Source organism: Schistocerca serialis, chromosome 2 (genome assembly GCF_023864345.2).
Source record: "Schistocerca serialis cubense isolate TAMUIC-IGC-003099 chromosome 2, iqSchSeri2.2, whole genome shotgun sequence".
NCBI classification, from domain to species: domain Eukaryota; kingdom Metazoa; phylum Arthropoda; class Insecta; order Orthoptera; family Acrididae; genus Schistocerca; species Schistocerca serialis.
Window position 1 is genome coordinate 214358188 of NC_064639.1, and position 72089 is coordinate 214430276.

The following is a 72089-nucleotide window of genomic DNA, read 5'->3' on the forward strand; positions in this document are numbered from 1 at the left end:
TGAATTAAAACGCTAAGCTGCATGTCCCTGAAAGAAACCGCTTTGCAGCTGATCGCCTTAAAATTTATTCTAGTTGCTTCCAAATAAGGATTGATACCTAGCCAAGAATGCATCGTGAAGTTTCACTTTCAAACAGAGGGTGACGGGGGGGGGGGGGGGGGAGTTGGGGTGGTTTGTATAGAACACTGCTGTCGAACTTCTTGCCGCGTTTAAAGTTTCAGTTGCTCCAGACCAAGACGCTGGAGATAATCTTCGAAAGCTTGACATTTCACCATGAATTGTCCCGGCAAGAAGTCCGAGGAGGCTTTATACAAATGAAAAGGTTGTTTCAAACTGAAATTGTATTGCGACTTCGAAACACACAGAATTTGAATCACATTAAAATTGGGACTGTAACGTTCTTCACGCTTTATAAGAACAACGAAGCTGATTCACATAGAAACTAAAGAACACTTCGTACATTAAATTTTCTCTTTTCTTCCTTTTTCTCGTGCTCTTAAAGGTTTAAGATGAGAATATTTTATCAGTACACTCAACATATGATTGATAATTTAGAAATTAATACCAAAGTATGGCTTGCTGATCAGAATTTCGTGTTTATTTTATCTTAGTGGTTTGCAGAATGAATACTGATACTTTATCAGCTTAGCGCACCTTAGCTCTCGCAGCAAATAAGAACTTTTCCCATATTACCTCATTCCAAACGAAGAGTCACACCAGAAAGCATGTCAAAAAATTATCCTCTGTCTGCCATGTCCACCATCCACGCTGCTCTCTCATCGACCATCGACAACAAACTCCCGCGTGAGGCAGAATGACAGTTACGTCATCTGCTCCTAACACAAACTCTGGTAACCATAGAGTTAGATATCAGGCATGTGTTTAGGTATCCAAAGAAGCTATCTGTGGTAAATATGACAAATAAAACTGCCATTTATCATAATGTAGAAACCTTATAAATAGAAGATTCAGTGTCTATCTCGTTCAGTTTATATAAGATAAAACAAGTATGAAAACTTGAACCACACGAGAAAGCTGATAAAATAAATGTAAGCTAATAGCACGGTATGGAAAGGGGCGGATAATTTCAAGCAGTTTTTTGTAGTGGCTGGAAGTGTCTGTTATATTACATCAGAACCAATTTATTAGGTAGCATTTAGGTTATGATGAACAAAGCAGTTTTCGTCTGCAGAAGTCGATTTGGAATAGATTGGTTGATCGCAATCGTCCTCGGGTTAATGAAAAGAGGAATAGAATTCTGTCACAATACCTACCTTCTGGAGCACGCTGCGAGCTCGGATACTCCCAAACATCTGCTGCATTTCTCATCTCCTTACAGTAGTCTTAGTAGACGTCAGTATACAACATGCTGCGGGGTGTAATGAATGCCTAACCCACGGTTTCATCTAATATAAACCCCCTGAGGTGTACAGCTACTTGAAACCGTGCCAGGAGAAACCAGTGTTGACTGTGTGAGATGATATATGATGCCTGGGAACATCAGAAGAGATCTTTTTTAGGTTTCCTGGTGAAATCTAAGTACTATGTAGATAGACGAAAATCGCCGATGAATTGTGAAGAAATAACAATTTTGAAAGATGAGTAACAGCTTCCATCATCACTGGAATAAAATGTTATTTGTTACAGATAGCATAATATGGAGAAAACAGCCTCCGAGAAGCTAAAGAAGAGGAGAGCTCAAACAAAATGGCTGTACGCACGAAAAGTTATCATATTACCAGTACGATGACACTCATCACTTGTCTGCAGATTGTTCTGTCAGTTGGTCTTATGATACGTCTCGATTCATATTGCCAACATATGATCCTCGTCAGCTAACTGTAACGCCAAGTGGACTCTGATTTAGTACCTAACTTATTTGCGACCTCCGCGAAGAAATTGATTATACGCGCCTGCATCGTAATTGTCTCCATTTTCACTGGGGCTAACGACTCAAAGGGCGACGACTATTTGTAATGTGTTTATCGTCACATGCAGCTTCGTCCAGTGGGCCACATGGAATAATTAACGTATTATTATTCTTCCCACTCAGGCAAAGAATTGTGATACACAAATTGATGCACCAAGCCGGCCGAAGTGGCCGTGCGGTTAAAGGCGCTGCAGTCTGGAACCGCAAGACGGTTACAGTCGCAGGTTCGAATCCTGCCTCGGGCATGGATGTTTGTGATGTCCTTAGGTTAGTTCGGTTGAACTAGTTCTAAGTTCTAGGGGACTAATGACCTCAGCAGCTGAGTCCCATAGTGCTCAGAGCTATTTGAACCATTTTTTTTTTGATGCACCAAAATGTCATGAACACATTGAATAAAAACAATTAAAATGTCGATGTTTCGGCCGTCTTTACACCTATCTTCTTCAGGGCGACAGGAATCGAATCTGGATAATGCTAACTAGTGGCAAAACTCCAGATTCGAATATTGGTCCAGCAGAGCACCTGGAAAATAACTCCTATACTTTTATCATAGATATGCATGATGAACTGTGTATCTCATCGTATATGACTGGGAAACATTTCAATCGATGGTATGTTTATAGTCTTAATGTGTAAACAAATACAAAGACACAATCTCTTCCTCTAATCCTGCTACTGTCTTCATGTTGTGAGCGTTACTGACGGTGAACGAAACCACCGCACTATGATATCACAGAAAATTGCAGTGTTGCTACTACCATCATTCGATTAATAAAATTCATCAGGCACAAGGAACTGTTTCTATGGAATGACACTGTATATAGAAGGTGCAATGAAAAAATAAAAATAACAAAAAACACAGTTTTATTTAATATGGAAATATATTTCGAAACAAAATTTGTTTTCCATTTGTCAATTAACATTTTCGTCAAATAAATAGAGGAAAATTGTTGCATTCAAATTTATAAAAATATGGCTATTATTTTTCAAAACATTAAAATCGGAACGTAACAATCTAATTTTCACACACAATACAGAAGTATTGAAAACTTTCTTACAATTGGAATGCTTCGACTAAAAGTGATAAATAACATCAGTCACACCCTAAGGATAACAGTCAATATTTAAAACAAATTTTGTATTGAACTTATTTGAAGCATATCAGGAAACGAATACTGGCAGTGTTCCTGTGATTCGGAGGAAGGTTAAAGTTCTACAAAAATAATAATTAGGTGCATATACAGTAGTCTAAAGCTGTAAGTTTTGTTTTAGTACCTGTATAACAAAATTGTCTAGCACTGTGGTTCGATGTCACCTACATTAATAAATCTATCCATGTAGTATACGGCGTGAGTTAATTCCGAAGCTGAGCATACCTGTTATAAGTAAACGGGGATTCAAGTAGAGCATTAGAGGTCCGGAAATGTGAGTGATTAACAGAAAATAGTGTAAGTGCATAGGAGACACTCAAATTTAGCTGTTAAAGTTTGAAAAGGCTCAGTAACTATCAGCGTCTATCACATAGTCACCTAGGGTGTTGTAAGGTAGGCTGGTTTTGTGTTCTATTGCTAAATGTATTAAAATTTCCGTACCAACTCCATAAAGAAAAAGACAGATACACTGTGAGTTAAAACAAGTATACCTCTCAGTTACGTTATTCATTAGATAGGGAACGCATCCGATAAAGCTAGAGACAGAAATATCGAAAATGGAAGGTTTGCTCTGCTACTACTAGTTGGTATACAGAATAAGCATAGAAAACGTTCCAGATAGCAATAGCAGGACACATTTTATATGTTTAAACTACTGAAGTAGATCGTTCACTAGATATAGAACGAATGTGGGAGGATAGTAGTAAAGTTACAGTAAGAAAGTCCTTGAAAGGAATTTGCAGAAAAAATTGTTTTAGAGGCGAAGGACAGTGGAAGAGGTTATTCCATGCCAATGAACGTAACATATAAGTACCTAAGAATAGTTACCTTTGCCGTATGAAAAGAAATTAGTATTATCTTAATTTGTGTTAACGACGGAAATTAATTTTTAGTACTTGCACCCAACTTAGAGGTTAATTCTCACATGGTGTGTTAAAGGGGTACAATAGCTCTGTTGTCTATGGATGTAACAAAACGAAGAGAATAATTTCCACAAGAAAAAGACAGAAATATTTTAAGTTTTGTAAGTTAAAGTGCACATAAGTTTCAGCTACCGAAATGCAGTATATACTATACCCATATCAGAAAGACAGAGACACGAATATCATAAATGTATGGTACGCCCTATCACCAAGAATAATAAAGAACAAGCATAAGAAAACTTTCCGTGGCCCAAGATGAAGAACCCGTTTTATACGTTTAAACTATTAAGTAGCTTGTGAATATCCGTGAAAACAAATCTAGAAAAGGTTTTTGGACTCGAAGAACCAGGAGAACTGATTATTGCATTTCAGGAGACATAAGGCAAAGAGCAAGCAGGTGATAAACGTTGCTGCTTGTTACAAAATAACGTTTACGTATCTTGGGATTAGCTTCAGAAACTACTTTCAGTAAAGTGCAACATATTAGTGGTTAATTCATGTGTATAGTACGAAAAGAGATTCAAGAAGGACTTTAGCATTGTGTAATGTTAGCAAAGAAAATTCACAGAAATCACAGACACACTGCCATTCGTTCTTTGCTGCTCCTTAGGAAATCCGGGTGTTTGTAGGAAACGGAAGGCTATAGGAACATTCAGATATAATTACATTAAATGTGTAAGAGAAGGTGAATAGATAGATTAGGAATTTCTTGTGCGACTAATTGTTCGCACAGCCCTCTGTTGAAATACAGGGCGAAAAGTGTATATGAGGACTGTGAAGTCTTTTCTTAAGTTCGCCTTTCAAATTGTACTACGGAGAAGTGTCTATAGAGTAAATCGTAGAAAGCGGAGATGTTGAAATGTCTGTACAAAAGAAAGGAGGAGAGGTTTGAGTACTGTACAAAGGTGTGCACACGCCCATAAGGGGGCGGCGCACTGCACTAGTAGAAGGAGGAGAAGCTGATGTCTGTGAGCGGCGCGCTGTTGCTCTGCGGCAGAGCGTAGTCCTTGGCCAGCTGGTCCAGGATGCCGCCTCCGGTTCCAGCTTGCCTCACCTGGGGGGAGGGCCTCGGGGGCGGCGGCGGGGGCGGGCTGTGGTACACAGGGGCGGGGCTGCGGTGCTGGATGGGTTGCGGCTGCGGCTGAGAACATATGATTCATGTAATAAAACACCATTTTCAACACTGAGGTGACAAAAGTCACGGGATAGCGATACACACATAAACAGATGGCGGTAGTAGCGGGGAAACAAGGTACACTACTGGCCATTAAAATTGCTACACCACGAAGATGACGTGCTACAGAAGCGAAATTTAGCCGACAGGAAGAAGTTGCTGTGATATGCAAATGATTAGCTTTTCAGATCATTGACACAAGGTTGGCGCCGGTGGCGACACCTACAACGTGCTGACATGAGGAAAGTTCCCAACCGATTTCTCATACACAAACAGCAGTTGACCGGCGTTGCTTGTTGAAACGTTGTTGTGATGCCTCGTGTAAGGAGGAGTAATGCGTACCATCACGTTTCCGACTTTGATAAAGGTCGGATTGTAGCCTATCGCAAATGCGGTTTATCGTATCGCAACATCGCTGCTCCCGTTGGTCGAGATCCATTGACTGTTAGCAGAATATGGAATCGGTGGCTTCAGGAGGGTAACACGGAACGCCGTGCTGGATCCCAACGGCCTTGTACCACTAGCAGTCGAGATGAGAGGCATTTTATCCGCATGGCTGTAACGGATCGTGCAGCCACGTCTCGATCTCTGAGTCAACAGATGGGGACGTTTGCAAGACAACAACCATCTGCACGAACAGTTCGACAACGTTTGCAGCAGCATGGACTATCAGCTCGGAGACCATGGCTGCGGTTACCCTTGACGCTGCATCACAGACAGAAGCGCCTGCGATGGTGTACTCAACGACGAACCTGTGTGCACGAATGGCAAAACGTCATTCTTTCGGATGAATCCAGGTTCTGTTTACAGCATCATGACGGTCGCATCCTTATGTGGCGACATCACGATGAACGCACATTGGAAGCGTGTATTCGTCATCGCCATACTGGCGCATCACCCGGCGTGATGGTATGGGGTGCCACTGGTTAAAATATCTCGGTCACCTCTTGTTCGCATTGATGGCACTTTGAACACTGGATGTTACATTTCATATGTGTTACGACCCGTGGCTTTCCCCTTCATTCGATCCCTTCCGAAACCGTACATTTCAGCAGGATAAAGCACGACTGCATGTTGCAGGTCCTGTACGTGTCTTTCTGGATACAGAAAATGTTCGACTGCTGCCCTGACCAGCACATTCTCCAGATCTCTCACCCACCGAAAACGTCTGGTCAATAGTGGCCGAGCAACTGGCTCGTCACAATACGCCAGTCACTACTCTTGACGAACTGTGGTATCGTGTTGAAGCTGGATCGGCAGCTATACCTGTACACGCCATCCAAGCTCTGTTTGACTCAATGCCCAGGCGTATCAAGGCCGTTATTACGGCCAGAGGTGGTTGTTCTGGGTACTGATTTCTCAAGATCTGATGCACCCAAATTGCGTGAAAATGTAATCACATGTCAGTTCTAGTATAATATATTTGTCCAATGAATACCCGTTTATGATCTGCATTTCTTGTTGGTGTAGCAGTTTTAATGGCCAGTAGTGTAGTTTGGTGGCTGGATGGTAGTGACCGAGTAGGTACCTGCGGGCGCGGCGGCCTCGGCTGCTCGGAGTAGACGACGCCGCCCACGGGGACAGCGCCGGGCACTTGGGCACGGGGCGGCGCCGGTCCCAGGCTGGGTCCGTGGCTGTGGCTGCGGCTGGACGGCGGCGGACCGGCGGAGAAGCGCGGCGCAGGAGCCGGCGCGGGCGACTCGTAGAGCTGCGCAACAACACGTAGGTCAGTGGTACAGTCTCATTGTCTAATGAAGAATCCAATGCACATACTTCATTCACTTCGTGATCCAATAACATTTCTCACGAAATACTGTTTTTTACTTTTAATTACATTCATATAGTTATTATCGTATTATTTGCTTATCTACTAATATAAAATGGGTTTTTAGTGAAACATCTCAGTTTTAAAATTAGGAGACACGTTTGGTGCGTCCATGTAGCTAAGACATTGATTATTATTATTATTATTATTGTTATTATTATTATTATTATTATCATTATTGTTCTTATTAATGATTATTATCAGAATTAGCCTTTTCCTGCAACTTCGCATGTGTATGTGTTCGACGCATACACTGAACACACCTCCCCCTCTTTGTGTCTAACTCTTCCTCACTTGTTCACCTCATCCTCCAACCACAATCTCCTCTTCCCCACTCACTCTCTTTGTCTCTTTGTCTCCTCCTCCACTCTCTTTGCCCATTTCCTCCACCCCTCCCTCTGATCATATCTTCCTCCTTCCCTACCTCTGACCATATTTTGCTCCGTTCTCTCTTTCCATCTCTGTCTCCCCCTCTTTCTTTACCACCTGAGCACTACGCCTTTACACCTTCCCTCTGCCTTATGCATCTCCCCCTCCTCCTCTCTCTCTGTGCATATCCTCCTCCCGTCACTCTGTCCATACCCTCCTCTACCTAGTTCCAACTGTTCCCAGTCATGCTTGTCAGCGCATGTAGCTCCTGCAATATAATTCAGTAAAGCAGCAGTTACCACTTCCACAACATATATGTCATGCAGTGCAGGTTAGATATCAGGAGCTTGAAAATCAGTTGTTTGCCCCTGATGTACACACTGCCATGCAAAGCAACTCAATGAAGTCTGCCGATACTACTTCAACACCACATGTCTGTCAAGCAGGACAACCTACACGTCATGGTCTGGAAAACAATTTTTTGCCCCTGGCATGTAGGCTGCCCCACCAAGCGGGTTTATTTGGCATGCTGATACAGTTCCCTAACATGTCTGTAGTGCAGGGCAGTCTGTATGCCGAGGGTGGGAAGAAACATGTTTTTGCCCACGTCTCTGTTTCTGTTAGAACTGGGATGTTATAACACCACAATGCTGATCCTCTTGACACCTGCTGTCTCTGTGCGTATTTTGGCTGGAATTGATCCAGGAATTCTGGAGAAGATCCTGAGGTGAATATTGAATATTAAAATATTACCCCACAGGGTGTCATGTACCTCTTGAGCAGTGAGTGACAATAAGTTGTGGTCGGCACATGCCATCTCTCATACCGGTCACTCCAGCGGTGTCAAGTGACCCTGCCCCTCCTCCAAATTGGGTAATGTCGCCTAACACATGGCTTCATTTTTCACCGAGCTCTTGCTGCGATGCCTCTGGCGTGCAATTCACTATACGCCACGTTGTGACTGAGTCAAAGTTGAATAACAAACGTGGAGGTACTGGATCAGATTTGGGAGACAAGAAATTTATGGTACAATTTGAGTGAACGAATCTATTGTCGATAGGGCACATCCCGAGACATCAAGGAATAGTTAGTCTGGTAATGGAAGTGTGTAGGGTAGAAACTGTAGTGGGAGACAAATGCTTGATTACATTAAGTAAGTTCAAATGGATGTAGGTTACAGTTGTCACGCAGAGGTGAAGAGTCTTCTACAGGATAGATTTTGAGTGGAGACGAGCATCAAACCCGTTTCCAGGCTCAAGACCACAATAACAGCAGTGTCCAGATGGCGCAGTAAGGAGAACGCACGTACCTGCTCGAAGGACTGCGGCTGCCTTATGGGAGCAGGCCTAGGAGGCGGCGGCGGCGGTGGGGGCGGCGCGGCGCGCACCGGCGCGGGCTGGGGGCGGGGAGGAGGCGGCCTGGGGGCGGGCCTCGGGGGCGGCTGCGGCTCGTAGTACTGGCCGTCGTCGTACTCGGGCTGGTCGCTGCTCAGCGCCGACAGGCGGCCGCCGAGACCGCCCCCGCCTCCGGGCTGCTGCTTGCGCGTTGTCTCGTCCACCAGCGTGGGCGGCGCCACAGTGATGCCCTCTCCAGATGGCTGGAAGCCGAACCTGCACCAAGCGGCACCAATGAAAACAGCGATGTTTTGTATTATCACGTAATATGATACGCGAGTTGGGATGGAAGTCATAAAATCAAAGACTTTTTCGTCGCGGCGAGATCTATTTACGAAATTTCAGTCACCAACTTTCTCTTCCGAATGCGAAAATATTTTGTTGAGCTCAACCTTCATAGGTAGGAATGATCATCAAAATAAAATAAGAGAAATCAGAGCTCGAACAGAAAGGTTTAGGTGTTCGTTTTTCCCGCGCGCTGTTCGGGAGTGGAATGGTAGAGAGATAGTATGATTGTGGTTCGATGAACCCCCTGCCAAGCACTTAAATGTGAATTGCAGAGTAATCATGTAGATGTAGATGTAAATGTTGGGGCTTACATCTCCATAGGACAAGTCAGGCAGGCTGCGTACATGAAGTCGTTACACACGGCGTCTGCAGAAATTTTCCAGGAGGGGGAAAGATACGGAAATTACCATTTGTATATAAACTGTTAGGTCTATAACTTTCCTTCCACCGCTTTTTATGGAGTTCTAGACTTCATTGTGAAAATCTTACAAAAAATTTACAATCGGAAGTACTGGTCATCTCTGACCAATACTTTCATCTTTCGGGCAGAAAAACGAATCCGAGGGCGGAAGAATTAAGCGTCTTTTGAGGAGATCTATGAATCGATTCAATTTTGTAGTTGTTTATATGACTGGAAGTTCTGGCCAGCCTTGCCGTGTGCCATTGACCGGAAAAGGTTGTAGTCACAGGGAGCAATTTCTGGAAAACACGGCGGGTGGTGTAGGACATTCCACTTCAACATATCCAAGTATATTTTGACAGGTATTGCGACACAGTCGAGCACTGTCATGCTCCAAAATCACCTTTTAAAGTCTGTCGCTGTTTTGTGGCGGTTTATCTATCAGTGCTTGGCTTAATCGTATGGTTCGATTTCGGTAACGAGCTCCTGTGATTTTTTCCATCGGTTTCAGTAGCTTCAAAAATCTGGGCTCGTAAGTTGACATATCCAGTCGAGAATACCTTTATGACGCAATCACAAATCGACTAATGTTTTGATGGCATTATGTTAACAAATGCTTAAGTTTACTATATGACAACATGCACACCACTTGCCGATACTGCCAGCTATTGCAAAACGGCGGAAGCAAAGTTGTCGACCTAATATACTATTTTTCGGTTAGCTAAAGTTGGCAGAAACAGTTACACATTCAATTTTTGAAAGATAGATTTCTTTGATAGCTAAGTGGCAAGTATATTCTATTACTGTATGCAAACACGTATTATGATAATGAATTTTTACTGTAACGCTCAGGAGCTACATCTTGTTATGATTACATCGAGGGTATCCAACGAGTTTTCCATAAAAACATTTTAATTCACATGCTGACAGTGTTAGGTTGGCAATGAACAATAAAAGTATGGAATGCAAATGAAGTCTGAACGAACTGCAAAAGGAACAAAAATGTCAAGAAAGAATCACCACAAAATATTCATAAACTGGAAAAACAGGACATAAACATTAAAAACGGTTACTCAATTGTGTGTCCATTCATAAAACTTCACCCTTGCATTATTTTCACGCATTCTATTGTCTAATGTTGATTAGCATATTTAAAGGTGAACTTAATGTGTTTAGAAAGCTATATCTTTTTGGGTTGTTTCGGTAAGACGGAATTAGATGAATGTAGGAGAATCTCCCAAAACCACCGTCATATTCTCCGGTAAAATCACTTTTTAATGGCCTTGGATTGAAGCAAGGCAGTCCTCATATCCCCAGTTTGATACGTCATGTTCAACCTTGTCAACTGAACTGCACGATTCGTCACTATGACTATAAGTTGCTCTGTGCCACACGCTTTAGAGTTTGACAAGCTCCCAATAAGAATGTGACAAGATGCGTAGGTAACCGATCTCAGATCCACAACCTGTGTCAGACTGTTACGTAATATTATTTTCCCTTAGCTAGACTTCGAAATAATAACTTACCATTGTCAACATAGACTCACTCATAACTTAAAAGGGTAAAGGAAACTATCAACAATAGTTTTCTGTGACCGTAATTCTGCGAATTAAAATCAGTCTCACGTACAGTGATTATAACTCTGTTAAATCTGTGCAGGTGTTCCGCCCATAAAGATCACGTTTTCAACACCAAGTGTGAAATACTTACAGTATGAACAATGTCTGCTCCCAAAACATCCGAAGAAAATCTTTATGATTTTTATTTGACGAACAAATAACTGTCACGACTGCTACCCTATTTTACTAATTTAATTATTACAGTGAATCGTAATTTCAACATCATTATATTCGGAGGAAACCTAGTGCTTGTGATTCTTCTCTTCCGCCTTAATACTCATCTGTACTGAGAGACGTCACTTTACTCAACAAACACAGACTAAGCAGCGCTCTGTTTATATGTCTCTGATTTCATTAAGTTCCATCCATGAGTTTAGTAAAGACAGATTGCAAATAATTTCAGTTTCAGATGAAGTAACAAGTGAAGAAATTACCGTAGTTGCAAAGAGAGAGGAATGATGTTGTGAGAAAAATGAAGACAACAATAAAGACAGTGACATATCGATCTACAAGCTATGTATAGTTAATCAACATAATTCCGAATAGTAGGTGGATAAAAGATCTTGTAAATGTAACAAGTACAGGGTGGGCAAAATAAAACTGCCTGAAAAAATATTTCACGCGCCTTAAGGTAGACAGTCCAACTTACATCATCCGCGCGTGGGGTAGATGATGTAAGTTGGTTTGCCTATCTTAAGATAAGTGAAATATTTTCTGAGACAATTTTCTTTTGCACACCTAGCATATGAGGCAGCTCACCTGTTGGCGCCGTATTCCACAACTCGCACCTTGCCGTTGTCGTCGACGTAGCCGTACTTGCCCATTACCTCGCCTGTCGTCAGTTTGGTCTCAATCTTAAAGGAGCCGTCGGCTCCCTCGTAACCGTACGTGTATGAACCATCCTCGTTGTGCCTGAAACGTTATAGTAAGCTGTCTCTATAGATGTATCTTTACGGTTTTACCTAACTAATATTCGACTTTGTAAAGTGATGCAGCGTATTTACAATCCACTAATACTATGATGGTGAACACTACAGGGACAACGAAGAGGGAATAATAAGAATGTAGAACCAAAAAAAAGAAGTACACTGATTAAAGAGAATGTACTGCAGGGACACAGTCCGTCTGCTCTGCTCTTCAACCTTTATACTGCAGAAGCAGTGAAGGAAATAAAAGGAATTTTCAGATACGGTTTAAAATTCAGTGTGAAATGATATCAATAATAAGATAGGCTGATTACGTTGCTATCCTTAGTATTATCTTTAGTAAGTAGATTAAACACAGATGCTGTCGAATGTAGAGAACAGAATATGACCACATAATATGGACTGACAGGAAACCGAAGAAAAAGTATCGAAAAACAGTGAAAATGAAATTATCGATAATTGTAACATAAAACTGGGGCTCTGTAGCAGCCGAAGTGAAGGAATTCCACTACTGCACCTGGGAAGAAAACTAAATCGTGACGTACGAAGCAAGGAGAATATAATAAGCAGCTTAGTATAGGCAAAACAATCTATCAGTATATTAAATAGGGTTCATCTCGAAAAAGAAATTTGTGTGAATGACAGCTTTTTAGGGAAGTGAATCATTAACTGTGGGAAATCTGGGAAGGAAGAGGTTTGAAAAGTTTGAGGTGTGGTGTTACAGAAGGATGATGAAAAGTGGGCTTATAAGCAATACATCTACATCTACAACTACAATTATACTCCGCAAGCCACCCAACGGTGTGTGGCGGAGGGCACTTTACGTGCCACTGTCATTACCTCCCTTTCCTGTTCCAGTCGCGTATGGTTCGCGGGAAGAACGACTGTCTGAAAGCCTCCGTGCGCGCTCTAATCTCTCTAATTTTACATTCGTGATCTCCTCGGGAGGTAAAGAAGAAAGTTGAAACTTCCTGGCAGATTAAAACTGTGTGCCGGACCGAGACTCGAACTCGGGACCCCTGCCCTTAGCGGGCAAGTGCTCTACCATCTGAGCTACCGAAGCACGACTCACGTCCCGCCCTCACAAGTTCACTTCTGCCAGTACCTCGTCTCCTACCTTCCAAACTTTACAGAAGCTCTCTGCGAACCTTGCAGAACTATCACTCCTGACAGAAAGGATATAGCGGAGACATGGCTTAGCAACAACCTTGGGGATGTTTCCAGAACGAGTTTTTCATTCTGCAGCGGAGTGTTTGCTGATATGAAACTTCCTGGCAGATTGAAATTGTGTGTCGGACCGAAACTCGAACTCGGGATCCCTGCCTTTCGCGGGCAAGTGCTCATTCTGGAAACATCCCGTAGGCTGTGACTAAGCCATGTCTCCGCTATATCCTTTCTTTCAGGAGTGCTAGTTCTGCAAAGTTCGCAGAGAGCTTCTGTAAAGTTTGGAAGGTAGGAGACGAGATATTGGCAGAAGTGAACCTGTGAGCGCGGGGCGTGAGTCGTGCTTGGGTAGCTCAGATGGTAGAGCACTTGGCCGCGAAAGGGAGGGGTCCCGAGTTCGAGTCTCGGTCCTGCACACAGTTTTAATCTGCCAGGAAGTTTCATATCAGCGCCCACTCCGCTGCAGTGTGAAAATCTCGTTCTGGAATAAGAAAGTTCTTCACAAAATCGGCGACGAAGGAAAAATTGATTATAGGAAGGGATGGGATGACAGGACGTAGGTAAGGCATTAGGGAATGGCTTCATTGGTATTAGGGACATCCATGGAGGAAGAAAATTGTAGGTGAATTGGAATGTGTACAACACGTAAGTGAGGGCGATCGGTGAAGGTGCAACTCCGAGACCAGGAAATTTGTAGAGATCAGGAGGAAGGGTGATAACTCACACGTATGGGAAAAAGATAATTGTCATGTAAAGTGTCAAATGGTCAGGCTTGACAGGGATGCTGGGAAGATGATATTAAAGCTACGTGTGCCCTCAGAGAGCGGCAGAGCGCCTCCCTTTGACTGGAGTGTGTACCTGTTGATCTGCTTGAGGATGGGCACTGGCGTGGGGCGCGCGGCGTTGGCGGCCGAGCTAGAGAAGGAGGAGCGCACCGGCGAGGACTGCTGAGGCGGCCGGCTGTACGAGCGCTGCGGGGGCGGCGGGGGTGGCGCGGGCCGGCTGGGGGCAGGCTCCTGGTAGTCCTGGTAGTCACTGTCCAGGTAGTTGCCGTTGTACTGCGCCAGCGACGCCGTCGCCAGCAACAGCACCTGCAACGCAACCGATTGTTTAGCACTCCTCTGGTGCTCACACTGCGACTGACAGCTGGAAGGCGGATTAACGGGCCTTGAACGTAGTTATTTCACTACCATGTCAATGCTGACTTGTGTGCATTATCAAAATGAGAAAAGTTAATGCTCAATTCATCCCAAACCCAAGCGCTCCAAGATGGTCACTATAGATCATTTCGGGTATTCCTATCACTTTTGACCCTAAATGGAACCGACAAATTTGTATGCCTCTACAAAGCGTCTAGGAGTAATAACAGACGAAAACCTAAATTGAGCTCAGCACAAGACTACAGTTTCCAAGCAGGCATTAACATACACTACTGGCCATTGAAATTGCTACATCAAGAAGAAATGCAGATGATAAACGGGTATTCATTGGACCAAATATATTACACTAGAACTGACACGCGATTACATTTTCACGCAATTTGGGTGCATAGATCCTGAGAAATCTGCACCCAGAACACCCACCTCTGGCCGTAATAACGGCCTTGATACGTGTGGGAATTGAGTCCAACACAGCTTGGACGGCGTGTACAGGCACAACTGCCCATGCAGCTTCAACACGATACCACAGTTCATCACGAGTAGTGACTGGCGTATTTTGACGAACCAGTTGCTCGTCCACCACTGCTCAGACGGTTTCAATTGGTGAGAGATCTGGAGAATGTGCTGGTCAGGGCAGCAGTCGAACATTTTTGTATCCAGAAAGGCCCGTACAGGACCTGCAACATGCGGTCGTGTATTATCCTGCTGAAATGTAGGGTTTCGCAGGGATCGAAGGAAGGGTAGAGCTACGTATCGTAACGCATCTGAAATGTAACGTCCACTATTCAAAGTGCCGTTAGTGCGAACAAGAGGTGACCGAGACGTCCAACCAATGGCACCCCATACCATCACGCCGGGTGATACGCCAGTATGGCGGTGACGAATACACGCTTCCAATGTGCGTTTACCGCGATGGTGCCAAACACGGATGCGGCCATCGTGATGCTGTGAACAGAACCTGGACTCATGAGAAAAAGTGATGTTTTGCCATTCGTGCATCCAGTTCGTCGTTGAGTACACCATCGTAGGCGCTCCTGTGTGTGATGCAGTATCAAGGGTAACCACAGCCATGGTATCCGAGTTAATAGTCCATGCTGCTGCAAACGTCGTCTAATTGTTCGTGCAAATGGTTGTTGTTTTGCAAACGTCCCCATCTGTTGACTCAGGGATCGAGACGTGGCTGCACGATCCGTTACAACCATGCGGATAAAATGCCTGTCATGTCGACTGCTAGTGATACGAGGCCGTTGGGATCCAGCACGGCGTTCTGTATTACCCTCCTGAGCCCACCGATCCCATATTCTGCTAACGGTCATTGGATCTCGACCAACGCGAGCAGGAATGTCGCGATACGATAAACCGCAATCGCGATAGGCTACAATCAGACCTTTATCAAAGTCGGAAACGTGATGGTACGCATTTCTCCTCCTTACACGAGGCATCACAACAACGTTTCACCAGGAAACGCCGGTCAACTGCTGTTTGTGTATGAGAAATGGGTTGGAAAGTTTCCTCATGTCAACGCTTTGTAGGTGTCGCCACCGGCACCAACTTTGTGTGAATGCTCTGAGAAGCTAATCATTTGCATATCATAGCATCTTCTTCCTGTCGGTTGAATTTCGCGTCTGTAGCACGTCATCTTCGTGGTGTAGCAATTTTAATTGCCAGTAGTTTATCTTCATACTCTACAAAAACATAAAAAAATGATCATTCCCTTTGATTTTATAAAGAGACTTGTGGAAACACATGTACTTTCAGTTGTTGGTTACAGCGATGTTGTCACACAGCATTAACACTCTTTTCCTTTGGGGCAAAATCCTTTCTGTACCATGGGGAGAACAAAACAGTCTTGGTTATGCTGTTGAAATTACTGTTTCTTTATTCATCAATGACTTCCGTTTCGCCTAACTCAAGTCATCTTCAGACTGACCAGTGCGTAGGTTGTCGCAGGATGTAGAACGTCGCTTGCAGCATGTTTATCATTTGAAAGATTGTACAGGCCTGTTCCTGCCTTGTATTCACTAGACCACGCTACGCGTCCCGGCAAGGTTATCGGGCGTTAAGCTTCTAACACATAAAGGAAGCATATATTTACTTCGACTATTTTCTTTGCACATGACAAGGGCAATTTATTTTTGCGGATGTTGTATCATCAGTATTCATAACTTGCTTATCAACATTTGTCGGCCAATCTAAAGACGCGTTGAAGTGGGTGAAACACGTGTCATTGATGAATAAACATATAGTAATTTCAACATCGTAACTATGACTGTTTTTTTCTCCTCATTCTACCTACTGGTTGCTGTATCACCATGCCATTGAGTGGAAAACCTTTCTCTGCTCTTTCTATCACTCAACAACTTGTATCTCATTCATCGTAGCGAGAACCCTATTCTGGAATGATCTGCCTCACTTCGTCAAAGAACTAACTGACTTCTCCACCTTCGAAAGAGAGTTAATGGCATATACACTAAAACAATAACAGTTAACCTTTACAACGTAGCGTTATGTCCCATCGCGCCTTCCTCTTTTCCCCAATTCGCTAGCTGGTGCTCTCTATTTCAATTACTCTCGCTCATATCTCATTTCCTTACAGCTGTAAATACATTATGTATCTGTTACTGTCACTATTGTTATTATTCTTGTTAGCAGCAGCAGAAGTAATAAAATCGCTTCCATTATTTGCGTTAGGTCTTAGTCAGTACTATCACTCCAAATAGCGTTAAATAAATTCATATCTTGTTTCAAACGGTTGTCGTTTCATTACTGTCTATTATATGATAATTATTATAATTAACTACTAGCGAATGTATTGCGTGTAAGAAACTCTTGTCCATTGTAAGGGAGGGCCTTGTGAACATTGCATCATCGGGTTAAATATCGAAATTAATGTCCTCAAGTTCCTTTGAATGTATGTATGTATAGAAAGTTATTTCCACAGATCTGAAAAAGAAATCAACAACGTGTAGCAATAGGAAAATAGGTACTTATGAGAACTGTAATAACCATGGCTGTATCAACTACTTTGCACGGTGGGAAAATGATCGTAAAGGAAATAACAGTGACGAAAAACCGAAAGTACTTGCGAAGGATTTCGCAGATCTCTTACTGTACAATTGAAGCCGATATCAGTTTACTTGTGCTTGTTTCCAACAATCACTTTAAATCACGTTTATTTCTAATTTCATTACTGTTGCTGTTGGAGCTAATTTTTATAGTTTCAAGTATGAAATGTGCACTTGCTCTGGAACACACAAGGGTAAAAACTTGTGTTTCTGAGAAAAGAGATACCTTCTACCCTGGTAAGCTCTACTTTCACTTGTTTTTCGTACAGTAACACGTTTCAGAATTGAGTATTGTTTATTCACGTGAACGGTCTCCACGAGGACATAGCTAGGCGTAGATAAAAATGTAATGTCACGACGTGCAGGCAGTTGAAGGTATAGATTTCCCGCAGTATAGGAATGATGAATGGGTTGCATGCACCGCAGGGGAAATTTGTGCTGCCCCCGAACGTCCTGGTTTCCTACAAGGCTGACATCTGTAGAAGGAACTGTACCGTTACGATATGAGAAGTTTCATCAAAATCTGTCAGAAACGCGACACTCTTTGCTGAAATTTCTTCTGTCAGTCCTACCTGCTAAGAGTCTCAGGCTGATGGACAAGGTTCAAGAATCGGTACAACAGCCTGCCTGGAAACCACTTTTTTAGTGGATGAATTATTAAATTTCCTTGAGATTGTACCTATGAATCTCATCTGCTTTTCCTATTATTTGTTTTATTTGGTGATTCCACTTAAGGCCGCTCTGGATAGATACTTTACGATGGATGATGTTTCCAGTAATTTACCATCTATAGTGTAGTTGCAGGGTAACGGATTTCTTTTCCTCTGTATGCTCAAAATGTTACATTTACATATGTTACAGCTTCGAATTTTTTACCCATGGTCTAACGAAAGAGTCAGAACCATCTGTTTTCCTTGTTCAGATTATTTACCCATGGTCTAACGAAACAGTCAAAACCAAGTGTTTTCCTTTTATTATTTTGTGGGGCTGTAACCAAGGTAATATTGAAAAGGTTTCAAATTATGTTAAAAGCTTATTGGAAGCAGCTATCTGCTCTTATTATCAAAGACAGGATGAGTATAATCTGACTAGTTTGCACTCTGTTTCAAGAAAAGCTAGTTTTTCAGGCTCTTTTGTGATTATGATGCCATGTCTCCTGCACTAATGTGTCAAACTGTGATATAATTTTGTAGGTCCATTCAGCGGCATGTGTGGACACTACCTGGAAAATGTGTTGCGAGTAGAGTTGGTACTAAAGAAGTAATAAACTAAAGCGTCATACTTGAGGCTGAAGTTTTAGTACTGGAAATGTAGTAAGCGATAAACATTTTTCCTTTCATTATTTTGAGGAGAGTGTCAGCGGGAACACATTTTGAAAAATGTGGAATTTATATGTAAAGTTTTTTGGAAGTCGCTATGTGTTATCATTATCATTATCATTATATGAATGCATCCTGGGAATTTGAGCGCCGTAAGCTATGCAGCCTTACGACATATACTTGGTGTTTACAAAAGAAGTGTCGAATGTTTTGATAGGTGGTAGACCCTTCCGAACAAGAAAAAAATGTCTAGTACACATGGGCTCTAAAATGCATACCTTAAGAGATTTGAGCAGTTACTCACCTTCGAAACTGTAAAATGCGTATCTTCGGTTCAACAAGTGAACACATCTCTTAACGTATGCATTTTAGAGCCTGTGTTCGCTAGAGTTCTGTCTTGTTGTTTTGGTGGCTGCTACCATCCCGCAAAATATTCGACACTTCTTTTTAACAGCCTGAGTACACAGTTTCTAACTTTACTACTGTTTTTATTGTGTTAAACCTTTAAGTTAAGGTTATACCTTTTAATGATAAGACTATGACAGCATAATTTCGGTTTGTTATTACACTGAAGAGCCAAAGAAACTGGTACGCCTCCCTAATATCGTGTAGGACCCCCGCGACTACGCATAAGTGCCGCAGGACGACGTGGCAGTCCATTGCAAAGCATCCCAGAGAAGTTCAATAATGTTCATGTCTGGGGAGTTCGGAAGCCAGCGGAAGTGTTTAAACTCAGAAGGGTGTTCCTGGACGTGTGGGGTGCCGTGTCGTCCTGAAGCAATCACGCAAGTCCGACGGAATGCACAATGGACATGAATTGATGGAGGTGATCAGACAGGATACGTACGTGTCACCTGTCAGAGTCGTATATAGACATATCAGTTGTCCTAAACACTCCGACTGCACACGCCCTACACCATTACAGAGTGTCCATGAGCTTGAACAGTCTCCTGTTGACAAGCAGGGTCCATGGATTCATGAGGTTGTCTGTACACCCGTACTCGTCCATCCGATCGATACAATTTGACACGAAATTCGTCCGACCAGGCAACATGTTTCCGGTCAGCAACAGTCCAGCAGGTGTTTACGGGCCTAGGCGAGGCCTAAAGCTTTGTGTCGTGCAGTTATCAAGGGTACGCGAGCGGTCCTTCGGCTCCGAAAGCCCATATCGATGATGTTTCGTTTAATGTTTCGCAGGCTGACACTTATTAATGGCCCGAATTGAATCTGCAGCTATTTGCGGATGGTTTGCTCTTCTGTTACGCTGAACGATTCTCTTCAGTCGTCGTTGGTCTGATTCTTGCAGGATCTTTTTCCGGCCGCAGCGATGTCGGAGATTTGATTGTTTACCGGATTCCCGATATTCACGGTACTCTGGTGAAATGGACGTACGGGAAAATCTCCAGTTCATCGCTACCACGGAGATGCTTTGTCCCATCTCTCGTGCGCGGACTATAACACCATGTTCAAACCAACTTAAATCTTGATAACATGCCGTTGTAGCAGCAGTAACTGATGTAACAAGTGCGTCAGACACTTGTCTTATATAGGCGTTCCTGCCTGCAGTGCCGTATTCTGCCTATTTTCATATTTCTGTATTTGAATACGCATGACTATACTAGTTTCTCTGGTAGCTCAGCGTATTTGAAACACGTGCAGTGAAAATGAAACTTCTACATCTAGATCTAAATCTATATTTATGCTCTGCAAGCCACCCAACGGTCTGTGGTGGAGGGCACTTAACGTGCCACTGTCATTATCCCCCTTTCCTGTTCCAGTCGCGTACCGTTCGCGGGAAGAACGATTGCCGGAAAGGCTCCGTGCGCGCTCGAATCTCTCTAATTTTACTTTCGTGATCTCCTCGGGAGTTATAAATAGGGGGAAGCAATATATTCGATACCTCATCCAGAAACGCACCCTCTCGAAACCTGGACAGTAAACTACACCGCGATGCAGAGCGCCTCTCTTGCAGAGTCTGCCACTTGAGTTTGCTAAACGTCTCCGTAACGCTATCACACTTACCAAATAACCCAGTGACGAAACGCGTCGCTCTTCTCTGGATCTTCTCTATCTCCTCTGTCAACCCGACCTGGTACGGATCCCACACTGATGAGAAATACTCAAGTATAGGTCGAACGAGTGTTTTGTAAGCCACCTCCTTTGTTGATGGACTACATTTTCTAAGGACTCTCCCAATGATTCTCAACTTGGTACCTGCCTTACCAACAATTAATTTTATATGATCGTTCCACTTCAAATCGTTCCGTACGCACTCCAAGATATTTTACAGAAGTAAAAACGTTAGTTGGGCAAGCTGCGAGAGTCAGAGTGGCTTTTATGTTTGTGTTGACATTTGTTCAGTGCCTGTGTTATTAATTACGTGACACGCCGCAGGTTTTTCAGAGTGCCATCTTCAATCAGCTCGGTCGGCAGCGAAAGTAGCTGGCAGAGCGAAACTGAACGCGTTCCGCCAGCGCCAGCGGCAGCGGCAGCCGCGCCCGCACGCCGTCATCCTTGGCGGCGGACAGCGGACTGCCACAATTGCTGTCCGGCTGGCCTCTAACGGGACCGGCACCGGTCTCGACGGCCTTGGGGCCTCCGTGGTCGCCGCGCCCCGCCTCGCCTAGCCTGCCGGGCGTCAAGGGCCGGCGGCGGCGTAACCAGCGGCAAGTTGCAACTTCCAGTCAGAGTACTCGCTAACCACAGCGCGTATTTACTGTTCCTGCACTTTTCACCTAGCTTACACGCAACAGAGTATTACAGCCGCGATTACACTACAGGGCATTAAAATTGCTACACCAAGAAGAAATGCAGATGATAAAGGGGTATTCATTGGACAAATACATAATACTAGAACTGACTTGTGATTACATTTTCACGCAATTTGGGTGCATAGATACTGAGAAATCAGTACCCAGAACAACCACCTGTGGCCGCAATAGCGGCCTTGATACGCCTGGGCATTGAGTCAAACAGAGCTTGGATGGCATGTACAGGTACAGCTGCCCATGTAGCTTCAACACGATATCACAGTTCATCAAGAGTAGTTCAAATGGCTCTGAGCGCTAAGGGACTTAACATCTTAGGTCATCAGTCCCCTAGAACTTAGAACTACTTAAACCTAACTAACCTAAGGACATCACACACATCCATGCCCGAGGCGACCGTAGCAGTCCCGCGGTTCCGGACTCCAGCGCCTAGAACCACACGGCCACCGGAGCCGGCTCAAGAGTAGTGAATGCCGTATTGTGACGAACCAGCTGCTTGGCCACCATTGACCAGACGTTTTCAATTGGTGAGAGATCTGGAGAATGTGCTGGCCAGGGCAGCAGTCGAACATTTTCTGTAGCCAGAAAGGCCCGTACAGGACCTGCAACATGCGGTCGTGCATTATCCTGTTGCAATGTAGGGTTTCGCAGGGATCGAATGAAGGGTAGAGCCACGGGTCGTAACACATCTGAAATGTAACGTCCACTGTTCGAAGAGCCGTCAATGCGAACAAGAGGTGACCGAGACGTATAATCAATGGCACCCCATACCACCACGCCGGGTGATACCCCAGCGTGGCGATGACGAATACACGCTTCCGATGTGCGTTCAGCGCGATGTCGGCAAATACGAATGCGACCATCATGATGCTGTAAACAGAACCTGGATTCATCCAAAAAAAAAAAAAGACGTTTAGCCATTCGTACACCCAGGTTCGTCGTTGAGTACACCACCGCAGGCGCTGCTGTCTGTGATGCAGCGTCAAGGGTAGCCGCAGCCACGGTCTCCGAGCTGATAGTCCATGCTGCTGCAAACGCCGTCGAACTGTTCGTGCAGATGGTTGTTGTCTTGCAAACGTCCCCTTCTGTTGACTCAGGGATCGAGACGTGACTGCACGACCCATTACAGCCATGCGGATAAGGTGCCTGTTATTTCGACTGCTAGTGATCTGAGGCCGTTGGGATCCAGCACTGCGTTTCGTATTATCCTCCTGAACCCACCGATTCCATATTCTGCTAACCGTCATCGGATCTCGACCAACGCTAGCAGCAATGTCGCGATACGATAAACCACAATCGCAATAGGCTACCAATCCTACGTTCATCAAAGTCGGAAACGTGATGGTACGCATTTCTCCTCCTTACACGAGGCATCACAACAACTTTTCACCCGGCAACACCGGCCAACTGCTGTTTGTGTATCAGAAATCGGTTGGAAACTTTCCTCATGTCAGGACGTTGTAGGTGTCGCCACCGGCGCCAACCTTGTATGAATATTCTGAAAAGCTAACCCATTTGCATATCACAGCATCTTCTTCCTGTCGGTGTAGCAATTTTAATGTTCAGTAGTGTAAAAGATGGTCGCCCCGCGAGTCTCAGTAGGAAGAAATAAAACTAATGTTAATCAATATACCTCCTGTTTTCAGCTGGATGAATAGCTCATTATTCAACTGCACTCATATTTCTTTTACCAATGTGCGAGGGGCGTTCAATAAGTAATGCATCAAATTTTTTCTCGACCAATTTTGGTTGAAAAAAATGCGGAATTTATTGTGGGACATCGTGGTATTCCCGTTTCAGACCCGATAGTTTCATGAACTTCCGATAATCGGCGGCGCCATACGTGGCCTTCAATATAGGGCCTGTAACGGAGGTGCGACCCAAGCAGGTAGCTGTCACTGAAACACTTTTGGCGGGAAAACAGAGAGTCGCATATATTCACAGGTGCTTGCAGAAATCTTTGGAGACCTGGTAGTGAACAAGAGCACGGTGAGTAGATGGGCGAAGCGTCTGTCATCATCGCAACAAGGTCGCCTAAACCCGTCCGATCTCCATCGTGACTGCCGGCCGCGCACTGTTGTGAGTCCTGCCATGATGGAATGTGCGGACACTCTCATTCGAGGCGATTGATGGAATACAATCAAACACCTCGCTGCACAGCTTGGCGTCTCTGTTGACAGTGTTGACACACTTGTCCACTAGTTGGGGTACGCAATGATGTGTGACCGCTAGGTTCCTCGCCTTCTAATAGCAGAGCAGAAAGCGCAACAAAAGACCATCTGCGCGGAAGTGCTTGCACATTTCGAGGCTGATCGTGGCAGGTTTTCGCCTAATATCGTCACAGGCAATGAAACATGGGTTCATGCCATCGGGTGGCCTACAACTACTCTCTTCCGAAGAAAAAGTTGAAAAATGTATAACTCAGCCGGTAAAGTCATGGCGACTGTCTTCTGGGACCTTGAGTGGTTATCCTGTTTGATTTCTTCACTCATGGTAGAACGATCAACTCGGAAGTGTATTGAGCTACCCTCAGTAAATTGAAGAAACTTCAGCGTATCTGTCGCCATAAAATTGACAACGCAAGGCCTCTCAAAAGTCTGCACACCTGAGAGGATCTCACATAACTTCTTTTTACTGTTCTCCCTCACCCTCCCTACAGGCCGAGTCTCGCGCCTTCCACCTTCTATCTGTCTGGCCCAATGAACGATGCACTCTGCGGGAAACAGTATGCAAATGATTGGTGTGTGTGTGTGTGTGTGTGTGTGTGTGTGTGTGTGTGTGTGTGTGTGTGTGTGTGGGCGGGGGGGGGGGGGGGGGAGGAGGGTTATCGATGCAGCTCATCGTCGGCTCAGACGTCGGCTAGTAGAGTGATACCATGTGGGAATCCAGGCCCTCTCAGGTAAGTGCCGTAATGCGGTCGCATTGAACGGAGATGATGCTGAAAAATGTGGTTTAGTAGACAAGAGGATGGGGAATAATATGCTGTATTGGAATGTCGAATAAGACCAGCCTGCTTTCAGAAAAAAATGTGTTGCGTAACTTATTGAACGGCCCTCATATATATAGAGTGATTTTGCTGAACGGGGACTAGCTGCAAGAAATGATCCCTGAGCGCAAAAGATGTGACAGGCACATGTGTACTCTCTTGAAGAGGGAGATAAATGTTTGGCTTTGTAGGTCTCAACGGAAGCACACATGAAAACACACCAGACAGCTAAGATTGTTATGTGTCTACTAGCGTTTTAGTTCCACACCCTAGAGGATAGTGAACTGGAGCATCATAATGTAGTAGCCAAATTACCCTTCATACCACCAAAACGACATCTTCCAGCTAGGGAGACAGCGTTTACCGCAGGAAGTGCAGATATGCCTCGCCTATGAGACGTTGTGGAAGGATGACTGCGGATGACTGCACCCGTGATACGATACGCCCCAACGTTGAGGTTGAACGGGTGCAGATGGTTCGCTGGCACCATGCTATGGGGACTCTCCTTGGTTCACAGTTGGGTGCAGTGAAGGTTCACGATGCCACCCTTGCTAAAGATAGCCTCATCTGTCAACATTAATGCATGACAGCAATCCCAGCAGCACGGTGCCATGTGCGACGAACCAGAGACAAGCAAGCAGAGGGAAGTCCATAGGTAATAACCTCTGGAGGTGTTGTGTGTGATAAGGATAGCGGCAGTCATGAAGAACGTTCTATACTGATGAGTGGCTTACCACATCCTGGCGGACCACCTGCGTAGTGCTCACACTGGGGCCACTGTCAAAGATGTTTTATCTCCACTTTCGAGTCGGTGTATCTCCCTTGGAACCTACTTATGGCCATATGTGGCGAGGTTGGCCCTCCAAGAGTGCCGGTACAGAGTACACAAAGGGTTATCGAAGAATTTAACAATTAACTCGGAGAGGTATGTGAGTTCTCCTACAACTAGTGCTCATATCTTCAGCGTACTAGAAGAAGTTCTTCCCTCAGACAGCGACTGTAATCGGACGCTGTTGTCACAGTGTCGTTTTTGCACTGTAATTTTGCATAAGCAGTTCATTATCGAACAGACGTATGTCTCTAAGGTAGTTTATGCGACAGCACTGCTGTTCATTCTCACAGCTACCGTCTACAGCTACACAGTTCGCTCATCTTCTACAATAGTGTTCTTGAGTCTTCTCGCAGCTACAGTACTTCTCGACGGTATTGTAGGATCTCAGAACTGGACGAGTTTGTAACAAAACTTTCTAAAGCCAATATCGCGTAAATAATTCTTTATTCTCAACAACGAGTTTCGATAGGCTTTTCCGTCATCTTCAGGTCTTCCAAATTTTTGTTAACAAACGTGTTCATTATATGTTGGAACCTCACGCCAGATTGTCATGTTAATGGCTAAAATGTAACAACTAACCACTAACATGACAATTTTGGCACTTTGAACCTCAATTTCTCTGAAACGCTTGAGATGCGTGTCGTGCTGAAGTAGCATCTGGTACATCCGTGTATATATTAAAATCACTTACAAGAGCAAAGCTATAAATCGTTGTAGAAAGTGCTAATGTTACGCTGACAGGAAGTATGGTGTTGTTGACTGGCATACGTTGAGGGGCAGGTTCAGCCACTTGATCGGTTTTTCTCCGCCGCGTGCAGTGGCTGTAATGGTGACTAGGTAAAGTAGAGAGTGAAACTCAGTGCTAACATATAGCCGACTCCTTTCGAATAGCACCAAAAGGACCTCAGGACTTCAAGTAACGCATTCGATGGACGGATCCCCATAACTAGCGCCTCATACACTCACTTCATGAAACACTACGGAGGGGTTTGTAATTTAATGCTGGACGATGGCACGAGCTATGGTGATAAGGAACTTTCCGGCGCCAATTTATTTCCCCTGAAATGGAAATATTTGTGGTGAAAATTTGTTCCATCTCCAGGACTGGAACCGGCTACCTCCGAGTCCAACGCCACTACACCAGAGTTCGTAAGCGACTGCGGCTGCTGAGGCTGGTATGCTACGGTGATGTCTTCAAGAAAAGAGTTTTACTCTCGACTACTGTTTCCGATTATTTCGGAGCGGCACAATTCAGAATTCAGTGTTTGTTAAGTACAGCCACTTACATAAAGTATCAGAACCAATCAGTATCGAACTACGAAAATTGTTTTAACTCCAGTTTCTTGCCATGTCACTTCAAGAGTCATCAAAACCATTTAACATTGACAGTGATGGGTATGAACCTGGTTCTAATCATACTCCCTCCAAAACTATGTATTATTAAGTATTGTTGATGGAGAATGCAACCAGCCACAGATACATATACAGGGTGTTAAGGAAACAAGTGTAGATAATGCGGTCATTAGTATCTTAGTGTGCACCCACTTCATTGTGTTGCTTGTTTTATCTCTGCAGTCTTCTCATATACAAGTCACATAATTTACTACCTGATATTTTCTGCCCAGTCATAATTGCACTACTAAGTGGACTATGCCTGTCAGTATAGACTAAGGTTTTGTACCAACGTGCCCACACTTCAACTCCTGACGTACTACCCAGGGGAAAACAAGCATTAATGGCTTGCTCTTTCCGCATGTACCTGGAGGTACTACACAAACTAAAATAATACTACACCGCATTTTTTCAATTTCTGTTGCATTCAAAGAGCACACAATCACTTCCATATCCAACAATAAAACGCACGATATCAATAAATGTAACTGATGTATTTCAGTGTGTTCTTGTCATTGAGCCACTAAAGATATGTTATATGAAAATTTCCTTGACCAGTATTTATTTTGATTTCAATGTTATCACGATGAATTTGTAAGTCACTATCAGGTGAGATGAAGTTTTGTATTTCAGTATCAGATTTACTGAAATTACTACTTTCCATCTTAGGCGGACATCAATATGATTGCTATTGTTCTGTGAAGTATTCATTTCACTGTAATAATAGGATAATTTAACATAATACACTACAGGCACTACAAAATTTTCAACGAGAAAGCTTTATAACTGTCACGAGATCAGTTGTGATATCTAAAGTCAATTGACATTTACATGCAAGTTTACAGATGACTCACGATGCTCGCCGCTCTAGACGCTTAGTAGATTAAAATAATGCATGAACATATAACAGATTAAAATCATTTTCTGATGAATGAAGACAATTTTATACTGTCGTAGACACGAAATACTATAACAGGGAAAATATGGACGAGAGCCACGAAACGGGAACTAATAGCTGGCATTCTCAACTCTCAGTAAATCACTTGGAAGAATGCTTCCACTACTCACTTATTTCTTAGCGGACATAGATGCAAAATGTCATCAAGTGATGGCACCTTCAGATAATAAGTTCAGTTTACGCACACTAGGAATAGGATCACCATTTAAGCGTGGTGCAGAGATCGGTGTAATGGTTACACGTATTTGCATTTATGAGTAACCAAAGCTCAACAGGTGATAATTGTTTGTAAATGTGGGGAGAATAAGACACTTGATTATTTATTTAGTTTTTTCTTTGGTATGTTTACAGTGCCCAAAACATCGTAACGTTAAATTCGTGTGGTTTAGGGGCAGCTGGCAATAAACAATGTGGCAGGGTTACCAAGGATATTCCTGTAACTCTCGATGCTAATCAGCGCTACCCGACAACCACGATGATAACTGGGATTTACATTTTTTATGAAATTGACCGTGATTGTTGTGGTGTCACCACCAGACACCACACTTGCTAGGTGGTAGCCTTTAAATCAGCCGCGGTCCGTTAGTATACGTCGGACCCGCGTGTCGCCACTATCAGTGATTGCAGACCGAGCGCCGCCACACGGCAGGTCTAATCTAGAGAGACTCCGTAGCACTCGCCCCAGTTGTACAGCCGACTTTGCTAGTGATGGTTCACTGATTACATACGCTGTGATTTGCAGAGACGACAGTTTAGCATAGCCTTCAGCTACGTCATTTGCTACGACCTAGCAAGGCGCCATATTCAGTTACTATAATCTGAACAGATAATATTGTGAATCATGTACCGTCAAAAGCGGCGTCCATCATTAATGGATTAAAGTTAAGTATCAAAATAATTACGTTCGCTTTCTGAATTCTAATCCCTTGTCATGTTACAGACCTCACGTCAATATAGTTCTTCCCTTCTCACGCCAGCCAGCGTGAGCTAAAGCGCGTGCATTTCGGCCTCCATTAGGAACACGATGTTGGCTCTTTTGCCAACGCGACAATTGTCTACTGTCCCCGTATCTCAAATCACTCACTCCTTGATGGCATATCCATAAGGATATGATAAAAAACTGTTATTGGCTGATGCTGGTTAAACAGAGAGATTAGTATTACGACAGTCATAGTCAGCATATGCCTACAAGCTTTAACTGCTTCGGTAGTGAAAGCCACTGTGTACAGGCGTAAGGAAGGTTTGTATTTGTGTGCGCAATAAACAAAAAGACTATTGCTGTCACTATTAATGTTTCCCTTCTTATCAATATTCGCTTTACGAAAGGCACTTGTAAGAAAACAATTATACTGGAGTTCTACAGTCACGGTTTCTATAAATCATTAACTAAAGCGATAAAAAATCGGTGTAAGCAAAGCGAAACGTTTTGTGTGATATTTTCTTCTTTTTAAGCAGTCTCTGCCAGGCACCAAACAGAATAACGGGGTTAGCAGCAAACAAGGCTGTTACCGCGAGCGCTGGTGCGTGCAGTATGGGACATGTGTAACAGCAGTCGTGCGCCGTGAAGGATCATAAAACGCGGTAGAAACTGCGGAAGGAAAGGGAAAGAATGCCGCCGGCCGTGGCCAGCACGCCGCTGCACGCGTGCGCGATGGCTGCAGCGATACGGCAGACGCTGGACGACCGCCAGGCACTTGCAGACAACGGACAGAGTGGCTGGAGGGCGGATATCCGGACGCGAGAGAAGGGCTGCGCAGTGTAAACAGTCGTCTGTTCCTTCAGTAACCACGACGAAGTGTTCTGGAGATTTTTGTGCATTTCAGCTGCCACGCGCTGAAATAAATACTAAAGCTCTTGCGCAGCATCGAGGTTTGCAGTAGAACGAGATTCACCTCTACATTAAGTTAAAACTCAGTTGTCTATCCTCCCGAACGGCCTGACGCCGTTTTCTAGCTTTTTTTATACTGTGCCAAATTCCTCCCATCAGCATACACTCTACACTCAGTGAGAACAGGAGTCTATAACACATAAACTGTTGTTTGTCATACTCCTTATTTTTTCCCGTTAGCCGGCCTGGGTGGCCGAGCGGTTCTAGGGGCTACAGTCTGGAACCGCGCGACCGCTATGGTCGCAGGTTAGAATCCTGCCTCGGGCATGGATGTGTGTGATGTCCTTAGGTTAGTTAGGTTTAAGTAATTCTAAGACTAGGGGACTGATGACCTTAGATGTTAAGTCCCATAGTGCTCAGAGCCATTTTTGAACCAATAACGGGAAAAATATGGTTCAAATGGCTCTGAGCACTATGGGACTTAACATCTAAGGTCATCAGTCCTCTAGTCTTAGAATTACTTAAACCTAACTAACCTAAGGACATCACACACATCCATGTCCGAGGCAGGATTCGAACCTGCGACCGTAGCAGTCGCGTGTTTCCGGACTGAAGCGCCTAGAACCCGTTATTCTTCGTTGCCAAACTACCTACTCCTGCCCGGCACTGGTCACATATATACCATGCTTGGTGCATTTATCCCACCTGTTCTTCAATAACGCTCCGTATGTCGACCCTCACCACTCCTCCTTCCTCGAAGACTTCCACGTTTGCTGTCAGCTGATCAACCACGAATACTTTCTACGCGACACAGAAAAGTGTCCTTTACATTTATTTTTACCTCTTCCGCTTTTGTTCACTAACCCCACAACACCACTAGGGGTAAAATGTCAACATAAGTGACACCAGTGAGCCTAAAGCTAACAGTTGTGCGTCTGACACTAATGTCAGTTCATTTTGGTTATTTTTACGCCTCACGCTGACCCACAAACACCTCCACTCCCATCAGTGGTAGGAATGTCTCAAATGGTTCAAATGGCTCTGAGCACTATGGGACTTTACATCTGAGGTCATCAGTCCCCTAGAACTTAGAACTACTTAAACCTAACTAACCTAAGGACATCACACACATCCATGCCTGAGGCAGGATTCGAACCTGCGACCGTAGCGGTCTCGCGGTTCCAGACTGAAGCGCCTAGAACCGCATGCCCGCAACGGCCGGCAGGAATGTCTCACTCCCACAGTATAATCATTTTAACACTATGCCGTCCGACGACACCACAGTGGTGTCGTACGCGAAATAGCGGTCAACAGCCGGCGACACCACAGTGGTGTCGTGAGCATAGCATCGCGCAGTGACCGGCGACAGCACTTTAGTGTCTTTTGCATTCTGTTGGTGTTTCGTTTAGGTAACAATAAGTTACACACGTGAACAAGTTTTTGTTTTTATCGTGGGAGGCGAAAGAGACGATACGATTATTTACGATGAATACGCGGACGTCTTGTCTGACTTTCCGGACGACTTGGCCGATTGGGAAGAAGACATTGGATATCAAAGAAATGGAAGTGAAGCAGAATCGTCGGAAGGTAAGGAAATACGTTCAAGAAGAATTCGGCGAGCTCTACGGTTGCCAAGTGATTCGGATGAATCAGACGAAAAAGACAGTGGACAGTGGTCATACTTTGATTTACCGAGGACCAATAATAAATTGGAAGGATCTCCGGGTGCAAACATATTTCCCACAGGTACACAGAGCGTCGGAGATATCGTAGAATTATATATTGGGAACGATGTATTTGAATATATTAGCAACGAAACCAAATACTACAGTCAAAATTGCAATAGAAGGAAACTGGATAAAAAATGCCAAATTTGTCGGCTTTAGGGGACCGGAACGTAGAAAATGGTTTAGGCTTGTTGTCCTTACGGGATTTGTAAAATAACTATAGATCGATGACTATTGGTCAACGAATCCGTTGATAGACAAACCGATATTTCGTAAAACGATGTCCCGCAACCGATTCAGACAAATATTTTCATTTTTTCTTTTTCCCGACAAAAACAATGAACCGAATAATGCCGACCGACTTTACAAAGTGCAATTCGCAACTGATTATTTTTCCAAAAAGTTTAAAGAAACTTTTAATTTAGGTCAAAACATCACAATTGATGAAGGACGGTTAAATTTTAAAGTTTACAATCCGTCGAAAATTACGAAATATGGCATAGTCATTCGGATGCTGTGTGATTCAAGTACGGAATACCTCATTTAAGATATATTCCGGCGCTGGACAGCCTTTAACAACTATTAACACCTTCTTATGGGAAGTGGCATCACCTCTACAATTTCATGAAAGTAGGGGAACAGGGTTGTGAGCTTATGAGAACTAACGATGAGATGAGTATAACTTAACAATTTATAATCTCCCGATAATGTCAAGAAAGGCCGGTGACAAGCCAACTAATCCGAATTAGCGTTGCCGGCGCCAAGCGAATCAACTTGTACGAGACGTGCGGACGGCAAAGTATTAAAAACGACTGTAGGCTGTCAATTTTATTATACAAAGTGATTTTGTTGCATCGTGTACATATTTTCACATTACTGGCCAGTTTCGGCCTTTGGCCATTTTAAATATGACAAATACTTCATCGTCGCTATGTATCTGAAAATGGTCAAAGACCGAAACAGTCCAGTGTGGTTAAATGTATACATGGTGCAATAAAGGTACTTTGTATAATTAAACTGACAGCCTACGGTGGTTTTTAAAGTGATTTCATTATTTGGGTGTATTAATTTTGGTTGAATTTCTCGAGGCGTTACAGAATTATGATGACAAGCCACCCCCTTTCCATATGTACACCTTGTTGAATTTGTGCGACTAACGTTGGCGATCTACGGCGATCGTCGCGGGTCTGAAGATAGAATATTATGCTGTTCCAGGCAAAAGTGTTGTTAAACATGGGACTGCACAGCAGAGAACCCTTACGTCTTCCCATGTTGACCTGATAACATCCTGACATCCTAAACTGAGACTGCAATGGGCATGGGATCATCAACATCGGACCACGGAGCAATGGAAACACGTGACATGATCGGATGAATCACGTTTCTTGTTGCACCAAGTCAATGGTCGTGAATGGATACATAGTCAACCAGGCGAACGGCTGCTTTAAACATGTAGCACAGAACAAATGAAGGCCGGTTGGGAGGAGAGGGGACAGTATTATGCATCGAAGAGGTGTCAAAGGGGTTTCCTAATTCTCAGGTGCTAGAGCAACCGCCAGGCTGAATTGGGTCGAGGTTTGGATAGGTATATTTGTAACGTCCTCACCGAAGTTGCGTGGGTGGCACAGAGGGTGTCGCCGAGCTGAGGGGTACTACAGAGATCCTTTGCCGATTTATTCACGCACATATTAAGGTTGCACTCCTACACGATCACGCCACTGGAGGGTGGAAAGCAGGAGGATTGAAAAAGCATAAATACCCTTTGTAGCTTCGGATCGCGATCAAATTTTGTTGAATGGTTTTGAACCATCCCTTGTGGCTCCAACCTTTAGACCAGAACAATCACTGAGGTCTCGCTGCACTCCAAAGTGGTGCCATCACTTTCAATAGGGGTGCGGCCCCACAATGTCCTTATAGAAGGGTTGGAAAGTTCGAGAGTGACAGCAGTGTCAAAGGTTGTCAAGAATATCTTCTTGTTGCCCATCGCACTACGAAATGTTGAAGCAACGCTCCAGGGAGAGTGTTGGTTCCGTTGACGCCCTTTATGGAACCCCCTAAGGCCTTTTCGTGTCGATTCTGATCGAGGATGTGTCGGAATTGTTTTCCTCCGCCACCCATAAGAAAACTGCGTGATTTCAACTCCAGGCGTCACGGCTCTGACCCCCTTAGCAGAGACGTCAAAAGGGGTGAAATGTGGGTAAGAGAGGCTGTGACAACCTTCTAATCATGTGACACATCCGCGGTAGCGTTGGGCGGTATTATGGCATAATTTGCTGCCAATATTACATCGTTAACCCACCTTACATCTCACATGAACTTCTGAGCTCTGAGCTTTTTTTACGTGTGTCGACACCTCGCTGCTTGAAATGATTCCAAGCCCGAGGATTACGTCACAGGAGGTCGTGCTTGTGCACCGTCACAGAGGAAGGTCATTGGCACCTTTGACACAGATTTTAAACTTATGTGTCGTCATGGGATACAATTGAGGAATATGAAAAAGTGAGCATTTAATTCTGCTGCGCAATGTAGTTCCATTTAAAAAAGTGGGTGTCATAATTCGGATGCTAGAAGCATTAAACACTACTCGCAGATCTCATATCCGTCACCTCATCAAACGGCCGCTTTCCTCTTAGTTGGAGGTGATGAACGTGGTTGGGTGACGGAGGAAAATGTTCAAATGTATGTGAATTCCTAAGGGACCAAACTGCTGAGGTCATCGGTCGCAGACTTACACACTACTTAAACTAACTTATGCTAAGATCAACACATACAGCCATGCCCGAGGGAGGGCTCGTAGTGATGTAGGATGTAAGACGGTAAGGGGGGGGGGGGGGGGGAGCCTGCTGCTGGGCTAGCCGGTAAGCTGCCGGCACAGAGAATGAGTTAGTTTATGTTGACGTAGCGCTCTACGAATTTTGTGACGTCACTTCCTACTATTTAAAGATGAGGAGCCAGTTCATTACGCGAAACATAAAAGTAGTTCTGCGATATTTCGTCAACATACCGCGTAAAGTAGAACGAATACGAAGCAAGAGCGCTCCCTATGTCACGAGCTCTAGTGCCGCAAAATGTAAGACGCCATATAGTATTTGTCCTGTTCAATTGAGGCCTATATTCGGTGGGTCTTACGTTGTACCTTAGATCCCATGAATATATGCTGTTTCCTAGCCACCAGCACATTGAACGTCTCGAGAATGAATTGTTATTGCTACGATTTCTAGCAATCAAACGACGGGAAACATCATATTGGTCGTTAAAGAATTTTCGTATTTAGTTATTATTGTGTTATAAGTAGGAATTTTACGCGTATCCATTTTCGTGAACAAACTGTATTTTTTGCTAGCCAAAGAGCGAAAAATTACGTAAATCAGTTCGTCCCGTGTGCCGAAGGCACTGTTTCTCGTGACGTTGGACATCCCGTTTGCGTGTACGTCAATGTCAGTTGCCTCGTCCCATATGCCGACGGCTGTAGGCAGCAAACACGAAACAATAAGCTGGCAGACTGGCTTTTAGATGGCGTCGACTGCATCCACACCTGTCACGACGACACTGTAGAGACTGTTAAAGGCAGTCACCTCAAAGAAAAGAAATTCAGACAATATACGAATTTCGATAAGTAAGTATTGACACGTCCGTTACATATCAGAATAACGACAGTTATTTCACGAGGTTTCTGTTCGTAGAAAAAGCGTTCGACAGTGCCAAATGGTTCCACATCTTTGAAATTCGGAGGCAAATAGGAGTAAGCTATAGGTGAATACGGCAACAGCCATACTACAGTGGATACACCGGTTCCCGTGCAATCACCGAAGTTAAGCGCTGTCTGGCATGGCCGGCAGTTTGATGGTTAACCATCCAGCGGCCATGTGCTGTTGCCATTTTTCGGGGTGCATTCAGCCTCGTGATGCCAATTGAGAAGCTACTCGACCGAATAGTAGCGGCTCCGGTCAAAGAAAACCATCATAACAACCGGGAGAGCGGTGTGCTGACCACACGCCCCTCCTATCCGCATCCTCAACTGACGATGACTTGGCGGTCGGATGGTCCCGATGGGCCACTTGTGGCCTGAAGACGGAGTGCTTTATAGGCGAATACGGGTACATGAGCAGGTACAAAAACCTAGAGGGAACAATAAGAATAGGATACCAATGACCAAGCGTTCGGATTAAAAGGGTAAAAGTCAGAAATGCAGTCTTTCGCGTCTGCTGTTTAATCTCTACATCGAAGAAGCAATGACGGAAATAAAAGAAAAATTCTCAGTAGTGGGATTAAAATTCAGCGTGACAGGATATCAGTGATTAAATTTCCTGATGAAATTTCTATCCTGATTAAAAGTATAGAACAGTCTAATGAGTACAGAATATGGATCGCGGGTGAACCGAAAAAAGACGAAAGTAACGAGGAGTAACAGCAATGAGATTAGCAATAAACGTAACACCAAGATGGGTGACTCCGAATTAGACTGCGTCTGGCTCAACGGCCGGATTCGTCTGTCAACTGGACACCACTTCGGTAACTTGCGTGTGTCTAATCTACGATAGTTCCGCTACGAAGGGGGACCAACAGTTTACGTGGAATGCGAACCATGTGACTTCGTACATCGTCGATAGGTGAAAGCTAGATCGAAGGCAGGCTAAAAATAGCGTATACCGGCCGATATTCGATCCCAAGACCATTCTGTTTCCAGGCACAAGTTTTGCGTCCAGACCACAAGGGCCGACATCGATTAAATGAAGTGAAGTAGTCCTGTTAACTTTGAGCCAAAAATCACAGGATCGAAGGAGTAAGGAGGACATGAAAGGAAGACTAGCGCATGAGAAGACGACATTCCTGCCGAAAAGAAGTCTGTTAGTATCGACCATCGACCTTAATTTGAGGAAGAAATTTCGGAGCATGTACGTCTGGAGCAAATCATTGTATGTAAGCGAGTAATGGACTGTGGGAAAACGGAAAAGAAGAGAATCGAAGTGTCTGAGATGTACTGCTACAGAATGACGTCCAAACTTAGGTGGACTGATAAGATAAGAAATGTGTATTTCCGAAGAATTTGTGAGGAAAGGAATATATGGAGAATAATGACAGAAGGAAGAGAGAAGATGATAGGACATCTGTTAAGACATCAATGAATAACTTCCATCGTACTAGATGGAGCTGAAGAGCGTAGAAAAATTAAAAAAAAAACGGAGACTCGACTATATCTAACAAATAATTGTGGACGTATGGTGCAAGTGGTACTCCGAGATGGAGAGGATTGCACAGGTGAGGAAGTCATGGTGGGTCGCATTAAACCAGTCAGATGACAAAAATGTATATACAGGGTGTTTCAAAAATGGCTCTGAGCACTATGGGGCTTAACTTCTGAGGTCATCAGTCCCATAGAACTTAGAACTACTTAAACCTAACTAACCTAAGGACATCACACACATCCATGCCCGAGGCAGGATTCGAACCTGCGACCGTAGCGGTCGCGCGGTTCCAGACTGTAGCGCCGAGAATCGCTCGCCCACACCGGCCGGCCAGGGTGTTTCAAAGTCTTTGCATTATACATCTAGGGATGATAGATTACGCCGTGTGGAGCAACTTTTGTTAGAAGCAAAATGTCCGTTGACACTTTCCACCCACACTAGACATACCTTTGTACAGGTTATGCCTCTGAGAGGCGGCGGAATATAGGCACTCGGCTGTGTGAGTACACCTTGTGTGTTGCCTATAATACAGTCATCTGATCCACATGAAAGGGGCTGGGCTGAGCCAAATTAAAGTTCCTGGATCGCTTCTTGCTAAAAATCTTGCTATAATTTTTTCTAGGGTGGATAGTAGGCAGCAAAGGGGTTATCAGAACGTGCTAGCGCTACGGTGGCAGGTTCGAATCCTGCCTCGGGCATGGTTGTGTGTGATGTCCTTAGGTTTCAGTAGTTCTAAGTTCTAGGGGACTGATGACCTCAGATGTTAAGTCCCATAGTGCTCAGAGCCATTGAACCAAGAACGTGCCAGTTGGCAGAAATTTCGTCGTCCTATGGCGAAAAGGCCTGCTAAAGAACGTCTAGCTTCGCTGGGAAGCGTCAGCGAACATTTCGTCTCTAACAGACGTGACATGGTACACTATCCCAGGACGTTTGATGCAAAGATTTTGGAACACCGAATATACCAGTATAGCGTGGCCAAAAACAGTCTGAGAAGCTTGCAAGGCTATTGCAGACGAGGTTGTGCAGAGAAATAATTGTTAAAAAGAAATCGATACTTCTCGCCTTTTTGAGTTTTTTAGCACTGACGTTAGCCAGTCAGGTCGTTGTGCGCGCAAATTAAAGCACTTGGACAGGCTACAATGCGTAATGCGCAGACATCTGTGAGTCTACGAGTTACCACTTGTTGCAATGATCAGTTAAAATGTGCCTCTTTCGAAAGTGATAAATTTAACCCAAAAGAACACGTTTGGCGACAGTGCCTCTGGCAGGCTGCTTGAATTTGCGCTCGAGACGTTCTGATAAGTTAACGACGACGCAAAATATATTTGGACAGGGAGAAATGTTTCGAACGTTCCCATTAAACAATGTTTCTCAGCAAAAGCTCCCCAGTAACACTATTACGAGCTTTTCAGACTGTTTCTGACCACCCTGTACATACGCCTGTCGATACACTGTCGTGCAGCTAGAGTCGTTGGTGGCAGATTCCCGTACGTGTGTCAAAACCGGCTCGCCATCCCCGTTCGGCCGGCGCGTGTCGGACGAGTGCCCCGGCGTTGCGAAACGCGCGGTGTGAAGGCCGCGGTCTGACCTTTGCTGGGAGTGTCCGCTAGCGGGCCGACCTCGCCGGCCAGGGCGTGGCTACCCGCCATTGTGGCCACGGACTCGCGGAACTAACTGCCAGCGATCTCCGCCGGATCACCTTATTCCCCCAGCCGGCACTTTTAATAGTCCATTCTCGCCGCTCCGAGATAACGCCCGAGCCAGCGTCTCAGCTGTCTGTAAAACAATTGGAAGTTTCCAGGGTCTCGACACTTCAGATGTATCCCAGAATACGGCATTTCGGTTCCGCAATTTCGCGCCCTTTTCGACGCCGATGCCCTTTCTAAAACTGCATTCTGCAGCGGAGCAGTGAACTGTAGCCGCGTGATTCACCGAGTGCATCGGCCGCGCCTTGTGCCTCCGCGAGAAAGGAGCTAAGTTGTTAATGGACTACCCTGTTTCCCTCAGTGCAAGAGTCGAGGACAGTACCAAAACATCACGTTGAAACACGAAAGCACAGCTGTGAAAACATTATTGGCCGGGAGGTGTCATCTGGGGTTGTTCGGCGGCCTGATGCAACTCTTTCTGTTTGATACCCTTTCGGCGACTTGCACCTCGACGCACAAGAAATGGAATGATGAGGGCAACACCAACACCCAGTCCCCCTGCGACGAAGATCACCGATCCAGCTAGGAATCGAGCCTCGGACCTCCCGATTCACAGGCAGCGATACTAACCACTTTCTTCAAATGGTTCAAATGGTTTTAAGCACTATGAATTAACATCTGGCGTCATCGGTCCCCTAGACTTAGAACTACTTAAACCTAATTAACCTAAGGACATCACACACATCCATGCCCGAGGCAGGATTCGAACTTACGACCGTAGCAGCAGCGCGGTTCCAGACTGAAGCGCTTAAAACCGCTCGGCCACAGCGGCCGGCCCACTTTCTTCCCCTTTTCATTTTATTCGTCATTGTTCTTGACGTTTGGTCTGGGTCTGGGTGGACAACACCTGGCACCTCTTCAAGTTCATCGTTGAGTACTTCAATCAGTTTTTTTTTTTTGTTACAGACGACAAAAAAAATGGCTCTTAACTTCTGAGGTCATCAGTCCCCTAGAACTTAGAACTACTTAAACCTAATTAAACTAAGGACATCACACACATCCATGCCCGAGGCAGGATTCGAACCAGCGCCCGGTTCCAGACTGTAGCGCCTAGAACCGCTCGGCCACGCCGGCCGGCTACAGACGACAGCCAGCCCTCTGACCAAACACGCTGATCTACCGTGCTGGCCACTAGACTATGATCTGTGGACTAGCAGTCTATCACTGGAAGATATTATAATTTCTAGTATTTCTTTAAGAATGTATCATCGTGCTACCATACAGGTGAACTGACTAAAAGCCATTGTACCCAATGTAACTGTCGATTAAATATCTGTGTTGTAAGGCCATACAGATTGGACCGACCGTGGTGGCGCTGTGGTTAGCACACTGGACTCGCATTCAGGAGGATGAAGGTTCAATCACGCGTCCGCCCATCCCGATTTAGTTTTTTGTTTGGCTTCCCTAAATCGCTTCAGGCAAATACCGGTATGATTTCTTTGGAAGGGCACGAACGACTTTCTTCCCCATCATCCCCTAATCCGATGGGACCGATAACCTCGCTGCTTGGTCCTCTCCCTCGAATAAACCAACCAACCGATAAGCAATGGAACGAGCACGTAAGGACGGTAGTAAGAAACGCCAATGGTAGATTTTGGTTGATTCGGAGAACTTTAGGGAAAGTGTGGTTCATCTGTAAAGGAGACCGCGTATGGAACACTATACGACCCATTCTTGAGTATTTCTCGAGTGTTTGGGATCCCCTTCAGGTCAGACTGAAGGTAGTCATCGAAGCAATTCAGAGGCGGGCTGCTAGATTTGTTAATGGTAGTTTCAATGAATACGCAAGTATTACGGAAGTGCTCCGTGAACTTAGGTTGTAAACCCAGGGTGGAAGACTACGTTCTTTTCGCGGAACACTATTGGGAAAATATAGAAAACCGGTATATAAAGCCGACTGCAGAACGGTTGCATTGCCGCCAATGCACATTTCTCGTAAAGACCAGGAAAGTAAAAGAAGTTAGGGTAGTACAGAAGCGTACAGGCAGTCGTTTGTCCCTCGCTCTGTTTGCGACTTTATCAACTTCTCTAAACATTTTCATTTGTTATTCGCTTTGACGAACATTCTATACGTAAGACATGAGTTCATATGCATTCCATCTTACTTACGGAAATTTCGTTTACAGAAACGTGCATCGTAACACAATTCATCATTTTATTAAAATTACATAAATATCCAGAAATGAGATATGTTTTTCAATGTAAAGGTACAAGAAATGAAATGTCTACATATTATACTTTTATAAAGTCATAAATCTATAGCTCTTAAAACCATTTTCCTTAATACATTACAGATCAGTCCGAACACTATAGACCTTCTTCAGTAACTACTCTGCTGAAAAAAAATTTCACCTGAAGTAACAGATCAAAGTGGTACAGAGGTACTACGAAGGTAGTGTTCAGGAGATAATGATGAAGAAAGACCGATCCTGCAAGAAATTTGCTAGCCGAGAAATGGATTCCAGGCCTCTCTTCATATAATGAATGCGAGAAAAAAAGATACTCTCAAATGGTAAGATGGGAATTACAAGATAGAGAGAAGTGATGAAAGAAATTCTCAGTTCTAGTTCCTGAGCATTGCGTTAGGTAAAAATAAAACAATAATGACAATAATAATAATAGCAGAAATAGTGCTTATATTCAGAAAGCTGCAAATCTCAAAAACATTTACATTCGCGACTCTCACAAGCCAAGCTGAATTTGGGAGTATTGTTTTACAGACTGCGTGGTTCGTTTTTCAAATTTCTTCTTTTGTTTTTCGAATATAGACACTGTTCCGAATAAGACTTGCTGCGACACTTGTGCAAAATGCAGCGTTTCTGCACGCATTTGACGAGCTGTCTGCATGTCGAGTCCTTTGTCCAGGACACGACTACTCTGACTGGCCACTCCAGGAGGCGAACCACTTTTCCTTTCACTCGATGGCTCGGTTCCACGTCCTCGCTCATAACGGTAGCCGCTGACCGACGAGGGCGGTTGACGATAACTCAGCAACGCAGCAAATTCACCGTTACTTGTAGCAAATGTTTTTTTCTTTTACTCGGAGCAAATGTTTTTTCTTCCTCCTTTTACCTATGAACGCGACCTGAGAAATTGATTCTATGCAAGAAACCTGTATACCCAAGCTATTTAGATTAATTTTCTGCCAGCTCGTATTCGTTAGGGGCTGGAGGCAGAGAGGGGGGGAGGGGGGGGGGGAGGGAACAGAGAGTATAGGAATCTATGAGAGGCAACAGATTTCTTCGCTTAAATTTCGTACGAGCTCCAGTGAGCAAGATGTCCAAACAAAGTAGTCTGTAAAATGCTTTTAACACTTTTTATTCAAAATTGTCTTGATCCCACTGGATGGACTTACAACACTTTGCAGGTTTCTGCTCTTACAAGTCATCATCAGAACCAATATCTTGTTAGGAAAGTAACACACCAAACACAATGCCCATCTTGGTCACTTGAGGTCAACTAATTAGTCAATGTTAAGTGACTGATATAGGCACCAGATGAGGTCAAGTTACCCAGATGGTCACTAGGCGACAGTACGACGTGCAATCAAGACAATTCTAAGTAAAAATAACCATATTTTCCAAAATATATCACATACTTAAATCTATTACAGTAATAGCATCGCTTTTGTGGCCACAGAAAGGCCAATCCTGCTGCAACTGACCACTGTGCAATATTCTGCCAATGATGTCATTTGGGGATTGAGCAGCTAGCACTCGATCTAGTAGCTTCTCAGTTGGCATCAAGAGGCTGAGTTCAACCCATTCCAGTTCTCCCACCAACGAAACATCTCTGGCTGCACTAGGAACGGGTTCCCCCGAATGGCAGTCTGCCACGATGATAACTCAACTAGGGAAGTGGACATACTTCAACGTAACAGTGACATATTTATTTGAATTCGTTTTTTTTTATATTTTGTCTGTTACATTTAACTAAAGAGTAGTGTTGATCTACTTAACACTGGAAAATAATTGCTATTGTTCCTATATCTTTCCCCCCCCAAGCGCCATCGTTCTTACGAAATGTTCTAGTTCCACAGTCGTAAACAATATAGCAGAAAAAAAATTCCGCACATACGTGCCTTACTTGTGTGCAGCTAGAGTTTACATACGTCCGCGGTGTTAATACTGACGGATTTGACCTTACATTGACTGCCCATGTTGCTTCGAGTGATACGCCGAGTTATTTTGCAATCTACACTCACATTCTATATATTTATTAGGTTCACAATTCTAGCAAAATAATGCGAATAACTCGTAACTTACGTACACTAGAATTTCTGCCTGAGGGGACGCAGTGATCGTATGGCAAGAGAGTTTTTTAATTCTCTATTTCAACCTCAGTCACACACATGATTACATAACTGGTTTTGACTCCTTAGCAAGTCATCATTTGATGATTTGAATCCATTACGCACAAACTCGCTTAAGTTGTACTGTGGCGAATTACTATGCAACATATTCAGATCGTCTGATGATATATTTTTAGGAATTGTAAAGCGAATATGAAACCATTTGAACGACGTGAGGTTGATTAAATTACAATACAATATTTCATATTGTAATTGTTTCACTCAGCCCCAGTATCATAGTCCTGCATTGTTACTCGCTCATAACGGCGCATTTTCAGTGGAAATAATGCATTTGCCTAACTAAGTGCAATCGAGATATATAACAACGCTACCAATAAAACACAAAACTTAATGAATGAGTTGTCCAAGTATTTCAAATATAACTATCTTTCGATACTGTGAATTGCGATAAATATTTGCCTCTTGTATGTGGGACAAAAGCAGACTAGGGCTGTCATGACGGTATGAGCGATGTTATCTGATGGCTCTCCAGCTTTGCTGTTCGGATCTGTCTTCCATGATCGCGGGAGGTGGTGCAGTGGTTCACACACTGGACTTGCACTCTGGAGGGTCTCAGTTCAGACCCCCCTCCAGTCATTCTGATTTACGTTTTCCGTAAATCAGTTAAGGCAAATGACGGAATGGTTCGTTTGAAGAGGACAGAGCCGATTTCCTTCCCCATTCTTCATCATTCCGAGCTTGAGTCGTTGATGACCGTGTAGTCGACGAGACGTCAAATATTAATCTTTGTTCTTCTAATTTTTGTTTTCTTCGAACGCCCTCTTCAAATATCAACATGTTTTTCCACTGATAAACTGAGCAGGAAAATAATTTAATTGTAAGTAGATAAATCGCATCTGAATGCTTATACGATTTGTTTGTATATAAATTTCAACAGGCTGGTAAGGATAACAGCAGGTAATGTGAAATGGTCGTTAACACAATGAAATTTAGAAAACGAATGCAGTTGCTTCATAAATATTAAGTACCAAGAAACCAAAAGAGGAATCTGAACGTTTCATTTCGAAAATTCAGGTACAGTTACTATATATATTTCTGCATCGAGCCAGGATTATCATTGGGAAAGCTGTTGGCATGCAAAAAATCTGCTCTAACGAAACCTAGTGAAACTCAGCTCGTTCTATTAGAGCATATGATCCATAGGGCGGTAGATAATGAGCTCCCAGTTGACGGCGTATTTCTTGAGTTCCGGAAGGCATTATATATGTAATAGAAGAGCGTACGCTTTCGCGGGAGTAGCCGTTTTTAATAAATCCGTTCTGGATGTGTGACAATGTCAAGGTCTAATAACGCTACCAACGTTCCGGCCGCTATGGAAGAAAGCCATCATCAGGGTGTTGACTTGTGTAGCCATATCATGACGAAGACTGTCTTCAATAGCCGATGGTCACACAACCAGAAGGATTTTACTGAAAAAAAAGAAAACCCTTCCATACATTTCCGCATTGTTACTTACTGGACAAAATCGAGCTTATGGATATCGGAGAGCTATGTATTTAGTACATATTACCATGCAGAACACTTCGTTCGTAAGGGGGGCGAAGACAGCAGGTAGCCCTTTCCACACTTTCTTCGCCACTACAGTCCACAACTGTAAACACGGCTCCAGAGTCTTACGCATAATAGCACTACTCTTCCCACGCGACTTCGGACTTATCAATAATCGGTTTGCGATCGTTTTTACAACCGTGCAATGTGGTTTGCACCGGTGATACATGTTCTTCTATTACCAACAGTAACTGAATTTTCTATGTTGCTTTGCAGAACAGGAACCATCTGTCGGCTTCCCGGGCCACCATCGATCATGGCTGAAGCATACGACCGTCGCTATAGTCATTTGGTCAACTACTCTAACTATGTTTTGGAAAATCTTCAGGAGCTTTGGGTGAGAATATTGCTCAAAATGATTTGCAGTAACAAAAATTCTGCTCCCATTAAGAAATCACTGCAGTGGGTACTCACCAGAGCCAGGGTCCTCATGTCTGTAGCGGTGGGTGTCCGGTGGCTCTGCTTGGCGGAGCCGGTCGGTAACTTGACAGAGCAACTACTGGGCCGGCTGGCGCGGCCTCCAGCCAGTTTTATACGGGGCGCCGCCGCCGCGGCTGGGAAAAAGCAAAATGCCATCGCGGCTAGTGGGAGGGGTGCAGCCGTCCGTGTGTGTCTGTGTGCGGGTCAGACAAGGTCCGCCACTGGAGGAGAACACAAGGTCCTCTGCCGGACCGCCGACAGGCGCCGCACCGAGACCTGCTGGAGGAAGAACTGTGGGGCCGTCACGTGACTGTCCACAGTTCACACTATTCTATATCGTGTAATAAATTAGGCTGTGTATCAGATACTACAATACTGTATTAGTCCGTGCATCAGATACTACACTCCTTTATTTTTCGATCAAACGTAAGCAGATAAAACCGGCAGACAAGTAACTACACGTCCGAACAGTAGTCTCGATAATCATGCTTATACAATTTTCTAATTTTCACTTTGTATTCTAGTATTCTAGGGCGTAGATTAGATCTGTGGGAAGAGTTACAAATTTTCAAACATCTTGAGCTTAAGGACGGTAATATACTGAACGACCAGTTGAACCTTGCTTGTAGACAATTTTTCGAAGGCTTTAAACCTGTACTGTTTATGGAATAACATTAATGCTGGTAACCTTAGTGGTTTATTTCCTCAGGAAGCTATGATGCACCTTCAATGCTTTAAGCTCACTAGCTCTTATGTAATGGTGGTTTTCTCACGATGTATGTTTGCTACTACATCGGTCCTTATGTGATTTCGTCTAGCTCTAAAATTTTGGTTTTCCCTTTGAATGTGTATTAACAGGATCGTGTACAGTGTTTGTAATTCTTTCTTGACAAGAGCCATTATTGTCAATTTTAAAGTTCTGACATATATACCATTTGCGGGCTTCACTAATATAGTAATGTAATTTTTTATATTTTGGCTGTATATGCCACTGGGCGTAAGTTCCTCTGCGTAAGCGCCACCTGCTTTTTTGATGTATATCTACATAATTTGTACCAATTCTCCCATACTGTTATAACGGGACTGTTAATTTCCTTCCTTTTTTATTGTTACTTTACCTAAGGACGTTATTAATACTGATAATTTACACGTTGCCTTTGTACCCCAATTGGCACATGTTTCTCGCCACGAGCGCCACTTGCCCTGGATTCAGAGTAACTACGCTCGCCGATTACACTCAGTTGGTTGTGAGCTCTGCAAGATCCATGTACTATTTTATATTTACGGGACAAACCCTAATTCTAGGGCTATATTTCATTTTTGACAAATGGATCTATGCCGACAATTGTAAAAACGGCGATGGTACATTAGTCCTTACTAATGTAAAATTATAAGTACCAGTCGTCGTTATCATATTTCTGTAATGCAAGAGTTCTCTAATTTGTGTTAAAATTTATTCTTGGCTTAAGTTTCATACTTTTCTAATGTAAGCTATGATGTTCATTGTCCTTAGGCTACCTTCTGAAGAAGACAAATTTATATTTGTCGAAACCAAGGTAAAGAATTTTTTATCCATTGCAACTGTTCGGCTGTTTATAATTTTATTATTCTAGTAGACTGATAAAGAAAGAAAGGTTTCTGACGAACAGTAATTGCAGCCATGTTGGCGAACATTTACGTGTCTAAAGATAATATCTTGAGGAACAATTCGTTCTCGTTACTATTTAATTCACTTCGTCAATGGCCATCTATTGTGTAAAACACCGAAAAGAGAAAAAAAATTAAGGTATACAAATGGATACATAGTCTGATGAACACTTAAGTTCAAAAATTGCTTATTTTTGGAAAGTTATTACCTTTCGATAATTTATATCTCAGTGAAAAGATTAAAGCACAGAGTTAGTAAAATGCATATTAGGTTATTTCAAATAGGTCCAGTTGTAATAAAAATCAAGTGTTAGTTATTTAAATTGCATTCCAAATCGAAATTCTAAAACACGCTAAATGCGCACAACTACTGGTACTAACGTTATATTTGGATTTTTCGTAACACTGAAACAATATTTAAAACGTGAAGAATCGTCATATAATTGACAACACTAAATTGTAAGTCTGCCTTTATGGGTATCCACAATATCTACCGCGATCAAGTTCCAGGAACTGTTGAAAATAGGAATGCTAAATTATATTTGTACAGACTGTGATCACTGTGGGGCAACTGCCTTGCCGCAGTGGATACACCAGTTCCCGTTAGATCACCGAAGTTAAGCGCTGTCGGGCGTGGCCGGCACTTGGATAGGTGACCATCCGAGTTGCCATGCGCTGTCGCCGTTTGTCGTGGTGCAATCAGCCTCGTAATGCCAATTGAGGAGCTACTTGACCGAATAGTAGCCGCTCCAGTCACAGAAAACCATCACAAGGACCAGGAGAGTGGTGTGCTGACCACACGCCCCCCCCCCCCCCCTATCAGCATCCTCAGTTGAGGATGACACGGCGGTCGAATGGTACCAGTGGGCCACTTGTGGCCTGAAGACGGAGTGCAATGATCACTGCACGACAGCAGAGATGTTGCTTGAGGTTTCCAGCATCTGTTTAATATTTAAGCCTATTATAAACAGTTGTCCTTGACTGGTTAAAGAAATCCATTCACACCAGGTAGGATTAAAGAAATACATGGAAGCAATTCGGAGGTAGGTTGCTAGATTTTATACCTGTAGGTTCGAACAACATGCAAGTATTACAGAGATTCTTCTGAACTCAAATGTGAATCCATGGAGGGAAGGCATATTCATCTCGAGAACACTGTTGAGAAAATATAGAGAAGCGACATTTGAAGCTGCCTGCAGAATGATTCTACTGCAGCCATATATTTTGCTTGAGGATCACGAAGATAAGAGAAATTAGGGACCGTACAGAGGCATATAGATAGTCGTTTTTCCCTCGCTCTGTTTGCGAATGGAACAGGAAAGGAAATGCCTGATAGTGATATAAGGTACCCTCCGCCACGCAGCTGTGTGGCTTGCGGAGTATGTATGTAGCTGTACATTTAGAAGTAGATGTAGACATATGGAAGGATTGTGCTGACTTTGTCATGTTTGGCACGGAAAAGAGGAAAAGGGAGTCCCTTGTCAGTTGAGTTATGTACTGTTTGTGTCTTGTGAATTGTACATATCTTATAGTGTTCGCAATGCTAGCGCTTATGTTGAAACTTCAATAAGTTAGATATGTAAGCGGACCTAGAAGCACCAATAAAGCATGAAGATTATTTAAACTAGCGGCCGTTTCTTAATTTATTCAACTATCATCGCAAAATCCATCATGTATTTTCTTGCATAGCTGCGACTATGGAGCTGGAGATATTAACTACGCAAGTTCGACGTCTACGAGATAAGCAAGAACAAAGGTAGGTGTGTTGTGCTCCCGCTTTGTCTGGGCAGAAAACGAGTCTGCAGTGACGAACTCATGTCATGCGTGACGGCACATGCGATCTGCACCGAGAATTGGAGAGGAGATCATAGTCGACAACTATAATCTGGGTACTCGATTACTGCGTGAGCCGTGCTAACGCGGAAAAGAGAACTGTTGACAAAACCGGACAGTTTTCTGAGTTATATTTATATTCTGGCACAAAATTTTAATATGCCAGGAAATTTCAGAGCGTACTCTGCGCCACGCAGTGAAGGGTCCGTTCTGGAAACTATCCCCTACACTCTGGATGAGCCATTTCTGTGCAGTATCCTTTATTATGCAGGTGAGAGCACTGCTCCTGATAGATAAGGTTCCAGGTTCCAGTCCCAGTTGGGCACATAGTTTTAACACATTAACATGGTTCCTCAGGGTGGCATCTTACAAATAATTCTGTTCTTGATACACATAAATAACCTTTGAGGCTATTTAAGTAATAACTCTTCACCGATGATAGTAACATTACAACACAGATATAACAGCAGAGCTACTGGCAAAGAAAACAAATGATATATCCAACAGCGTTTACATTATGATAACATGCAGTTAACTTACAATGAAAATAAACAAAAGAGCAGCATGTACTGTATATTAAAGACGGGATGTAATGCTGTATAATGTATTGTGTTGAACAGTAATGACCCAGCAAATAAATATAAACTAATCTGAGTGGACAACTTTTGATCACGGATTAATACTGACTCAAGAGACAACTATGCAATTCTAAAAGAGCTAACACACTGAAGATATGTCGGCGTGATGAACACTGACTGGAACGACTAGACCTTTTTCAATAAAAGTGTAATTTCTGGAGTTTTGGAAAATGGATTAAAATTTTGCTGAGTCAAATCCGACTGGTACATGCAGTGCATTGGGAGACTGTTGCATAAATCACAGCTGTAGTTAAAAAGTCTGAAATTTAGTGTTTGTATCAACTAGTGCGTGCATTGACCATAAAACAAGTATAGTGACTCAGATGTTTACACCGTAATATGAATATAAAGAATGATAAGTGTTTATAGAACAAAGCGCATTACAGCTTGCACAAAGGTGCGAATTACTGACACATCTCACATGAGTGGAAAGTAAATCCTGATAGAATTCATTGTGACTCAGAAAATTTTGACACGAGAACAAAAAGGTCCATAGATATGCTCAGAATCTTCGAGACATAAGTGGGAGGCAGATCAATGGTACGGAAACTATTGTGTGATACTACCGTTTTAGGTAAGATTGAACTAATTTCATTTATCAATTACTGAAAAGGTAAAAAGTATGTTAAAATAGCTCTCCCAATCACAAAACTGAAAATATTGTTTCCACAGTATATATATTCACTGATGTTAATATTATTATCATTTAAGAGCATTTACATTATCTGCTCAATGTCTCCAGCTCAGTAACTATACTATTGTCGAAAAGCCAACTCCAGTTTAAAACTGGTTCCCTGGTATGCAACCAGTCAGTTCTAGTTGAGTACATAATGCAAAAATAAATAATCATAACAGTTATTAAAGCCATCTTGAATGTGCTAGACTAAACCAGCAATATACTGTCCTGTTTCTAAAAGTGTAACATCAGTAACTTTATTCCTAATATTGAATTTGTTAGGTGTTCTTCATACAATTCCTTCAATTGTACTGCCACCATTATCAACAGATATTTGTGACATCATAGGTTTTAACTCCCAGATGAGTTTATTTGTGTTTAATAATGTAAGAACTTTTACTTCAAACTGAAGAAAAATCTGAATATTATTCCATGTAACTAGAGATCAGCTTAATAAGGTATTGTGTAATGAAGAGGTTCCCCACTCCTGTCTTATTTCCTGATGAAAAACAGTGTACTACATTAAAGAATGTTATTTTATATATTTGCTAAATTACACTACAGCCATGTGGTTGCAGATTGGTGTAAACATATTAGAGCAAAATTACATAACACTAGTTGGAAATGGAATTCCCTAGAAGCTCTTTTAAGGCAAAAGTAGAAGGCCCTATGTTTAGTCATACAATAAACGTTTTTATGGACTATGATTGTAAATGGGAGAAACATTAAAAAATGAAAGGCCCATCATCATACAGAGTGCAGTATGTCTATAAATAATAACGATGAATAGGGATGGATATAAAAAAGAAAGAAACACGGGATACATAATGAATGGAAAGTCAGAAGTCCAAAAAATCAAACAGGATCAACAAAGATCGGAGCAATATCAAAGACAGCACCAACACGAAAATACTTTCTGCATAATAAATGTTTATAAAATACCAGTCTGTAATTAGCATAAAAATAAGGGATCAATCTCTAAAGAATTTAAAAACTAGAAAGAATTATCAAAGAAACATTTTAATGAGTAGATATTACAGTTGAAAAAGTAATGTCGGAGTTAAAGAACTAAATAATAATATTTCCTCAGATGTATCCTGTTTCTGATTTCATCATTTGCATCATTGTCTCCGTCAAATAAAAGTGTACTTAAAATGCTAGTAATGTATCTGATCATAATTAATAATGATGATAATAATAATATAATAGATACAAAACTAGTAAACAGTAGCATAGCAGTGTAACAGATTTTCCCTAAAGATACAGTATATAGATATATTGTGTAATTTTGTGGGTGAAGCAAAAAAAAAAACTGTTTCTTAAAAAATAATATAAAGTGATACAGAAAGTTGGTACATGCATTACTGTGTAGTAGAAGGCCAGTCATTGACAGATTAGAGAAATCCATACACTTCTAAATCTCTCTTTGACTATGAAATTACTGCTAACAGGATTATGAGTTTTGAGGAACGGATGGGGTTACGAGATTTTCATTGCCAATTTTTATATAAGTATATAACTGTAATACGTAAAGAAAGCCTTCGTGAACAACAGCTATATGTCAATTAAGACATTAAAATGTATTATTATCAACATATATATAAATATATACATATGTATATCCACAAGATAAGAAAGCATCAAAATATAATTTATAAAAATGAGTTCTCGCAGAGAAAGATCAAGCCTTAGAGTGGTCAGAAATCTGAACAATGTTGGAGTAGGTATTGCTGATGGAAGTTCTAAAACTATAGTGAAAATGTTGTCAGCTGATGCTACATGACTTTGTGTGATCTATAGAGAAGGAATACCAACATACTTAAGTTGTATGTGAAGTATAAGAGCTGTAACTGACTGGTTCATTGGCGTATGTAGTCTAAAATATCTTTTAGTAAAATTACTGTATTTTGTTACAGATTATTATTTATTATATATCATAGACTGTATATGATGGCACTTCTAATTTGTATTACCTTTGTTATCAGAACAAAGAGAGATGTTACACATTAATGAGTACTAGTGAAACTTTGCACAATTTTTTAAAAATTGGTCTGCTTATTTTAAACAATATCAAGATGTATTATTAAATAAGTACTAGTAAAATTTTGGACGATTTCTTTTTAAATTGGTCTGTTTATTTTAATATGAGGGTTGCCCAGAAAGTAATGTAGCGCATTCTTTCTTTCAACAATTCTTTATTGAATATAACGAGCGAAAGAATGGTGTTTTATCTGGACATCCTATTTTTCCACGTAATCCCCATCCCATTCTATGGCCTTCCTCCAGCGCGAAACAAGGGCGTGTATGCCCTGTCGGTACCAATCCTTGTCCTGATGGCAGAGACAGTGCTTCACTGTGTGAATCACCTCATCATCCTCAAAATGTCTTCCACGAATGGAATCCTTTAATGGCTGAAACAAGTGGAAGTCAGAGGGGGCTAGGTCAGGGCTGTCATGTGTAACAGCCATGGATGGCCTCTCCGACCGCTGCAAATCGTGGAGCTCCGCCGTACCGTCTGCTGATGACCTCACCCTCCGTGCCTAGCGATTAACTGTACTTCTGTCGACAACAGATGCTGCATAGGCTTTGGACAAACGTTTGTGAATATCCCCCACAGTTTCTTTCTCTGCGGTGAATAACTCAATGACGGCACATTGCTTGTAACGTACTTCAGCTACAGACGGCGTTCTGAAATTGTCCTGCAGGTATGTTATCTGCCGGAAATGACGGAAACTTGGCTCACACACTCAGGAGACTTCAAAAAATACATACCTAACGTTTTACACTCGTGGCATTGTTTTCAGCTGAGAAAAAATGCGGTGTGTTACATTCTGGACAACCCTCGTAATATAAAGATGTAATATTTGAAAATTTTTATGTCCTCAATTATATTTAAGACTGCCTTTCCAGCAATATGTCGAACTGATATATATTGTGTCACATCACTGGCCTAATGGTTTTGTTGTTTTGAGTCTGTACTAAATGAAGGTGGGTTCAGCTATTCAGGTTCAGATGTACTTTAAATATTGTTTGAAAATCTTGATCAGTTTACCCTATGTAAATTTTATCACAGTTATTGCACTTTAAATTATACACATCTGAGTGTACAAATTAACAGGAATGGTCTATGTTATGGCTAATTTGTCATAATAGTGTGTTGTGACAATTTTTATGTTGGTTTGCGAATTTTATCTGCATTTTATCTGTATATTTGCTGTAATTTGTCATTGTTGAGGTAATGTCATCTTTTACATTGTTTTCATTTGTGAGTGATTTTCTGGTATATATTTTCTCGACTTTGTTGGTTAACAGGTTCGAAGCTATAGCCTTTTTTGTGCTTTCGGATGATGAGAATTACTGCGTATTATATAGTCTGTGACTCACTGTTTTCAGTAAATGTTGAATTAGTGCGTTGGTTCATTTCTTATGATGTCGACATGTAGAAAATTTATTCTACTGTCTTGTTCATGTTCAACTGGTTCAATGTTCAACTCTAATATCTTTCTGTGTAGCTGCACAGTCAAGGAGGCCTTGCCACAGTTCGTGTGGCTCCCCCTATCAGAGGTTCGAGCTCTCCTTCGGGCATGGGTGTGTGCGTTGTCCTTAGCGTAAGTTAGTTTAAATTAGATTAAGTAGTGTGTAAGCCTAGGGACCACTGACCTCAGCAGTTTGGTCCCATAGGAACTTACCACAAAAATTTTGTGTGTAGGTTATTCCATTGTGAGGGGAAGATATCTATTTTGTTTTCTTGTCCTTCAAATGAAATTAATTTCATTTCTACATAACTGTGACAATATTAAATTTCATAGTCCATTATGGATGATAAGAAACAAATTTGTTCCCAAATGGTGAAGAGAAATACTACCAAGTGTAAAAGGAAGGCAATTTGCAATTACTAAACCGTATTCCTGGATACATCGTTAGTTGTTGCACAGGGATATGAAAGAGTGTTAATATGAATGAAATAACAAAGTCTTTTATTTAAACTGAGCACATGTTACCATGTGTTGGTAAATTGTTCTCAATAATTTCAATAGTTCCATTAACTGGTACATTAGTGTACATGTTGATTACATCTTCGAAAACAGATTTTGCATTGCATGTAACGTGAACATATTTAATTTGATGTATCAAATCACTTGAATTCTTTTTTATGTATTGATTATTGTACACATAGTTATGAGTGAAAATATAATTTAATTTGTCGTTAAATCAGTATTCTGTAGTGCTCTTACAGTTAAATATAGATGTGAGAGGGGTATTTCCTTTATCAGTTGAAGTTTATTTAGGTGGTAATCGGCTCATCATGGTGTTGTACATATTTTATCTTTAATTATCAGGTAAAAAAAATGGATAGGTAAAAGTTAGATATAGTGGGAATTAGTGAAGTTCGGTGGCAGGAGGAGCAAGACTTTTGGTCAAGTGATTACAGGGTTATAAATACAAAATCAAATAGGGGTAATGCAGGAGTAAGTTTAATAATGAATAAAAAAATAGGAGTGCAGGTTAGCTACTACAAACAGCATAGTGAACGCATTATTGTGGCCAAGATAGACACAAAGCCCATGCCTACTGCAGTAGTACAAGTTTATATGCCAACTAGCTCTGCAGATGAAGATGATGAAGAAATAGATGAAATGTATGACGAGATAAAAGAAATTATTCAGGTAGTGAAGGGAGACGAAAATTTAATAGTCATGGGTGACTGGAATTCGTCAGTAGGAAAAGGGAGAGAAGGAAACATAGTAGGTGAATATGGATTGGGGGGAAGGAATGAAAGAGGAAGGCACCTTGTAAAATTTTGCACAGAGCAAAACTTAATCATAGCTAACACTTGGTTCAAGAATCATAAAATAAGGTTGTATACCTGGAAGAATCCTGGAGATACTAAAAGGTATCAGATAGATTATATAATGGTAAGACAGAGATTTAGGAACCAGATTTTAAATTGTAAGACATTTCCTGGGGCAGATGTGGATTCTGACCACAATCTATTGGTTATGAACTGCAGATTGAAACTGAAGAAACTGCAAAAGGTGGGAATTTAAGGAGATGGGACCTGGATAAACTGAAAGAACCAGAGGTTGTAGAGAGTTTCAGGGAGAGCATAAGGGAACAATTAACAGGAATGGGGGAAAGAAATACAGTAGAAGAAGAATGGGTAGCTCTGAGGGATGAAGTAGTGAAGGCAGCAGAGGATCAAGTAGGTAAAAAGACGAGGGCTAATAGAAATCCTTGGGTAACAGAAGAAATATTGAATTTAATTGATGAAAGGAGAAAATATAAAAATGCAGTAAATGAAGCAGGCATAAAGGAATACAAACGTCTCAAAAATGATATCGACAGGAAGTGCAAAATGGCTAAGCAGGGATGGCTCGAGGACAAATGTAAGGATGTAGAGGCTTGCCTCACTAAGGGTAAGATAGATACTGCCTACAGGAAAATTAAAGAGACCTTTGGAGAAAAGAGAACCACTTGTATGAATATCAAGAGCTCAGATGGCAACCCAGTTCTAAGCAAAGAAGGGAAGGCAGAAAGGTGGAAGGAGTATATAGAGGGTTTATACAAGGGCGATGTACTTGAGGATAATATTATGGAAATGGAAGAGGATGTAGATGAAGACGAAATGGGAGATAAGATATTGCGTGAAGAGTTTGACAGAGCACTGAAAGACCTGAGTCGAATCAAGGCCCCGGGAGTAGACAACATTCCATTAGAACTACTGATGGCCTCAGGAGAGCAAGTCATGACAAAAATCTACCATCTGGTGAGCACGATGTATGAGACAGGCGAAATACCCTCAGACTTCAAGAAGAATATAATAATTCCAATCCCAAAGAAAGCAGGTGTTGACAGATGTGAAAATTACCGAACTATCAGTTTAATAAGTCACGGCTGCAAAATACTAACGCGAATTCTTTACAGACGAATGGAAAAACTGGTAGAAGCCGACCTCGGGGAAGATCAGTTTGGATTCCGTAGAAATGTTGGAACACGTGAGGCAATACTGACCTTACGACTTATCTTAGAAGCTAGATTAAGGAAAGGCAAACCTACGTTTCTAGCATTTGTAGACTTAGAGAAAGCTTTTGACAATGTTAACTGGAATAATCTCTTTCAAATTCTGAAGGTGGCAGGGGTAAAATACAGGGAGCGAAAGGCTATTTACAATTTGTACAGAAACCAGATGGCAGTTATAAGAGTCGAGGGGCATGAAAGGGAAGCAGTGGTTGGGAAAGGAGTGAGACAGGGTTGTAGCCTCTCCCCGATGTTATTCAATCTGTATATTGAGCAAGCAGTAAAGGAAACAAAAGAAAAATTCGGAGTAGGTATTAAAATTCATGGAGAAGGAGTAAAAACTTTGAGGTTCGCCGATGACATTGTAATTCTGTCAGAGACGGCAAAGGACCTGGAAGAGCAGTTGAACGGAATGGACAGTGTCTTGAAAGGAGGATATAAGATGAACATCAACAAAAGCAAAACGAGGATAATGGAATGTAGTCAAATTAAGTCGGGTGATGCTGAGGGAATTAGATTAGGAAATGAGACACTTAAAGTAGTAAAGGAGTTTTGCTATTTAGGGAGTAAAATAACCGATGATGGTCGAAGTAGAGAGGATATAAAATGCAGACTGGCAATGGCAAGGAAAGCGTTTCTCAAGAAGAGAAATTTGTTAACATCGAGTATAGATTTAAGTGTCAGGAAGTCTTTTCTGAAAGTATTTGTATGGAGTGTAGCCATGTATGGAAGTGAAACATGGACGATAACTAGTTTGGACAAGATGAGAGTAGAAGCTTTCGAAATGTGGTGCTACAGAAGAATGCTGAAGATAGGGTGGGTAGATCACGTAACTAATGAGGAAGTATTGAATAGGATTGGGGAGAAGAGAAGTTTGTGGCAAAACTTGACTAGAAGAAGGGATCGGTTGGTAGGACATGTTTTGAGGCATCAAGGGATCACAAATTTAGCATTGGAGGGCAGCGTGGAGGGTAAAAATCGTAGAGGGAGACCAAGAGATGAATACACTAAGCAGATTCAGGATGATGTAGGTTGCAGTAGGTACTGGGAGATGAAGAGGCTTGCACAGGATAGAGTAGTATGGAGAGCTGCATCAAACCAGTCTCAGGACTGAAGACCACAACAACAATATGAGGTAAAATGCGATAACTGTCACAAAATGGGATGAAATTTCAAACAAGATAAATAACATCTGAACCTAAGAAGTATGAATCTATTTAGTGTAGACTGAAACCAATAACACCACACAGACAGTAATATGACACAATGACCATCAGTCCTACACATTGCAAAAAAAGCCAGTTTACTACATGTATGTAAAGAAATAGAAATTTTGACGTATGTAATGAAACATCATAACATTATTTTAAATGAAAAGAATGATTTAAAAACAAAATTTAATTCTATTATTATATGATTAATAGGAAATATAATAATTGGTGTATCATAAAAAGCAGTACATACAAGTAAAGTCGTGTTATAATGATATGAAAAATCATGGAATCTTGAAATACTATTATATATACTATAAATAACATACTATAAGGAATATTTGTCATTTTTAATATAAATACTGCTGATGATGGATGAATGCCAAAAGTATTCTGGTGAAATGAAAACTCTCTGTCCAAACAGGTCTCAAAATGCCTAGTAGAGCTGACCAACCACTGTGTCATCCTCTGCTGATAGGTGTCACTGGGTGCAGCTATGGAGGAATAAGTGATCAGCACACCACTCTCCTGGTCGTTATCAGTTTTAGTGACCAGAGCTGCTACTTTTCAGTCAAGTAGCTCCTCAGTTGGCCACATAAGGGCTGAGGGCAAGTCTGGTGAAGTAAAGTACTTTCAAAACGCAGCTAGCATCGAACAGATAATATTAGCATGGCAAATTTGCAGGTTCTACAAGCTGCAGAGCATTGTTATTACTCCAAGACATTATAAAAGGTGCTGTTCTCTCATACCAGGAGACATGATCGAATACAACAAGAACAGTAAATGTACATGTTTCAGTAAGAAGTGATGCCAAAATAAGCATATATCAATATCAAATATCAATGACAAAGATAGCCATGTGTGTAAAGAAAGAAAGTGAAATGGTGTGGTTAAAAAACGAGATCCAAGACAATCATCACGACGTATGACAGTCACTAATTTCTGTGTGGAAAACAGTTCCATTACAACAGCATTTGAGACGATAAGCAGGCACTAGTATGTGAATTCAGGTACGCGCTTGTTTACTTACCTCAAATTGGCTGTCCGGACATACAATCCTTGCATTGTCACAGGAACTGTGAACCGGCCTGAGGGCAGTTTTTGCAGCACTGGTCCACGAAGGTGTATATGACTGGAACCCATATATCGGCACAACAAACGTGCCATTAATCACTATAAATACCCTTTGATTCTAGTAAAAACATGCACAGTCTGGCAGTACCCTCTATTAAACCACAGTCATGCAAGTCTGCTGACGCCGGTGTGGGCTGCCATCTCCACCAGACTAGCTCAAGTGGTTAAGTCCGCACCTGTGTACTTGAAGCAATACAACAGATGATCGATATCCAGGCTTCTGCCTTGGAGAGCCGTTGTTCGTGGCTGGAGAAGTACCACTGCCCTCTACACTGGGGCGGACTTCTCTTCTGGTGACAATGAACCTCTGTGAGAAGCTGGGCAGATGTTTGCATCACAGGCACTTCTAGCTCACGGCTGCACAGTGCTAACTGGAGCAATCGCTACTGAGCGAAGCAAAAAGCGCCAACAAAGCAAACATGGACATCACACGTTCATCACGACACCACGACCTTCCACAGCTCACGGCGCAGCCGGCAGACAATAAGCTGCAGCGGTAAGTGTCTGTGGCGTTGCAGTACTTCGACTATTGTGGCGCAAAATTTGAAAAAGGAGTTATACGTTGCAGCCGAGTTTTCCTTGCCATCACCGGCCAGCACCACCACTTCAACACCCCACGACACGACCACCTCTGTACAGTGCTTGCCTCACTCACCCTGGCTCGCTACAAAATGGTTTCAGAAGTGTTTTTGCATTAGTAGACCTGGTCTGGCAACTGCAGTCAGCCCAGTCGAGCTCCATACAGCATGGCTTCACAATCACAGCATGCAGTTTTGTCGCACCATTGGCTTGTGGTTGTTTCTCCTGTCTTACGAGTAAAGGGTATGGAGTCTAATGGAGTTTCACAGAAATTTGGGGGTTTAGCTTATCAGTCAGTTTTAAGTGGCTGATCTTTCGCAGTTTCATGGTAGTAAAAAGCAATGAAATCTGGTCAGCATAATATGCTAGGGGCCTTTGCACCATGTACGGAATCAATAACTGTAGTCTGTTTGTGACTGTCATAAATGTGGACATATGGCTAGTGAATGCACAGAGTCAAGATGATTGATGATAAGACGAAAGATGTAAATGTTTGATTGTGATATATGACCTGTTATATATTTGATACGTGTTATTGCAAAGTTAGGTTTCATCATGATCGGGTCACAGATGTGGGGTGTAAGTAGTCAGGCAGCAGTTCAAGTACTGGTTAATGATGTAGTGTAGTTGAGAGCAGATAACATGGACTTGCATAACGAGCTTGCAGATGGTGAAGAACAGTTAGAACTAGCCATGCAACTTAATGGTTTACTAGGTACAGCCACCGCCGGTGTGATCATGACTTTTTCTGGAAAGTCACTGACGATGTTGCGTCTTTTTTCGATGACCTGCAGTTAGCAACCAGAAATCGGGGATGCTCACAGGATCAGATATTGCAGATGATGAAGCTAGGTTTGGCACTAGAAGCCAAGTGTCATACTCCACGTAGTCGAAAAGAGGGTATTGAACACATTTGTGTCTTGTCACCTGATATGTCGAGAAGGATGAAAATGGCTATCTTAAAATATTTGTACTCTACGGTCAAATTAATCACACAGTTTGAAGAAACTGATGTAGGAACATTAACGCAAGATAAAAGAGAAGTATTTTCCGCTAACATGAGGTACTACAGATGTGGGAAGATGCAACAATTACAGGGACAATGTCGCCAATCCCAGTGCAGTAGACGTGGTGTGGCTGGACACCACCATCAGGATTGTCGCGAATGGTAAGGGGGAGCAGGGGATGAATAAGCAGGTGTTAAACGCAAGTTGGAAGGATATGGCAGTATATACACAACGTTTGTGAGGTTTTTAGAATGTTACGAATGCATTTAACACTGAGCGTGTAAAAATGTCACTTTGCTGTAGAAGAAGTAGCATATTTAGAGCATATGATTAACATTGAACGATTTAAGATGGATTCGAGGTTAGTATATTTCGTATGGAAACTTCCAGTTGCCAGTAATGCTAATGACTTACAATCTTTCCTGGGTTTGGGGAGTTATTACAGAAATCGCATGCAAGAATTTGCGGAGGTGGCCTGACCACTTGCTGGCCGTTGTGGCCGAGCGGTTCTAGGCGCTTCAGTCTGGAACCGCGCCACCGCTACGGTCGCATGTTGGAATCCTGCCTCGGGCATGGATGTGTGTGATGTCCTTAGGTTACTTAGGTTTAAGTAGTTCTAAGTTCTAGGGGACTGATGACCTCAGTTGTTAAGTCCCCTAGTGCTCAGAGCCATTTGAACCTGACCACTTATGCGACTGCTAAAAAAGGGCGTTAAGTTCGAATGGATGAAGGAATGCCAAGATGCGCTCTAGTAGTTAAAGAGAGCTTTTACACAAATCCCAATAGTAATTTTTATGTTCTATGGAAAAGCGTTTTTCTTGTTGTCTCATATTTCTAATCAAGCTGTGCCGTGTGTTCTCAGTCAAGTAGTAAAAGGAGAGGAGCATCCAGTAGCATATGCCTCTAGGCAACTGAGCAGAGTGGAGAAAAACTACACTGCTGCAGAAATAGAGATGCTTAGTGTGATACATGGAATCACATATTTCCAATGTTATTTCTGTGGAAGTAATTTTAAAGTAATAACTGACCTTGCAGCTCTTAAGAGGTTGTTGGGACTTGAAGACGCTTCTAGTAAACTGACAAGATGTACATTGAGGTCGATCAGATTCGAGTATGAAGTCGTACACAAGCTTGGTAAGAAACATGCAGAGGTGGTTTCAGCAGAAAGGTAGCAGTGATGCAGACGCTGGGTCATGGACTTGCAGAAGGGCAAGCAGCACAACGTGGTAATGCGTAATGTAAACAGTCTGCATCGCAGCTACAATTCACTGTGTGTGATGAGTTATTGTGTAAGACAATGAAAGTGGTGTTAGTGGAACTAAAAGAAGAAGTTCTGGAAGAAATGTATGATCGCTAATTGTCGGGACATAGCGATTGTAGAACAACAAGCAGAAAAGTACTGGGACACTAGTGGAAGAAGTTAAGGAAAGAAGGTGTGGATAAATGTATGTCAGAGGTTGTATGCAATGGGTACAATAGGCATATCTGGGCTATAATTATTACACTTACAAAGTGAGAGAGGATGAGTCACTCTATGACTATTTTCCATATTCAGAGCTATTAATGTTGATTTTGCACCCAAAACATCGTTTATATGGGACAACAGGAAGTTATCAGCATGAGCAAGCATTGATGGGAGTGTGTACGTTGTTAATGCTCTCCTTCAAATAGTATTTTCTGCAGTTGAGAACGAGCAGTTTGTTTTGTCAAATCTTGCGGTAGAGATTTGGAGCTTGAAAGGCATGGGAAGGAACATCTCAGAGCACTTACTGGGCGAAGAATGCTGGTCCCAAGAACTTCTCGCAGCAATCTGCAGACAATATACTCCGCCAAAAAGGCAGAAAAACTGCTTACCTGGACCTACCTGTCAGAGGCCTCTGGCAGGGGCAGGTTCGCAAGAGAAATCCAGATCGCCTGGCCAATATGTTTTCGACAGTGTCGTAACCGCCCATTGTGAAGAGGGATGGCGGCCATAAAAACTTGTGAGTTTCCTTGTTAACCGTGGACTGGACGCTATCGAGGGAGCTGTCATTCCTTTGCCTGGAGAGTTTCTTGGGAAGCCTCAGGCCTTCGAAACAAATTTAGAAGGAACCCAATATTTATGGCAGTTTTGAAATGATCTACACTGGAGCACAAAACACTTCTTTTTGTTCGGCCGATGCCTCTAGTCGGACACGCTGTCCAGATAATGATCTACGTGATAAATGTATTTGTTCACTTTAGAGTTATACAGAAACTTAAGACACGCTACCTGAAGTGTCCATGGGAAAAAACAAGATTGGAAGCACTATATATATACGAGTCAGGGATTGGCTGCCTCTCCAGGAAAAAGAAGAACGTTGTTAACTTTGATCAGGATTGGCCAATAGGTAGAGCAGACGAGTTAGAGGTGAGACACGCAGCTCGTAGCATCTTGTGAATGGCCCTTGTGGGGGCAGCTGCGGGAGTGATATTGTTAAGTTTACTTCAGTCTGGGGAGAATTATGGTCTGGGCTTTTGTTATGAGTGAGTTGTACTTGGGACACTTATTCTGAACGTGGCTTCATACGATCACTGGCCTTGACTGGGCAGCCTGTGGTGAGGACTCAACTGTACCAACAGTTTAGAACTCAGTCATCTTGGATGACTCACTGTACTGAGGGCAGTCTTATTCGTGACCGTCTGTCACCTGGGCGTTTGATCTCCTTGTGTACACAGCCGAGATTTCAGGGCTCCTTTAGAGAGTAACGGCGATTTGTCTAAAAAATCGCCAGTCGTGACTTTGCATATTTTCATGCTCGTGATAGCGAATCAGAGGCGTCTCACGCCACTTCTCTGAAGATGCTTGAACCACTACAGCACTATACATCGAGAAATGGGTGTAGTATTGCTGCTGTGGCTTATTAGGGTAAACAGAATCACAGTCTCGGCACTTGTTCTCAGCTCGACCAAAGGAGTATAGCTTCTTTGTAGGATAAATCCATCAAAGTCTATTCAGTGTTAGATAATTTCAGATTGTGTTATCCATGTTTTGAGCTAGAGTACATAAGTGTAGCAAACAAACCTCAGTCTATGCCAACCAGTTGGCACCCTGTGGAGTGTTAACTACACTATGTGATCAAAAGTATCCGGACACCTGGCTGAAAATGACTTACAAGTTCGTGGCGCCCTCCATCGGTAATGCTGGAATTCAATATGGTGTGGCCAAGCCTTAGCCTTGATGACAGCTTCCAGTCTCGCAGGCATACGTTCAATCAGGTGCTGGAAGGTTTCTTGGGGAACGGCAGCCCATTCTTCAAGGAGTGCTGCACTGAGGGCAGGTATCGATGTCGGTGGCTGAAGCCGGGCACGAAGTCGTCCTTCCGAAACGTCCCAAAGATGTTCTACAGGGTTCGGGTCACGATTCTGTACAAGCCCGTCGATTATAGGGATGTTATTGTCGTCTAAACACTTCGCCATGAGCCGTGCATTATGAACAGGTGCTCGATCGTATTGAAAGATGCAATCCCCATCCCCGAACTGCTCTTCAACAGTGGGAAGCAAGAAGGTGCTTAAAACATCAGTGTAGGCCTGTGCAAAATAATAAGGAGTGCAAACCCCCTCCATGAAAACCACAACCACGCCCTAACACCACCGCCTCCGAATTTTACTGTTGGCACTACACACGCTGGCAGATGACTATCGCCATACCCACACCCTGCCACCGGATCGCCACATTGTGTAACGTGATTCGTCACTCCACACAACGTTTTTCCACTGTTCAATCGTCCAACGTTTACGCTCCTTACACCAAGCGAGACGCTGTCTGGCATTTACCGGCGTGATGTGTGGCTTATGAGCAGCTGCTCGACCGTGAAATCCAAGTTTTCTCACCTCCTGTATAACTGTCATAGTACTTGTAGTGGATCCTGATGCAGTTTGGAATTCCTGTGTGATGGTCTGGATACATGTCTGCTTATTACACGTTACGATCCTCTTCAACTGTCGGCGATCTCTGTCAGTCAACAGACAAGGTCGGCCGGTCCGCTTTTGTGCTGTACGTGTCCCTTCGCGTTGCCACTTCACTGTCACATCGGAAACAGTGGACGTAGGGATTTTTAGGAGTGTGGAAATCTCGCATACAGACGTATGACACGAGTGACACCGAGTCACCTGACTGACCACATCGAAGTCCGTGAGTTCCACGGAGCGCCCCATTCTGCTCTCTCACGATGTCTACTGACTACTGAGGTCGCTGATATGGAGTACTTGGCAGTAGGTGGCAGCACAATGCACCTAATATGAAAAACGTATTTTTTTGGGGGTTTTCGGATACTTTTGATCACATAGTGTATTTGTTGCATCTGTTTGTGTTGCCAACAGTAATGTTTTATTTGTCAGCACACTAACATGTACTGCTTTTCCTGTTATTTTGATGAATAAACTTGTACCATAACTTTTATAAAAGATAAATCCTGTGTTGATACATTAATTATCCATCAACAATTGACTAAAATAATGACAGGGCCCCCATTTCATTAATATTATTTTAGCACTCAAGCTCTTACAGATTCTGATAAATGCGTTGACCTCAAATGCGGGCTAACAACAACAAACACAGTCAGAGGGAAAAAATCAGTTTACCAAAAGCATGGGCCGGGTAGGCAAGTGAAAGGATTACATGTAAAGTGACTGCTGTCAGGGCGTAAACTCACAGTCGCCTGTAGCCTTTCAAATCATACCCTAAGTCCTGTGAAGTCTTGGAATTTGGTGACTGCTGCCAGGATCCTGAACTGGTTGCACCTTCTGTGACCGTCAGATGCCATTTCCGTTACTAGGATTCTTTTTTCTCGTGTCTAAATTCAGTTGGTGCACTAAGGTAAATTAGTTTCGCGCAACCAGAACAATTGCTGAAGCTAAATACTTTGATGACTTGTAAATTTTCGTGTGTTGTTTGTTTGCATTTTCATTCATTTGTTGTTGTGATTTGTGTGTCACTTATTGATAGTTCCCGACGGAGAACGGCGTTATGGTGGAGAAGCGGTGGCTTTCGCATTTTATCGTAGATTATGGTTGTCTTTATTTTATATGCGTTGTCAGGGATTTAGAATTTGTGGCTCGCCAGACCAAATTTTAGGGTAGAATTGTGTGGCATTGCGACGAGGAGCAGTAGAAATCTCCCGGGAGCAGAAACCTGGATACATGCTCACATTTGTTACAAAGTAGTGAGAATATTCGAATCTCGTCATAAGTGGATCAATGTCAGACTAGTGGCACTGACAAAGAGAAAGTTGCGGACAATTTTCAGTCGAATGTCGTAGCTGACATTGCAGATACGTCGAACGTGGAATTCTCTGATTATGACGCGGAAATTCAGTCAGACAAGGAGAACGAAAATGAAACCGTGGCAGAGGGTCATGTAGAATTTGCAGGCATGGCAAGACGTACCGTTAATGAGAGTGGCAGGTCAGGCTCACGAACAAATCGTCTCAGAGCGATGGAATTGCATTCGTCTAGTGCTGGAGGTATTAGTGGCAGATCTCGAGGCCCTCATGCGATGTATGCTGGAGGCGGAGAAGAAGCAGTGGGAAACGGAGAAAAAGGGAGAAGATAACCATAAAGAGATGAAGAAGATGAAGGAATTAACCCCAAAGGAGATGAGGGAATTAGCCACTAAGGAGACAAAGGAGATACGGATGGTAGCTGAACAGCTCGTTGAAAGTATAGAGCAGCTTAAGAAGTAAGTCGCGGGCGTTACCGAAGAAGTAGAAAGCGTCAAGAAAACATCGACAGAGACATGAGAGATCGCGAAAGAGGCAAAACATAATATTTGAATGTCAAGATTAGTAAGCCAAGGTGCACGCAAGGACGCTTTGTTATTTATAGAACAAGTGAAACAGGCCAGAACCGAAATGTGCAAAACCAAAAAGGTTCTTCCCACGCTGCTAAAAAGGGGAAGAAGGATCGTCCAGTAAACACAAGAACAGTTAGCGTGAACGTGAAGCGCATCGAACAGATCGAGAATCAACGGGCAGAAATATCAGAGGTTAAAGAAAAGCGGACTCGGATCACCTCACAGCAAAAAGAGCAAGCAAAAGACGTGCAGTAAGCACGTCAGTGGGTTGCGCAATTGGAATCACGGTTTAGTTCGGCAGCACTCCCGCATGATCAGAGAACGAGAGAAGAGCAGGTATTACGAGATTTCGATGGGCAATATAGAGGCTATATCACCAGCACGAATGCGAATGCCGCAGGAGAACACACCAGCCGCCATAGGGCGCTCTGAACACAATTGTGTACGTCTTTCGGCAAACGGAAACATTACTCCGGGAATCCTACGACACAACAGGAGGCCCTAACAGTGCACAAGGATCGTCTGAACACCGATTTATGGAGATGCGTGCTGCAGAAACGAGGGAAAGTTCGTTCGCAGGAAATGTGAAACCACTCAACCACAGTCGTTTCTTATCAATTCAAAATTTCCAAGTGTACAAAGAGAATAACGATACATTACATCCAAAAAGTTGAATAGCTCAGTACGACGGTGAACTACCGGAATCGTGGCCACTGAAATACAAGCTGGAATTTATCTGCGGATTTTTTTGAGGGATCGATTGCAGAACACATATCGCTCATATAAAGAGTTCAGGGACGCGTTCCTTAACACATATTGGCCGCAAGACACGCAGGAAAGAACAAAGCAGGAGATTACGCTGGGAAAACATCTAGATGCGTCAGGAGTCTGTAGTCCGATGAAGTTCTTTGAATCGCTAATGAAGAAGAATAAATTTTTTGACCAGCCGTACAGTCCCAAGGAAATTATGAGTTATGTCAAATGACCTCAGCACTACCAACAGTTCCTCACCGGAAGGTGCGACGATTCCATTGAATCATTCAAGAGCGCAGTAAGCGAATTAAACTATGTCGAAGAAACAAAAACGCAAGAGACAGGAACAGAAGCAATGAGTGCAGTTGGAAAGGCTGGTCAGGAAGGAACGACAACAGACAAAATGGGTGAAATTATCGACTGTGGGGAAACAACTACTCGAGCTATATAGAGGGAATAACCGGCCACCGTGGGAGAACAGAGGTAGACGAGGCAATTGCAACGAATAGCAAAACGGAAACTGGAGAGAATAACGAAATACAAACCAGTTCCAGTGTGATTCTGGAGAACCATAGCAGCAAAGAAACAACTGGCAGAACAATAATCATTGGCAGCAAGAGCCGGCCGGGGTGGCCGAGCGGTTCTAGGCGCTACAGCCTGGAACCGCGCGACCGCTACGGTCGCAGGTTCGAATCCTGCCTCGGGCATGGATGTGTGTGATGTCCGTCGGTTAGTTAGGTTTAAGTAGCTCTACGTTCTAGGGGACTGATAACCTCAGATGTTAAGTCCCATGGTGCTCAGAGCCATTTGAACCATTTTTAGCCATTGGCAGCAGGAAAACCAAGAAGCTCATAATATCCAGATTAGGTCGCTCAGCCCGTCACAGGGGAAACGTAGCAGAGGTCGTAATAGAAACTGTTCTCCGCTGCTGCTGACACAGCTAAAAACAAGGCACCAGGACCCATCACAACGAGCAACATCAACATGCTAAAATATAAACACACGAGATTTATAGAATAGGTGTCATGATCAGATATCATGAAGAGACTTCACTGCTGCTGCACAAGTGTCTGTCGCTGGCGCGCGCGTGGTCTAGAGATCCTACCACGCGCGTCCGGGATTCGCGCCAGCAAGTTACTTTCGCTAAAAAACATTGAACGCGGAGGTACGCTCCACTAAACGGGGCCATAGAGTGAGAACAAATTATTTCTTTCATTTAAGACTAATTTTATTCTAATCTGACAATAAATGAACAAGTTATGTGTGAAAGGTTTATGTGTGAAAGGTTATGGTTAGAATTAATTTGTCCATAGGTGTTCAGTGGATTAGCAAATTAAATTTCTGCAATTATTTTAGTCAATTGTTGATAGGTGGTTTATACATCAACACATGATTTATCTTTAATAAAAGTATGGTACAAGTTTATTGATCAAAATAACAGGAAAAGCAGTACATGTTAGTGTGATGACAAATAAAACATTACTGTTGGCAACACAAACAGGTGCAACAAATACACTATGTGATCAAAAGTATCCGAACACCCCCAAAAACATATGTTTTTCATATTAGGTGGATTGTGCTGCCACCTACTGCCAAGTACTCCATATTAGCGACGTCAGTAGTCATTAGACATCGTGAGAGAGCAGAATGGGGCGCTCCGCAGAACTCACGGACTTCAAACGTGGTCAGGTAATTGAGTGTTACTTGTGTCATACGTCTGTAAGCGATATTTCCACACTCCTAAACATCCCTACATCCACTGTTTCCAACGTGATAGTGAAGTGGAAATATGAAGTGACACGTACAGCGCAAAAGCGTACTGGCAGACCTTGTCTGTTGACTGACAGAGACCGTCGACAGTTGAAGAGGGTCGTAGCGTGTAATAGGTAGACATCTACCCAGACCATCATACAGGAGTTACAAACTGCATCAGGATCCATTACAAGTACTATGACAGTTAGGCAGAAGGGTAGAAAACTTGGATTTCATGGTCGAGCTGCTGCTCATAAGCCACACATCACGTCGGCAAATGCCAAACGACGCCTCGCTCGGTGTAAGGAGTGTAAACGTTGGACGACAGAACAGTGGAAAAACGTCGTGTGGACTGCCGAATCACGGTACACAATGTGGCAATCCGATGGCATGGTGTGGGTATGACGAATGGTGGGTGAACGTCATTTGCCGGGTTTTGTAGTGCCAACAGTAAAACTAATGTATTTGAAATCATCATTTATAAGGTTACAGTACGACGTCTTGAGGAACGTGGTGAAATGAATAGCGTGGTTGGTACATCATCGTATCAATGCGTTCACTTCCTTCTTCAAAATGAAAGTCAGGATTGAATAGAAATTCGTGATAAGTCTTAATAAGTATTAACTTTCTGTAGTTTCTGTAGCATGATAACTTCCGCACATTGACTGAACTGAGCTTGGGGTTGAACCCACATTTACCTTTGTCACTAATGGCCATTATGTCTTCGGACCGCACTGTTGTTGTCCATTATCACGCTCCAAGGACTATAAGAATATTAGTCAAGAAATGAACCCATTTTGACACCAAATTCAGCTGTATAGTTCCTGTAGTAGTGTCTTCCATAACACCACTACGGTCTGTAAGAATATTTCTGTCCCTTTTCTACGGTGTATTATGCACTGCTCAAGAGGTGGTGTACGTTACTTCCCATTGATAAGCGACGACGAGATTGCGGCCATGCTACTGCGAGTGTTTGTCACGTTTTTCGGGGGTGTTATGAGCGGTATTATCTGCCCACACGTTAGAAGCCTGGAGATGCAAAGGCTGCTAGGCTTCTGGGTCATCGCCAATCATGCAATGAAGTCTTTCCCCGAGGTCTTTGTGTTTTGTGGGCACCATGAGAACGCCGTAAGCGAAATACACTATGAGGCATGAGCACATACAGTGCGAATCAGTGGTGTGGCGTACCTGAGGTTCAGAAAAAGGAAGGAAGCAGTAAGAAGAGGAACACTGGTGATGATAAGGACCGACCTATATCGGTGAACTAATTTACCTTTTTGTACTTTACTACAGCGACGATCAAACGGGAGGAAATTTGAGGCGTCTTTGTAGCATGTAAAGCAACAAGTAATCGGGCACTAATGACTGTAAGTTTAAGCTGTGCGAATGTAGGGGCAATTGTCCCGAGATAGAGCATCTATGGAGATAAATGGGACCATGCTTTCTGATCACTTCACCACTGGGGGAAAATGCTACCAGAAGTACCAAGAGCAGGAGGATCACATGTAGCGTATTCATAACCTAAGAGTAGAGAGGGCTAAGAGGTAAGGCTGACAGGTGATGGGTAAAGAAAATAAGTTAATGCTAAGTGCTGTGTGAAAACAGCATGTCGGTTGAAGAGCGCATACAGTGCCTGCCTATCATAGGGGTGTGCATGGTGGGAAACGGTACTAACACGAGACAACTCTCACACACAGACCAGAGACACTTCACACCGTATATTTATGACAAGTATGGATGTCATGTTTAGTCAATACGATAACTCACATTTCTTCTCTTTGTTCTTATTAATTACGATCACTCAAGTAATTATACACTGAAGAGCCAAAGAAACTGCCTAATTTCGTGTAGGGCCCCCTCGAGCACGCAGAAGTGGGACAACACGACGTGTCATGGACTCTACTAATGGCTGAAGTAGTGCTGGAGGGAACTGACACCTTGAATCTTGCAGGGCTCTCCATAAATCCGTAAGAATACGAGGGGGTGGAGATCTCTTCTGAACAGCACGTTGCAAGACATCCCAGATATACTCAATAATGTTCATTTCTGGGGAATTTGGTAGCTAGTGGAAGTGTTTAAACTCAGAAGAGAGTTCCTGGTGCCACTCTGCATCAGTTCTGCACGTGTGAGGTGTCGGGTTGTCCTGCTGGAATTGCCTACGTCCGTCGGAATGCAGAATGCACGTGAATGGATTCAGGTGATTAGACAGGATGCTTACGTACGTGTCACCTGTCAGAGTCGTATTTAGACGTATGAGGGGTCCCATATCAGTCCAGCTACACACACCCCACACCATTGCAAAACCTATACCAACTTGAACAGTCCCCTGCTGATATGCAGGGTCCATGGATTCATGATGGTGTCTCCATATCGATCATTCGCTCGATACAATTCGAAACGAGAGTCGTCCGGGCATGTAACATGTTTCCAGTCATCAACAGTCCAGTGTCGTTGTTGACGGGTCCAGGCAAGGCATGAAGCTTGTGTTGTACAGTCATTAAGGGTACACCTGTGGCTTTCGGCTTCGAAAGCCCATACCGATCATGTTTCGTTGAATAGTTCGCATACTGCCACTTGTTGGTGGCCCAGCATTGAAGTCTGCATCAATCTGTAGAAGTTTTGCACTTATGCCAGGCTTAACGATTCTCTTCAGTCGTCATTGGTCCCGTTCTTGCAGGAGCTTTTTCCGGCCGCAGCGATTTCGGAGATTTCATGTTTTACCAGATTCCTGACATTCACAGTACACTCGCGGAATGGTCATATGCGAAAATCCCAACTTTATCGTTATCTCGGAGATGCTCTGTCCTATCGGACGTGCGCCGACTATAACACCACATTCAAACTCACTAAAATCTTGATTAACTGTCATTATAGCAGCAGTAACAGATCTAACAACTGGGCCAGACACTTGTTATGTAGGCGTTGCTGACAGCAACGCCCTATTCCGACTGTTTAGATATCTCTGTATTTGAAAATGCGTCCCTATACCAGTTTCCTTGGCGCTTCAGTGTATGTGTGATCTTAATGTATTTATTGAGAGAGCTTATTCCGAGGTTGTTGTTTTATTCGGAAGAAAATATGTATGTAGATAGTTGTTAAAAAGGGACACTGAAACATATTACGAGGACTGTGAAGATTTTGGGAGCTGTCAAACGCTCTGTCGATGCATCCTGTGGGGTGTTGGGTTGTCATGAGGTAAGACCCTGCAGCCGGCAACAGTGACCACGTGGCACCTCAAAGGAGAATGCCTGTGGTGGGCTTTCCAGAGATGTGCCGAGTGGAGGGCCAGTCATCAGCACTGAAGAAATACTGGGACAGCTAGGGATCTACCTGCCGTCTTCGCAGTCCAGCGAAAGGGAAAGAGAGAGGGAGATGCACTACAAGCTGCAGCTGCTGTAAACCTGCTTGCCCCATGTGGCTGTGAATTGAGGCGGCTCACCGGACAAGGGTGGCCCACCATTGATGCCACTTCACTTCCTTGACAGCCTGGCAGACAGGATTGGTGCCGAAAATTGGCAGCCGACAGCAAGCAACCATTGAGCAGCTTTGAATGGGACTGCTGGACTGGAGGCTCATCCCTGACGTTACACCACGCCATCAAAGGACCCGCAAAGGCGCCGCAACCAGGCCTAGAGGGAATCCAGGGGTGGGCACACCCCCTCTACAGACGGAGTGCAGATCCAGTTGGCCACAATATGGACGAGTTACTCCTGCAGTCGCGTACTATGATGCAGATGGGCACTGGCGATGGTGGAGACATCAAAAGTTATCCACTGGCACAGTGGGACAGAGGAAATCCTCACTAGGAGGCGGGTTGCACACCAGATAGAATACTGTCTCACCACCTAATCCAAGGGAAGACTGCACTCTTTCAGCTGCTGGATCGAGAGACGAGACAGGGGCCGAGACGTCACTACCTGAGTTGGAGATGTTGGGTGCCATGCAACGAGATTGGTGTCACATTCCCACACACTAAATGTCATGTTCGTCACACACAACATCGCGACAGACTGCCAGTTGCTGCCAGATCGAGATGATGCCAACAGTCTGGGTGTCTTACTGATGCTGCCATTAACCGAATGGGGGACCACGATGGAAATTGATATTGTCCTTCACAGACATACAGACAGATACACAACACACACTAGTTCAGTAACAACAAGTTTAATATTTCCGGTTTAAAAACATTAATTTCTTCTTTTGAGTCATAATATTATACAGTGTAATTTGCTAAAGGTTAGAAAGTTGAGAACTTGTCCGCTCTGCTCTCTGGCTAATTGTCGGATAGAGACGTTTCATCACAGTATCTGCAGCATTTTGAGTCGTTTTGTGAACTCACAGCATAATGATTGGGACACGTATCTGTCATCTGTTGTGGCCTCATGCAATTCAAAGGTCCATACTGGAAGAGTTGTATCACCTTATAGGGTAGTTTACAGGAGGCACGTGCCATCGCAGTTTGTCAAGATAAGGCCAAAGGTTGACAAGGTCGAAGAGTCGATCAAGAATTTTACTAAAACATTAAGGGAAATATGGAAGCGCATTCAGGAAGCGAGCACTGGATCCATGTAACTTCGAGAGCAGTTATAAAATCGTGTC

At 43.1% G+C, this 72089-nt stretch overlaps 1 protein-coding gene across 1 annotated transcript; it reads right to left on the minus strand.

Moving 5' to 3' along the window:
• Positions 1 to 2777: 2777 nt before the first annotated feature.
• On the minus strand, positions 2778 to 44601 carry LOC126456953 (uncharacterized). The gene is made up of 6 exons (XM_050092890.1): positions 44425 to 44601; positions 14022 to 14254; positions 11833 to 11985; positions 8682 to 8982; positions 6707 to 6886; positions 2778 to 5145 (listed from the first exon to the last, which is right to left on the minus strand). Exons 1-6 carry the CDS (start codon positions 44584 to 44586, stop codon positions 4945 to 4947), a joined length of 1230 nt encoding a protein of 409 aa, XP_049948847.1. The 5' UTR covers positions 44587 to 44601; the 3' UTR covers positions 2778 to 4944.
• Between the last annotated feature and the right edge of the window lie 27488 nt (positions 44602 to 72089).

Coding starts and splice junctions, on each gene's coding strand:
- LOC126456953 (XM_050092890.1), bottom strand. CDS start 44,586: ATGGCATTTTGCTTTTTCCCAGCCGCGGCGGCGGCGCCCCGTATAAAA. Junction 14,255..44,424: donor ACATGAGGACCCTGGCTCTG/GTGAGTACCCAC, acceptor GTTGCGTTGCAG/GTGCTGTTGCTGGCGACGGC. Junction 5,146..6,706: donor CGAGGCCGCCGCGCCCGCAG/GTACCTACTCGG, acceptor ATATGTTCTCAG/CCGCAGCCGCAACCCATCCA.